Below are 72089 nucleotides of genomic sequence, written 5' to 3' on the forward strand. Positions count from 1 at the left end.
TGTAAAACAAAAGTTCCAGCCATGAGAGAGTGTAAAAAGATAATGAATAATGGTAAGGGTTATTATTTTGGTTTCCCCACTTACACAGTGTGGGGACCCGGAGATGACATAGACAGAAGGAGCACATTGCGGTCAATGCTTTGAAGGTGGTCCCATTGTTGTAGGACCACCACAGGCTAAGTTATGAGCAAAAATGTTTTGTAAAAGTAATGCCCTGCAAAGCATTACAAGGCATGTTTCCGTTCCACAAATATTTTAGTATGTTGGTATGATTGTGATGCTCAGAACAGCCCCTAGAGGAAACCACAATGAAAATAACATTTGTAAGAAACATGGGTATGTAACTATATAGTTAGCCCCTAGAGGGCATAACCACACAAAAAGAAAATGACAATAAATAATGCAGTGTAACCATATATTTAGTCCCTAGATGGCGTAGGGCATTACACATTTTCAGGGGTAGCAGGCCTATAGCAATGATATGACAAACAAGACCCTTAAACCTCACGCTATTCCCAGCTGCAAAACAAAAATTCTTACCATGGGAGCACTTCAATAGACAATGAATGGTGGGAGTGGTTATTATTTTGGCGTCCCTACTAACCTAGTGTGGGGACCCAGAGATGGCCTAGACAGAAAGAGTGTGTTGTGCTGAACGTTGTGGTGGTCCCACTGTCCTAGTCCTAGTTATGAGCAAAAATGTTTTTTAAAACTAATGCCCTGCAAAGCATTATGGGGTGATTTTCCCGAGTGTAGTGAATATTGTAGTATCGGATCTCCCGCTGTGCCGGGAGAGCCGCTTTCACTTTGAGGATTTCTGTTTTACGTGAAGCATTTACCAATTTCAAGTGTTTTAAGGGGAGATACACAAGAAATGACAAACGCAAAGCATTTACCAGTGACATCAAGTGATTTTTGAAAGGGAACCCCAGGAAAAAATTAAAGTGATGGGCGTGAGGTGGGTGCGGTTAAAAGGCCACAATACTTACAACAGGTCAAAGCCCTTGCACGTTTGACCTAAAAAAGTGCTTGGAACCCACCTGTTGTGTACCATTTGTAGGCTTGCCTGGCACTCTTCTTTACAGCCTCGTAATTGGTCACTGCAGGCATATCATAATTTCCGGTCCTGTCCGTGGAGCAAGGACCAAGCACTGATTGATTCAACTTAATCAGTGCCTGTCCACTGCTCCTGACGTGAGTGAGGTACTATTTTGTTCTTTTTAACTTATAGTGCCCAGCAAACAGAAGGTGCATGACTGGCAAAAAAGTGCTTGGAAGGACAAACAGAACTGCAAAGTTTTATTTTCTATAGTTAACTCTTTTCTTTTAGTTTGGCAAGTCTTTTTTTCTCACGTTGCACTTGTGTTTTTTATATTTGCTTATGGGCTCTGTACTCAAAGGATGAAGGCTGATGATTATCTTGTTCTAAACATTGCAAAGTGACATTGTTTTTTTCTTATGTGTAATTTGCAAAATTATGCTTTACCATATAATTGTGTAGTACACCCCAATACACCCCACCCCTATCCACGCCAGTCCTATCCACCCCATCTCACCCCACACCAATCCACACCACTCAATCCACCCCACTCAATCCAATCCACTCCACCACAGACCAATCCAATCCAAACCACTCCAATTCAAAACATTTACCCCAATTCAAACCACCACATTCCAAACCTCCCAACCCACTCCCCTCAAATCTGCCTCACTCAAATCCAAACTAATCTGCCACACTCCAATCCACAACTGTCTGCCCCACTCCAGTCTGAAACATTCTGCCCCACTCCCTTCTGCCCCACTCCAGTCCAAATCAATCTGCCTCACAATCATCCAAACCAATCTGTCCCTCTCCAATCCAAACCAATTTGCCCCACTGCAATCCAAAACAGTTGGCCCAACTCCAATCCAAAACATTTTGCCCCACTCGATTCCAAAACAGTCTGCCCCACTCCAATCAAAAACAATCTGCCCCACTCCAATTCAAAACAATCTACCTCACTCTAGTCCGCCCCACTCCAACCTGTCCCCACTATAATCTACCTTCTCTAACCCAACAAATTCCCACTCCAATCCAATCTACCCCACACCAATACACCACAATCCAATCTACTGCACTCCAATCCAACCCACCTCACCCCAATCCTCTCCACTCCAATCCCCCACAATCTATCCCACTCCAATCCAACCCACTCCAGTCCAATCCACCCCACACCAATCGAACCCAGTCTAGTCCAATCCACACCACCCAATCCAATTGAACCCAGCCTCCTTCAATCCAACCCACTCCAATCCAATCCACTGCGACCAAATCCTCCCCACTCCAATCCAGCCCCTGCCAATCCAATCCACCATAATCCACCCTACTCCAGTCAACTCTGCCCCACTTCAATCTGCCTCAACCAATCAAAAACAGTATGCCTCACTCCAATCGTCCCCACTCCATCCTGTCCCATTCCAATCCACCACAATCTGCCCCACTGCAATCCAAAACAATGTGCCTCACTCCAATCCAAAATAATCTCCCCCACTTCAATCCAAAACAGTCTGCCCCACTCCAACCTGTCCCACTAAAATCCACCCCAATCTGCCCCACTCCAATCCACACCACTCCAGTCCAAACCAGTCGGCCCACTCTAATCCAAATAAACCTGCAGGACTCCAATTCAAAATAATGTGCCGCACTCCAATCCAAAACAATCTGCCCCACTCCAATCAAAAACAATCTGCCACACGCTAATCTGCCCCACTCCAGTTCAAAACAATCTACCCCACTCCACTCTGTCCCACTCCAACCCGTCTCACAACAATCCACTCAAATCTGCCCCACTCAATTCTGCCCCACTCCAATCCAAATCAAACTGCTCCACTCCAATCCAAACCAATCTGCCACACCCATTCCAAATCAATCGACCCCACTCGAACGCAAAACAATCTGCCCCACTCCAATCCAAAGCAGTCTGCCCCACTCCAATCAAAAACAATCTGCCCCACTCCAATCAAAAACAGACAGCCCAACTTCAGTCTGCCCAACTTCAATCCAAAACAATCTGCCCGACTCCAATCTGCCCCACACCAACCTGCCCACTCCAATTCACCCCAATCTGCCCACTCCAATCTGCCCGCTCCAATCCACAGCAATCAGCCCCACTTCAATCCACACCAATCTGCCCCACTTCAGTCCAAAACAATCTGCCCCACTCCACTCCAAAACAATCTGCCTCACTCTAATCAAAAAGAATTTGCCTAGCTCCAATTCAAAACAATCCGCCCATTCCAATCTTCCCCACTCCAACCTGTCCCACTCCAATCCACCCCAAACTGCCCCAATCCAATCCATCCCATTCCAATCCATCCCATTCCAACCTGCCCCACTCCAATCCAAAACTATCTGCCCCACTCCCATTCAAAACAATCTGCCCCACTCCAATAAAAAACAGTTTGCCCCGCTCCAATTTCCCCCACTCCAATCAAACACAGCCTGCCCCATACCAATCTGCCCCACTCCAATTTAAAACGATCTGCCCCACTCCAATCTGCCTCACTCCAATCCAAAACAATCTGCCCCACTCCAATACAAACAATCTGCACAACTCCAATCTGCCCCACTCCAATCTTCCCCGCTCTAATCCAAAACATTCTGCCGCACTACAATCTGCCTCACTCTAATCCAATCCACCTCCCCAATCTAACCTTCCCCATTGCAATCCACCACAATCCACCCAATCCAATCCACCCTACACCAATCCAATCCAGCCCAATCTAATTTACTTTACCCCAATCCAGTCCACCTCACCCCAGTCTACCCAACTCCAATCAATTCCACCACAATCCACCCCATTCCAACAATCTGCCTTGCACCAATCGGCTCCATTCCAATCCGCCCCACTGCAATCCAAAACAATTGGCCTCGCTCCAATTCAAAACAATCTGCATCACTCCAATCTGCCCCACTCCAATCTAAAACAATCTGCCCCTCTTCAAGCTGCCACATTCCAATCAAAGCAATCTGACCCACTCCGTCCCACTCCAATCTTCCTCACTCCAATCCAAAAGAATCTGCCCCACTCCAATCCAAAACAATCTGCTTCAATCCAGTCCAAAACAATCATCTCCAATCTGCCCCACTCCACTCCAATCCACCTCACCCTAATCCACCCCACTCATCCCCATTCCACCTCATGGTAATCCACCCACTCCATTCCAATTCACCGCAATCTAATACACCACAAAGTACCCCACTCCAATCCAACCCACACCAATCCCTTTCATCTGAATCCAGACCAATCCCATCTATTCTACTCCAATCCAGTCCTCCTCACTTCACCCCAATCCACTCCACTCTGATCCAAAATAATCTGACCCACTCCAATCTACCCCACTCCAATCCAAGAAAATCTGCCCCACTCCATTCCAAAACAAACCTCCCCACTCCAAAACAATCTATCCCACTCCATTCTGCTTCACTCCAATCCAAAACAATCTGCCCCACTCCAATCCAAAATTATCTGCCCCATTACAATCTGCCCCACTCCAATCTTCCCCACTCCAATCTGATCCAAACCAATCCAAAACAATCTGCCCCACTCCAATCCATCCCACAATAATCCACCCACTCTAATCCAATACACTCCCACTCCAATCCAGTCCACCACACACCAATCCACGCCAATCCAATATACCGCACTCCACTCCAATCCACCACAATCTATCCCACTCCTTATCCAACCCACCGCAACCCAATCCCCCGGTCCAATCCATCCCATGCCAATCCAATCATGGTACTCCATCCTGCTCCAGTCAAATCCAGTCCACCTTAATTCACCCCACTCCAATCCAATCCACCTCACTCCAAACCACCATAATCCACCCACTCCAATCCAATCCAATTCACCCTACCCCAATCCACCCCACCCTACATCAATCAACCCCAATCCAACACATCCCACCCCACACTAATCCAAATCACCTCATCCTAATCCAATCCATCTCTCCAATCCACCACATCCACTCAACCCCACTCCACTGTAATCCAGTCTACTCTGATCCACTGACTCTACCCCAATCCAATCCAACCCACCCCAGTTCAGTCCACCACACTCTATTCCAATCGGGGTCGGCTTTAGTGTTGCTGGCGCCCGGTGCGACAATCTTTTTTGGCGCCTTCCCCCCCAATTACCTCCTCCTTGGATTCCCTCACTATCACCTGAAAAAAGTGCCCTTATCTTTTCGGAGCTCCTCTCTCACTTACATTTCATTTGTTTTAACATGCTAGTAAAGGCTGGCTTCACTAATCCACTCAGCTATCCACACAAAACATAGTTGTGTTCTTTGCAGTAGGCAAATTAACTCTCTGCTTTTTATATGGAGTCAAAACTGGCACTGGACAAAACTCTGATCTCTCTCTCTAGCAAGAACATTAATCACAAGAGGTATTTTAGCACTTTAATTGCTTCCTGAAGGCTGGACGCACAAGGAACATTTCTGCAAGTGCTTTTAAATCGCAAGTTTCGTAAGTTATTGCTAAACACCACACCCCCCTGAACTCAGCGCCCCCTCCATCCAGGTCAGCACCCGGTGCTGCCGCACTGGTCGCACCGCCCTACAGCCGGCCCTGAATCCAATCTATCCAGTCCGTTCCACTCCAATCCAGCACGCCCCACTTCAATGCAATCCACCCGACTCCAGTCCAATCCACCCCACTCCACTTTAGTCCATCCCACTCTAATCCAACCCACCCCACCCCAAGCCAATCCCCCCTACTTCACTCCAACCCAGCTCATCCAATTCACCACCCTCAATCCACTCCACTCCATTCCAATCCACCCCACACCAATCCACCCTCCTCCACTCTAATCCAATCTACTCCGATCTACCTGACTCTACCCCAATCCAATCCAACCCATCCCAGTTCAGTCCACCTCAATCCAATCTATCCAGCCCACCCCACTCCAATCCCATCCACTCCCATACAATTCACCCCATCCCACTCCAATCCAACTCTACTCTAATCTAATCCACCCCACTCACCAATCAACTCCAACTCAATCCACCCCACTACCTCAATCCACTCCCACCCACTCCAGCCTATTCCACTCCATGACACTGCACTCTATGACACTTTCTGCCACTGAATTTCATTACAAGGCTTGAGGCTCCCATTCTGCATTATTCCTTTAATGCCACTCCACGCAGCACTTTAAAGTATATAACATCATAAAGAAACATTGTAGAATAGAACATTCATAAAATATAATGAGTCCATATAGTAAACATTCTGCCTCTTTTAAATGCTGCTCCTCGCGGATAAGTACCACTGTTTTATCTTCTGAGTCTTAATACTGTCTAAGTTGATTTAATTGTTTGACGTATATTTTTTTCGGGGTTCCAATTTATGGAACAGATTTGTTATAAATGTTAAGTTGTTATTTTAGGCTTTGTATTTAATTCAAATAGTATAAGTGCACCCTCAACGTAGGAATCGTTAATATTAGTACGACTGCGGCTGCAATAGTTACGTGTGCACCTACAAGTTTGTTCTTGTGTCACCTGAGGCTGGATCGATCGCGGCGGATCACGGTCACTTACCAAGGCGCTCCCACGCCGTTCAGCCGTTCGTGGGAGCCGTTGCACCTGGCATGTTCTTGGCCCCAATCTGCCCATTGGGGGCGCATCCCTGATCGACTGATCGTCAGAGCTGCCATGCTCTTGTCCCCTTGGCCCCGGTTTGGCCGTTGCGGACCTGGTTTTTCCTGCGCATCTCCCCAGGAGATGGCACATCATCAGAGCCGGCGTACTCTTGACCCCTTGGCCCATTAAGGGCCTGATTTCTTTCCTAAGCGTCTCTCTAGGAAATGACGTGTCATTTCTATTAGAGGAATGAACTCCGCAGAGGCGCATGGCGTTTGTGGATCCTACGTGGAGCCATCTTACTTCGCTTTCTCCCATATGTCAGTTGCAGCTCCTGTCAGACATCTGAGTCAGTTTTCATCGATTAGTTAACCATTGTGATTACAGAGAGGCTTTTTCAGTGATAATTGTGTGCATATAGTTTTAGAGATAGTTCTAAGACATAAGGAAAGTTTTAAAATTGTTGGAATTTATTTTATTTTTGATTTAAAGTCGCTAACATGTCTTCTCAGGACGGTGAGGTCTCAGGAATGTCTTTAAAAAAATTAAATGAGGATATCATTAAAAGACTCACTCAAAGTGAAATGCGCACATGTGTGCGAGACACTATTGATGAGGTTTTGACACAATAAAATACCTTTATGGAAGGGGAAACTGCTTCTTCTTCAGAATAAAACCCCACGAGTGATAAAAAACAGTTAAAAGAAAGAGGAAGTCAAAACATCTTGAGAAAGGCCTTATACCTAACAAAAGATGGGAGGTCAAAGCACCTCGAGATTATTGGGCGGTCCTAGCACCTCAAATAGAATGGGAGGTCTAAGCACCTCACAAACTATGGGTGTCCCAAGCGCCACAAAAAGGAAAGGTGTCCTAAGCGACACACTGCATGATCTTGGGGGTTTAGAGATAGTAGATGTAGGGGAAGCAGATCCTCAAGAAAGCTTCCCTATTGATGAATATGTCTTAGAAATGAAACGGGGTGTTAATGATGGGGACGATCTTTTACTGGATAACAACACACCTTCCTCCTCTTCTAAAGATGTCATCATAGATCCCCTAGCGGAGGAAATGTTAAACTCACATAATATTAAGCATCCCAGGAGTGCAGAGTGGTATCCCCTGGAGCATGTTGTAAAATGTATTAAAAAATGGATTAGACACCCACTAAAGGTGAACAAGGAACCTTTTAAGAGCAGAATGCTCTAGACCTGTCATAAAAGGCAAAGTTTGTCTCATCCCCAATCTGGACCCAGAACTAATGACCTTTCTTTATAAATTGGGCAGAGACCTTAGAAAGGGCCTCGAGAGGTCCCTCAAGTCATGTCAGGACCGCCTCCTGGATGTGGTCGGTCCTCTTGCAAGGATTATCGATATGGTGGATGAGGCACATATGAATGACCTCCAAGTAGATGTTGACCTACTCAAGGGTTGGAACCAGAGGGCTATGGTCTTATTAGGCAACGCAAATGGTAGCATTAACACGGAAAAACGAAGAGTTGTTCTCATGAGGAGAAATCCCAGATTGGAATCCCTCACTGTTAAGGAACCCTCAGAAAATCCCAGAGGGCTCTTATTCGGTGAAGACGTGATCAAATCACTTAGCAAATATGTGGCGACTTTTACAGCCTTAGATAAAGCGCAAACAAATATGCGCAAAGTCTTCAACTAAGGTGTTTTTGGTCAGGCCAGCAGAAGGGGACTCCCTGCCGGCCGCAGCTCACCAAGGTCCCAATTCTTAAACTACTGATCTCCCAGAAGTCAATTCAGAGGCTACTAGGGCCGATCAAACACAAACTTCTACCCCCAAAGAGAAAGCTCGTTTTGTGGCAGAGGCCCAAGAACTCGAGGACAGAGTTATTCAGGATATCAGGGTGAGTACTACGAATCATCATACTTTTTCTTCTGTGGTAAAAGTGGGAGGTCAACTCAGATTTTTTCCCCAAAAATGGGAACTAATTACATAAGATCCTTGGGTTTTGGAAACTGTAAGATGATTCAAAATAGATTTTTGGCAAGATCTACTTCAAGAAGTTCTGCCAAGGGAAATGATCTTATCTACCACTCAGCAACAGACCGTAGAAGAAGAGAAAAAATCATTATTACAGAAGGGAGCCTCATTCAGGTCTCTTTAGATCAAATAACTTTTATAAGTACACTTTTCCTAGTGGAAAAGAAGGACAAGGGGTGGAGACCCATAATAAACCTGAGAGAACTAAACAAATTTGTAGTTTACAAACACTTCAAGATGGAAGGTATACACCTATTAAGAAATATGTTATTGGAGAAGGGCTGGCTAGTGAAATTAGACCTCAAATATGCCTACTTTACCATTCCGATGGCAAGTGTTCATCAACCCTATCATCAAGTTACTTGGCAAGGACAGCCTTACCAGTTCCAAGCACTTCCATTCGGGCTCTCCTCAGCACCATGGTGCTTCACGAAGATCATGACAGCCATAGCCTCCCACCTCAGGGAGAGAGGTTGGCGAATGATAGTATAATTGGACGACATTCTTATCATGTACCAATGCAAGGATCAGATTTTAAAAGATCTGGATATGGTCATGTCTCTTTTGGAGAGCTTGGGCTTTATCATAAACAAGGAGAAATCTCTTCTGTCCCCTTCCGGATCGCTAGAGTTTCTGGGCTTCACCAAAGATACTGTGAGAGTTATGCTTCTGTTACCATTGAGGAAGATCACCAACATTTTTTAAAAAATAAGGTATGCTCTGAGGCGAGAATCATTTTCTCTGAGGGAACTAGCCAGACTCCTAGGACTCTTATCATCTTCTATTCAGGCACTTTTTCCAGGCCCATTACACTACTGGGCCTTATAGAGAATAAAAGCAAGAGCCCTTCAAAAAGGACTATGGTATGGGGACAAGGTGCCTCTAGACAAGGAAACAAAATTAGAATTGTCCTGGTGGTTAGAGAATCTGGATGCCTGGAATGGCAGGGCAATCTTTGGTTGCTCGACGAACTTTGTTTTGGAGTCGGATGCAAGTCTAGCTGGCTGGGGTGCATGCTTAGATCTTCAGGAGACTGGTAGTTCATGGTCTCAGGAGGAAAAAATGTATCATATAAATTATTTAGAATTAACTGAAGGGCATTATGCCCTAATGAGTTTCAAAAAATATTTACAGGCAGAGCAGTCTTGTTAAAAATGGACAGTTTCTGCAGTGGCGTATATAAATCGCTTAGGTGGAACAAGATCCCAAAACCTTTCAGAGTTAGCAAGGAAACTTTGGATGTTTTGTTTAGAACACAAGATCGAACTGATAGCAGAACACCTACCTGGGAAGGCCAATGTTATTGCAGATTGGAATTCAAGATTTTGGTGAGACTTCAGCAACTGGAAATTGAACAATATTTGTTTCAGAAAGTTATCTCAGGTTTGGGGACCCTGAGGCTAGATCTCATTGCGAGCCTACAGACATCCCAGATGAAGAGATACTTCAGCTGGATGCCAGATCCGGGTGCTCTAGCAGTCAACGCATTTCTTAACTAGTGAAAGGGAACCTCTGAGTATGCTTTCCCTCCATTTGTTGTGATTCAGAGAGTTCTGCAGAAGGTGAGACAGGAGAGGTGTTCATTTGTCCTAATAACCACATTTTGGGTCCCACAGACATGGTTTCCAATGATTCTAGAATTGGCTTACGAAGTGCCCTTCTTGCTACACACTGCTCGAGGCCTTTTAATAAATGCAGATGAAGAGGAACACCCTCTGGTACCGAATGGAACTTTGAACCTTCTTTCCTGGAAAGTGTCAGGAGATCTAAAGAGATGTTAAGCCTTTCGGGAAGGGCTGAACAACTCTTGCAAGAATCCTGGGATCTAGGGACCCATAATAGATATAGAGGAATCTGGAGATCATGGATTCGTTGGTGCTTGGAAAGCGATCTGGATCCCGTGGAGGCACCTATAGTAGAAGTAGTTAACTTTCTTATAGAATTTGACAGAGGCCTTAGTTACAGAACGTTGAATTGCTACATATCTGCCATTTCAGCAGGTCATAGCTTGGTGAATGGCACAACAATAGGAAAGAATGTCCTAGTTTGTAGGATACTCAAAAGCATCAGGTTGAGGAGACCTCCTAGGACTAGATATGATTCCTTATGGGATGATAATTTAGTACTATCTATGCTTAAGTCTTGGCCCGCTAACAGATATCTGGATTTGAAGGCTTTCTATGAAGCTGTGTCTCGGATGTCAAGGCTTTGGAGGTAAGTAACAGACTCTATGACAATTTTGGGGTTACCTTTTAGATTACTTGAAGAAAAAAAACTATGTCCGCTAATATGTTTTACCCCAAATTTGATGCTTGCAAGAAGCTTTGTGTGGTGAACTGCATGATGGAGTATGACTCAAGATTGGGTGAATTTCGGCCTGATGGTACAGACCAGCTTCCTTTGTCAAACCATTTAAAGCAGTTACCACCGCCACAATTGCAAGATGGGTGAAATAGACCATGCAATCAGCTGGTGTTGATCTGTCAAATTTCCAAGCTCATTCAATGAGAGGAGCAATGGCTAATATGTCCTTTTATAAAGGTAGCAGGCTTGAAGATATTCTAAGAGCTGCTGATTGGTCTAATTCCTCTACTTTTGCCAAGTTTGACTGTAAACCAATCAAACATATGTCTGATGTGGTACTCAGAGGCTACCAACATGCATAATGGGAGCCTCCGGTCTTGTAATGAAATAGCAATTCTCCAAATTAAAATGACGAGAATCTAAATTTAATTAAAGACACAGAGGCTAACATTATCCCACCCTCTTCAACCCAAATTTGGTTAGATCTATAAAAAAATACAAAAAAAAAATAAAAAAATATTTGAATAGTATATACTTGTGTCATGGGAATCTTTTACATTCGTTTGAAATGTGTATCACAGTATGTTCTGAGTTATTTGCTTAGTTATACATTTGTACTGTATTGAGGTTGTTCGTATTCTACTTGGTATTTAATGATTTTTTCTCCTTATTTTAGAGAATAATCAGTAGTTGGTTTTCATTAAGATGATGTGTATTTTGAATGATTTATTCAACGGTTCATCTGTTCTTCACCCAGCACTGGAAGAAGTCGACTTGGTTTTTAATTTAAAAGAGGCAGAATGTTGACTATATGGACTCATTATATGTTATGAATGTTCTATTGAGGGGCGTGGCCAAGGACCCGGAGATGGCGCACGCCTGAACTCTTAGCTCCGGAGGGGCCGGCGAATAGAAAGTCAAAATCGTGCCTTCCCCGGGCCGAATGAGGTCCAGGCTGCGGGGCGAGACCAGAGGAGGGGGCCGAGCGTGTGTGGGCCCCTGCGGCGACCCCGGGGGTGCCGAATCTGCCCGTCGGGGACTTCGGAGTCTGCGGGTCTGAGCACGTGACAGAGGCCGCGGCCTTGCGTGGTGCCGAGAGCCGAAGTGGTGAGTGCACGGACGGCACAGAACAGCGGGAGGCGCCGAGCAGGCTCTCCGGCAGCGGCGGAGGTGCTGGCGGGGGCCAGGGGGCCCAGGTGAGATCGCGCACAGCTGAAGCGCACAGAGACTGTGTCACTGGAAGCGCGCGGCCCCGGAATAACAGAGGGGGCAGGAACGGGATCGAGGTCGCGGCCTTGGGCGGGGCCGTAGGTTGAGGCGGCCCGGAGGCCTTGCGTGGACCAGAGGAGAGGGCCGAGCGTGTGTGGGCCCCTGCGGTGACCCTGGGGGCCGAAGTGGTGAGGGCCCAGGTGAGATCGCGCACTGTGGAGGCGCACGGAGACTGAGACACTGAATACGGGTGACCCCAGAAGAACACAGGGGGCAGGCCCGAGATCGGGGCCGCGGCCACGGGCAGGGCTGCAGGTTGAGGCGACCCGGAGGCTGAAGAAAGCGGAGGTTGCCGGCGGAGACTACGAGCTGGGGTGGAGATGCCATTTGGGTTCTGGTGGCCCAGCGGAAGCCGCACTCTGACGGGTGGTGAAGTGGTGCTACTCTGGGCCACGGACGAGGCCCCTAGGAAGGATTGGGGACGAAGCGAGGCCAAGAGCGAGAGAGAGGCAGTGTGGAACGATTTCGAGGTAGCGACGTGACCTGGGGTCAAACTGCGGGGCCGCTTGACTTGAGGTGGGCCTTTGGGCCCTGGTACACACCGAAGAAGCGGAGAGAACGAGGGATAACGGGACCTGGTGGACCCCTGCAGACACCGGTGAACTAGATGCATGGTGGATGGTTTGACCGAGCCGGGGGCCGGATCGGGGTGGCCCCGGACGGAGGTGGCCCGTGACCCATGGGGGTTGAATGAGTACCCGGGGCTGAGGAACCCAGAAGATAGGATCAAGCAAGCGAGGAAAAAGGGCCGACTGATGAAGCTGGCGGATGGCGGATCGCGCCCCCCGGGGGCGAGGGGCGGATTGCCTAAAAGGTTGAACCGTGGACTCCCCCGGGCGCATTGGAGTACTGGAGATCCATAAAGGAGTAGGACTGAGCACAGAAGTGTGCCTGGTGCAACAAGGGAGACAAGCGGGAGGAAATTTAGGGCCACGATGAAGAGTGACAGTTGAGAGTCCATGACGGGCTAAAGGACCTGGAGCTGAGATGGATAGCGCTTAAACGTAGAGCGCCTGGGGTGAAGCATTCCGAAGCGGAACAACTGAAACAGCTGGGGCAGCTGTCGGGGCGAGGTCCGCTGTTGATCAGATGCCCCCCAGGAGCCGCCACAAGAACAGAACCATGGCCGCTGCAGCTCAGTCCGGGAGCGATGACTCGGACCCACAGGGCCACATGCAGATCAAAGTCCAGGATACTTTAGATAAAATACTCGGGGCGATCGAAGACACCAAAACAACGTTGCAACGGGAGATCAGTCAAGTAGCTGTGGAGGTGAGCCTACTGAGAGCGGACCACCATAAACTGGCAGACAGAGTCAAAGAGACAGAAACTGTACTGGCCGAGATAGCACCAAAGCAGAAAGACCTGAGGGCTGAAGTGACCTCCCTGGCCGACAGAGTGGCGCGACTCGAAAAAAGAGCTGAAGATGCGGAGGGGAGGAACATAAGGAACAATGTGCGCGTGGTGGGCCTCCCGGAGGGGGCTGAGGGGGAGAACATTGTTGAATTTCTGGAGAAATGGTTCAGTACCTCAGTGGCGCCGGGGCGCTTGACCCCATTCTACACGCTGGAACGAGCACATCGGGTGCCGGCGAGGCCCCTTGCCCCGGGGAGACCCCCCCGGGCCGTGATAGCTAAACTCTTACACTACAGAGACAGGGACTCCCTCCTGCAAAGGGCCAGGGAGACGGGCCCATTTAAAGTCGCAAATGGGGAGGTGACACTGTTCCCGGACTTTACCCTGGAGGTGCAAAACAAGCGGTCTTCGTTTCTGGCAGTTAAGAGAGCCCTAAGAGAGGAGGGAATCCAGTATTCGCTACTCTACCCAGCCAGATTGAGAGTGATGCTGGAAGGGAAGACAACATTCCTCCAATCCCCTGAGGAGGCATGGGAATGGCTTGAGTCACGTGGCCCTCAGGCGGGGGGTCCCGTTGGAGAGGGCCCGACCGGTGGCAATGCTCGCCGAGCCCTGAAGGGAAGGAAGACCAGAGACCGCAGACGACTGGCGCCCACACAAACACAGAAAGAGAAAGGCAGGAAGGAAGCACTGGAAGCGGCAGCACGCATGGGTGGGGAGGCATCCCCTCAGGAAGGTTCTGGGAATGAAACGGACGACACGTTGGTGTCCTCTGCGGAAGACCTGGAGCATTCAGCCCGAGCCCCGAAGGTGACCCCACAAACAGCTGACGAACTTGGCTAGCCAGGGCCTGCGGAAGGCGCCGGGGACTGGGCATGTCAAGCGTAATGGCGGCCCCTCCGGACTTGGCCACCCCCCGGAACAGAACCTCGCCCATTCAAAATGGCGAGTACCGCTGATCAAAAGTTGAACAAGTTGCACGGTTGCATAGTTTACTGGGCAGCCTACAGGTTAGGAGGTGCCCTGGGGATGGGGAGTTGGGATACACAGTTACAAGTTAATATGGCAATGTGGGTGGCGGAATTTGACTGCGGCAAAGACATGATGATGTGGGAAAATATCCTTGCGACTGGGGAGAAGCGGGGGTATTGTCACCAGAATGAAATCATGAAATGGCGGACTATAATTTATTGACCTGGAACGTTAGGGGGATGGGCACTCCAGCTAAAAGGCACAAAATACTCTCTTACTTAAAGAGAAGGGGAGTACAGTTGGCATTACTACAGGAAACACACCTGGCGTCTGGAGAGGGAGAGAAGCTAAGGCGCAGGTGGAGGGGGCAGGTGTTTGCAACAGAATACTCAGCTTATGCAAGGGGCGCTTTAGTATGGATCAGAGCGGGGGTCCCATTCATATTGACCTCTTCCAATATAGACCGGGAGGGAAGATTCGTGATATTGGAAGGGAAGCTACAAGGTATCCCAATAGTCTTAAGCTGCATATACGCCCCCAACCAAGACCAGGTCCCCTTTATGACGAGCCTATCGAGACACCTCACACGCCAAAGCGCTGGGGAGCTATTAGTAGGGGGGGACTTCAATGCAGTACTAGACACAAATCTGGACAGGTCCACCCCGCCTCTGCATGGGGCAGCGACAATCAAAACAGCCAAAAGGCTGAGTGAGTGGCTGGACATGTGGGGGTTGTCGGACGTCTGGCGAATGCACCATCCAACGTCTAGTGAATATTCATACTACTCGGGTCTCCACCGAGTGCATACCAGAATTGACAGAGTAGTCTGCACAGCAGGCCTGATAAGTAATATGACACGGTCAGAATACTTAGCCCGCACTTTGTCTGATCATAATCCCTTGTTAATAACGATGAGGATGTCGGAGGATAGACCCCTTATACCATCATGGAGGCTTTCTCCCTCGGCACTTGAGGACCAGGCGTACAGAGAGGCCCTACGCGGCCACTTGGCAGAATATATTGAGACGAATAAGGGGTCTACTCCTTCTAGGGCCTTAGAATGGGAGGCGCTTAAGGTAGTGACAAGGGGCTTCTGCCTGGGGCAGTCGGTGGGGGTGAGGCGTACACTTGAAAAAGAATTGAATGACCTGGAGAAGGATATGCACGAGAGGGAGTTGGGACAAGGGAAGACAGCGCAGGAGAATGAAGAATATAACCGAGCTTGTAGGGAACACTCCCGCATTGAAGAGCAACTCCGGTGCCACGACAGGCAAAAATATCTAGCATCCCTACATGCGGAAGAGGGTAGATCGGGGAGACTACTGGCGTGGCTGGTCCGCCCGGGAGAGCAGGGTGAGCCCATCACATGTGTAATAGACGGGGAGGGGTCTCGCAGACTCAGACCGGGCTCCATAAACGATGCGTTCAGAGAGTATTACTCGCAGTTGTACGGGAAACCCAGCGAATTGCAGATGGAATCTTTCAATAGATACCTACAGCCAATCCCACTACCAACACTGAGCGCAGATGAGAGAGACAGCCTGGGGGGACCAGTAACGCTAGAGGAAGTAAATGAAGCTATAGAACAGTTAGCACCCGGAAAGACCCCAGGGACAGACGGTCTCCCCATGGATTTCTATAAAAAATACAAATTGCTGCTGGCCCCCCAATTGACAGGGTTGTACGCGGAGGCGCTGCAATATGGAGAACTACCACAGACAATGCGGGAGGCTTTAGTGGTACCGCTCCCCAAGACAAAAGACAGGGAAGCTCCGGTGACGGACTTTAGGCCTTTATCTATGTTAAACAGCGACTTCAAAATACTTAGTAAGATAATGGCTGCCCGGTTGCTCCCTCTCATGACAAAGTTAGTGCACGCTGACCAGAATGGTTTTGTCCCCGGCCGTAGTACCTCCCTGAACCTGAGAAGGGTGTTTACGATCTTGCACATGCCCAGGGATCAGAGACCGCCAGAGGGAGCCTTACTCGCGGTGGATTTCGAGAAGGCCTTCGATTCCATCAGATGGGATTATTTAAGGACTGTGATGCTTAAAATGGGGCTGGGGGAGAACTGGGTAAAATGGGTGGACTTGCTGTACTCATCCCCGTTAGCAAGAGTTAAAACCGGAAGGATGATCTCCAGTGCATACCCAGTATACAGGGGAACTAGGCAGGGCTGCCCCTTGTCCCCGCTACTGTTTGCCCTGGCAATCGAACCCCTGGCATCGCAGCTGCGATGGGAAGGCATGGGCAAGGGAATTATCTGGGGTCCGTCCGAACATATAGTCTCCCTGTATGCAGATGATATACTTATTTACATGAGGGACGCGTCAAGAGGACTCACGTGGGCATTGGGAATACTGGAAGACTTCGGAGGCCTATCGGGACTCCGACTTAATCGGAGGAAAACATATGTATTCCCCGTGATGTCAGACAGTGCACGCCCAGATGCGTGCCCAGCTGACGTAAATTGGGCCCCGCGGACATTTAGATACTTGGGCATACAGATATTTCACGAATTAAACGATCTTAGGGACGGTAACCTCGGCAGGACGCTTAGATCATTGCGCTCCTCGGTGGGGTTTTGGAGATCATTAAAACTAACAATCATGGCCAGGGTGGCGCTCTCAAAAATGGTCATGCTACCACGCCTCCTCTACTATTTTGCTAACTTACCACTACAGATCCCCGCGGCATGGTTCCGAGAGTTGAACGCCTTGCTCAGAGAACTAATATGGGACGAGGGCCGCAGAAGAACTGCGCTCTCGACCATCTGTAGGCCGACGAGGTTGGGAGGCCTGGGCGCCCCAGATTTCGTAGGCTATTACCTGGCATCTCAGTTACAATGGGTGGCCGGCTGGCTAGCGGGTAGGGGGCGGCTGGACCTGGCCACCGCGAACGGTGAAATTGACATAGCTCAGATTGCAGCAAATATGGCGGGCAGGAAGATGGCCCCCATTAGAGGCAACATAATGTACAATGTGGCGATGAGATGCTGGAAACAATGTGAGAGGAGGACTGGAGTGGGGCCACCATACTCTCCCGCTCTGCCGCTGGCGGCCGTCGCTCTGGACGTGAGGGCGGAGGGGCCAGGGGGACTGGGTTTGGGGCCTTGGACGAGAGCAGGGATAGAGACAGTGGGGGAGCTATTCAGGGAGGGGGTGCTGAGGAGCTTCGCTGATGTAGTGGAGGGGGGGGTCCCAATAGGACAGTTTTTACTCTTTGGAAGGCTGGTGCATACCCTGAAGGAGCATTGGACCACGGTCAATGCAGAACCCGCTCCCCACGGAGTGTTGCACCTCCTGCTGACAGAGGGAGAGGAAACTCACCTAATAGCAAAAATATACAGGGCCCAGATAGAGGTAGCAGTGGATCCCCTGCGACCCCTAAGAGAAAAATGGGTGAAGACAATTGGGCGGGACCTGACCGAGTCAGAGTGGACTAGAGCACTTGCTTACCCTGGGGTGATCTCACGCAACACTAGGCTGAGATACATACAATACAACTATCTACACAGAACATACCTTACTCCTCAACGACTGCACCGCATATACGGGGGGGAGCCCAGGACTTGCCCCAGATGTGGAGACGGGGAACCCGACTTTGATCATATGATGTGGGGATGCACGATGCTCCAGAGGGGATGGACGGCGATGACGACTAATCTCATGGAGCTGTTCGGTACGGAACTCCGGCCAACCCCCGACATTTGTCTATTGGGCCTCAGAGCTAGTGCCAAATGGAGCAGGGTAGAGAGTCGCTTTCTTGACCTGTCCCTGGCCCTTTACAAAAGGCTGATTACGAAGGGTTGGAAATCGAATGCACCCCCTTCATTGACAGAATGGAGAGGCGATGTCACAAGATGGTCCAGAGCTGAGCTACAGGTCCTTAAGGCCGAGGAGGCCAGGGGAGTCCGCCAGACACCCATCGCCCCGGAGTGGGAAAACCTAGTGATAAGGTGGGACGGCCTAACGAAGGGACCAATGGTACCTGAGGGGATGGGAGGAACCACTTGAGAGGGTCACCTGATGTGCTTGTAAGCGAAAGTTCCAGAAAACAGGATGGGAGGAACATCAGGAGCCCCGCTGGCCCGGGCGCAGAGGGAGCGAGTACAGAGGACAGGACGCAATAACTAAAAGAACGAAGGAGGGAGGGGAATAGTAGATAGACCGCTCCTACATAGTATGAAACTCTATGTCAACCCCCCCTCTCTGAAGTTAAGCAGCCACACCCACATGAGCCATTAAGCCTATATACAGTTTGAAGTGGAGTTAAGTCTGTTATCAGGTCACCAATATTAAAAGTAACGAGGGGCACTGTAAGTACTGTCTCCATAAAGTCGGATTGATTAAGTGATGGGAGCAATATTACACAAGTATTATTAAACTACTGAATTGAGCAAGTAATTGTGCAACGCAATGCAAACAAAGCAAAACAGTGGTGCGGACAACTTAAGAGATGTGTATAATAATGACGAAACGTTACTGTAAAATGACCTACAAATGTAAAACAGCAAACAGTTAAATAAAAATATATTTGAAAAAAAAAAAATGAATGTTCTATTCTAGAATGTTTCTTTATGATGTTGTGTACTTTAAAGTGCTGCGTGGAGTGGCATTAAAGGAATAATGCATAATGTTAGCTTCCATGTCTTTAATGAAATTCAGATTCTCTTGTCATTATTATTTGGAGAATCGCTAATCTACTCCCCTCTACTCAACTGTACGACACTCTACTTACCCTTCCAGGCCCTTTATTTTTAGCTATGCTGAACAGAAGCCAATACTGGTGTACAACTTGGCAAAAACACATTGACAAAGCCAATAGCTTTTGTATAGGTGAGACCTATTGGCTTTGCACTGTTTGTTGTTGGATGGGGATTGTAGGAAGTTGGCTCTGTATGCACTATTTCAAAGTAAGGAATAGTATGCACAGAGTCCAAGGGTTCCCCTTAGAGGTAAGATAGTGGCAAAAAGAGATAATACTAATGCTCTATTTTGTGGTAGTGTGGTCGAGCAGTAGGCTTATCCAAGGAGTAGTGTTAAGCATTTGTTGTACATACACAAGACAATAAATGAGGTACACACACTCAGAGACAAATCCAGCCAATAGGTTTTTATATAGAAAAATATCTTTTCTTAGTTTATTTTAAGAACCACAGGTTCAAATTCTACATGTAATATCTCATTCGAAAGGTATTGCAGGTAAGTACTTTAGGAACTTCAAATCATCAAAATTGCATGTATACTTTTCAAGTTATTCGCAAATAGCTGTTTTAAAAGTGGACACTTAGTGCAATTTTCACAGTTCCTGGGGGAGGTAAGTTTTTGTTAGTTTTACCAGGTAAGTAGGACACTTACAGGGTTCAGTTCTTGGTCCAAGGTAGCCCACCGTTGGGGGTTCAGAGCAACCCCAAAGTCACCACACCAGCAGCTCAGGGCCGGTCAGGTGCAGAGTTCAAAGTGGTGCCCAAAACACATAGGCTAGAATGGAGAGAAGGGGGTGCCCCGGTTCCGGTCTGCTTGCAGGTAAGTACCCGCGTCTTCGGAGGGCAGACCAGGGGGGTTTTGTAGGGCACCGGGGGGGACACAAGTCCACACAGAAATTTCACCCTCAGCAGCGCGGGGGCGGCCGGGTGCAGTGTAGAAACAAGCGTCGGGTTTTCAATGTTAGTCTATGAGGGATCTCGGGATCTCTTCAGCGCTGCAGGCAGGCAAGGGGGGGATTCCTCGGGGAAACCTCCACTTGGGCGAGGGAGAGGGACTCCTGGGGGTCACTCCTCCAGTGAAAGTCCGGTCCTTCAGGTCCTGGGGGCTGCGGGTGCAGGGTCTCTCCCAGGCGTCGGGACTTTAGGTTCAAAGAGTCGCGGTCAGGGGAAGCCTCGGGATTCCCTCTGCAGGCGGCGCTGTGGGGGCTCAGGGGGGACAGGTTTTGGTACTCACAGTATCAGAGTAGTCCTGGGGTCCCTCCTGAGGTGTTGGATCGCCACCAGCCGAGTCGGGGTCGCCGGGTGCAGTGTGGCAAGTCTCACGCTTCTTGCGGGGAGCTTGCAGGGTTCTTTAAAGCTGCTGGAAACAAAGTTGCAGCTTTTCTTGGAGCAGGTCCGCTGTCCTCGGGAGTTTCTTGTCTTTTCGAAGCAGGGGCAGTCCTCAGAGGATGTCGAGGTCGCTGGTCCCTTTGGAAGGCGTCGCTGGAGCAGGATCTTTGGAAGGCAGGAGACAGGCCGGTGAGTTTCTGGAGCCAAGGCAGTTGTCGTCTTCTGGTCTTCCGCTGCAGGGGTTTTCAGCTGGGCAGTCCTTCTTCTTGTAGTTGCAGGAATCTAATTTTCTAGGGTTCAGGGTAGCCCTTAAATACTAAATTTAAGGGCGTGTTTAGGTCTGGGGGGTTAGTAGCCAATGGCTACTAGCCCTGAGGGTGGGTACACCCTCTGTGTGCCTCCTCCCAAGGGGAGGGGGTCACAATCCTAACCCTATTGGGGGAATCCTCCATCTGCAAGATGGAGGATTTCTAAAAGTTAGAGGCACTTCAGCTCAGGACACCTTAGGGGCTGTCCTGACTGGCCAGTGACTCCTCCTTGTTGCTTTCTTTGTTCCCTCCAGCCTTGCCGCCAAAAGTGGGGGCCGTGGCCGGAGGGGGCGGGCAACTCCACTAAGCTGGAGTGCCCTGCTGGGCTGTGACAAAGGGGTGAGCCTTTGAGGCTCACCGCCAGGTGTTACAGCTCCTGCCTGGGGGAGGTGTTAGCATCTCCCCCCAGTGCAGGCTTTGTTACTGGCCTCAGAGTGACAAAGGCACTCTCCCGATGGGGCCAGCAACATGTCTCTGGTGTGGCAGGCTGCTGGAACTAGTCAGCCTACACAGACAGTCGGTTAAGTTTCAGGGGGCACCTCTAAGGTGCCCTCTGGGGTGTGTTTTGCAATAAAATGTACACTGGCATCAGTGTGCATTTATTGTGCTGAGAAGTTTGATACCAAACTTCCCAGTTTTCAGTGTAGCCATTATGGTGCTGTGGAGTTCGTGTTTGACGAACTCCCAGACCATATACTCTTATGGCTACCCTGCACTTACAATGTCTAAGGTTTTGTTTAGACACTGTAGGGGTACCATGCTCATGCACTGGTACCCTCACCTATGGTATAGTGCACCCTGCCTTAGGGCTGTAAGGCCTGCTAGAGGGGTGTCTTACCTATACTGCATAGGCAGTGAGAGGCTGGCATGGCACCCTGAGGGGAGTGCCATGTCGACTTACTCGTTTTGTCCTCACTAGCACACACAAGCTGGCAAGCAGTGTGTCTGTGCTGAGTGAGAGGTCTCCAGGGTGGCATAAGACATGCTGCAGCCCTTAGAGACCTTCCTTGGCATCAGGGCCCTTGGTACTAGAAGTACCAGTTACAAGGGACTTATCTGGATGCCAGGGTCTGCCAATTGTGGATACAATGGTACATTTTAGGTGAAGGAACACTGGTGCTGGGGCCTGGTTAGCAGGGTCCCAGCACACTTCTCAGTCAAGTCAGCATCAGTATCAGGCAAAAAGTGGGGGGTAACTGCAACAGGGAGCCATTTCTTTACACAAGCCCCCCCCAGCCCACAGGCCAGGAGACTCAGCCCAAGCTGGGAGAGTCTTCCTAGTCTGTCAGGCGAGGAAGAGTAGGAGAAATAGGCTGGTTAGTTGCAGGGCCTACTCTGCCTTACATCCTTCTGTTCAGGTCATTCCCTTTGGGGAACTGACCCACTTCCACAGTGATAGGACCTAGTCTGAATTGCCTCTTGTGTGCCTCTTCAATGTCTCCACCCATTCTTTTTATTTTGGGTTTAGAGGTATCCACCTCTGCTAATCTTATCTTAGCCAGGGTCATCCCTAGCTTACCCAAAGAGGTTACCCAGAGCTGGAGTAACCCCACCATGACCAACAGGGTCAGGGGGCCTAACTTGCTATTTGGCATGGGGTCTGACCACCATGCCAAGGATAGTGCAGCCATAAAGGCTAACACCCAGCAGAGGCCACTGACAGCTGTCAGTGCCCAGAACCACACCTTTAGCTCTTCACCTACAGGGGAAGGGGCTAAGTTACAGGCTTCTTTGGGTTCAGGGTGCCTGTCTGCTGTATTAGAGTGGGGGGTTACCACATTTTGTAGTAAACACCCTTCTTCCACTCTTTCTTCTGTTAGCTGAGGAGCCACCCACTCAGGTTTAACAGTTGCCTGACTAGCCAGGACTTCTTGTGGGTCAGGTTGGACTTTATCAGGGCCATTTTTGGAGTTCTCCCCTACTGGAGCAGAATCTCCCTGGCTTGCTGTAACCTTGGCTAAAGGTTGTCCACCCTTCCTACTCTGTTTTCTTTTCTTCTTCTTCTGGGGCCTGCTTGCATTTACTGCAGAGGCAGGACTTCCAGAATCCTTGGGAGAGGACTGGCACTGGACCAGTTCCTCTCTTGGGCTCTGACTAACCTCTGGGTAGTCATTTCCAAGGAGACAATCAAGGGGGAGGTCTGTACTGACTACTACCCTTCTCCAGCTAAGAGTGCCACCCACTTCTATGGGTACTAAAGCCACAGGCCTCTTAGTGACCCTGTCTAGGCTAACTCTTACCCTGGCAGTCTCACCTGGGATGTACTGGTTTGAGAGCACCAGCCTGTCATGCACAATAGTGTGACTGGCACAAGTGTCTCTCAGGGCAGTGGTTGGGATTCCATTCACCAGTAGGTGGTGGAAGTGTCTACTTCCCTCTGGAATCTCCAACTCACCTGTTGGGCCCTGTTTCCAGTTGAAGGCTATGAAGACCTCCTCATCTGAGGAGTCATCTCCCATGGCTACACTGGTTACCCCTGGAATCTTGTTCTGGGGTTTGTTTTTGGGACAAGAAGTGTCCTTGGTGTGGTGCCCAGACTGTTTACAGTTGTGGCACCATGCCTTAGTGGCATCCCAGTTCTTACCCTGGTACCCACCTTTGTTTTGGGTTGTGTCTTGGGGCCCACCCACCTGTTCTGGTTTTTGGGGGCCTACAGAGGACTCTTTTTCTTTGTTTCTAGTGTCACCCACTTTCTCCTGGGGAGTTTTGGTTACCCTAGTCTTGACCCAGTGGTCTGCCTTCTTTCCCAATTCTTGGGGAGAAATTGGACCTAGGTCTACCAGATACTGATGCAACTTTTCATTGAAGCAGTTACTTAAAATGTGTTCTTTCATAAACAAATTATAAAGCCCAACATAGTCACACACTTCATTTCCAGTTAACCAACCATCTAGTGTTTTTACTGAGTAGTCTACAAAATCAACCCAGGTCTGGCTCGAGGATTTTTGAGCCCCCCTGAATCTAATTCTATACTCCTCAGTGGAGAATCCAAAGCCCTCAATCAGGGTACCCTTCATGAGGTCATAAGATTCTGCATCTTTTCCAGAGAGTGTGAGGAGTCTATCCCTACACTTTCCAGTGAACATTTCCCAAAGGAGAGCACCCCAGTGAGATCTGTTCACTTTTCTGGTTACACAAGCCCTCTCAAAAGCTGTGAACCATTTGGTGATGTCATCACCATCTTCATATTTTGTTACAATCCCTTTGGGGATTTTTAGGATGTCAGGAGAATCTCTGACCCTATTTAAGTTGCTGCCACCATCGATGGGACCTAGGCCCATCTCTTTTCTTTCCCTTTCTATGGCTAGGAGCTGCTTTTCCAAAGCCAATCTTTTGACCATCCTGGCTAACAGGGGGTCATCTTCACTGGAGTTATCCTCAGTGATTTCAGAGGTGTTGGTCTCTCTTGTGAGGGAACCAGCATCTCTGACTATTATTTTTGGAGTCAGGGTTTGAGGGACCCTGTTCTCCCTAGATAGGACTGGTAGGGGGGAATTGTCCTCCAAGTCACTATCCTCTTCCTCTGAGTTGCCACCCTCAGAGGGGTTGGCCTTTTCAAACTCTGCCAAAAGCTCCTGGAGCTGTATTTTGGTAGGTTTGGGGCCCATTGTTATTTTCTTTATTTTACAGAGTGACCTTAGCTCCCTCATCTTAAGATGGAGGTAAGGTGTGGTGTCGAGTTCCACCACAGTCACATCTGTGCTAGACATTTTGCTTCTAAAAGTTGGAATACTTTTTAAGAATCTACAACTGGTTCTAGAATCTAATTCAAACTTTTACAAACTTTTAAACTCTAAAAGAAATGCTAAACAGGGACTTAACACACAAGGCCCTAGCAGGACTTTTAAGAATTTAGAAAACTTTTCAAATTGCAAAAATCTATTTCTAATGACAATTTTGGAATTTGTCGTGTGATCAGGTATTGGCTGAGTAGTCCAGCAAATGCAAAGTCTTGTACCCCACCGCTGATCCACCAATGTAGGAAGTTGGCTCTGTATGCACTATTTCAAAGTAAGGAATAGTATGCACAGAGTCCAAGGGTTCCCCTTAGAGGTAAGATAGTGGCAAAAAGAGATAATACTAATGCTCTATTTTGTGGTAGTGTGGTCGAGCAGTAGGCTTATCCAAGGAGTAGTGTTAAGCATTTGTTGTACATACACAAGACAATAAATGAGGTACACACACTCAGAGACAAATCCAGCCAATAGGTTTTTATATAGAAAAATATCTTTTCTTAGTTTATTTTAAGAACCACAGGTTCAAATTCTACATGTAATATCTCATTCGAAAGGTATTGCAGGTAAGTACTTTAGGAACTTCAAATCATCAAAATTGCATGTATACTTTTCAAGTTATTCGCAAATAGCTGTTTTAAAAGTGGACACTTAGTGCAATTTTCACAGTTCCTGGGGGAGGTAAGTTTTTGTTAGTTTTACCAGGTAAGTAGGACACTTACAGGGTTCAGTTCTTGGTCCAAGGTAGCCCACCGTTGGGGGTTCAGAGCAACCCCAAAGTCACCACACCAGCAGCTCAGGGCCGGTCAGGTGCAGAGTTCAAAGTGGTGCCCAAAACACATAGGCTAGAATGGAGAGAAGGGGGTGCCCCGGTTCCGGTCTGCTTGCAGGTAAGTACCCGCGTCTTCGGAGGGCAGACCAGGGGGGTTTTGTAGGGCACCGGGGGGGACACAAGTCCACACAGAAATTTCACCCTCAGCAGCGCGGGGCGGCCGGGTGCAGTGTAGAAACAAGCGTCGGGTTTTCAATGTTAGTCTATGAGGGATCTCGGGATCTCTTCAGCGCTGCAGGCAGGCAAGGGGGGGATTCCTCGGGGAAACCTCCACTTGGGCGAGGGAGAGGGACTCCTGGGGGTCACTCCTCCAGTGAAAGTCCGGTCCTTCAGGTCCTGGGGGCTGCGGGTGCAGGGTCTCTCCCAGGCGTCGGGACTTTAGGTTCAAAGAGTCGCGGTCAGGGGAAGCCTCGGGATTCCCTCTGCAGGCGGCGCTGTGGGGGCTCAGGGGGGACAGGTTTTGGTACTCACAGTATCAGAGTAGTCCTGGGGTCCCTCCTGAGGTGTTGGATCGCCACCAGCCGAGTCGGGGTCGCCGGGTGCAGTGTGGCAAGTCTCACGCTTCTTGCGGGGAGCTTGCAGGGTTCTTTAAAGCTGCTGGAAACAAAGTTGCAGCTTTTCTTGGAGCAGGTCCGCTGTCCTCGGGAGTTTCTTGTCTTTTCGAAGCAGGGGCAGTCCTCAGAGGATGTCGAGGTCGCTGGTCCCTTTGGAAGGCGTCGCTGGAGCAGGATCTTTGGAAGGCAGGAGACAGGCCGGTGAGTTTCTGGAGCCAAGGCAGTTGTCGTCTTCTGGTCTTCCGCTGCAGGGGTTTTCAGCTGGGCAGTCCTTCTTCTTGTAGTTGCAGGAATCTAATTTTCTAGGGTTCAGGGTAGCCCTTAAATACTAAATTTAAGGGCGTGTTTAGGTCTGGGGGGTTAGTAGCCAATGGCTACTAGCCCTGAGGGTGGGTACACCCTCTGTGTGCCTCCTCCCAAGGGGAGGGGGTCACAATCCTAACCCTATTGGGGGAATCCTCCATCTGCAAGATGGAGGATTTCTAAAAGTTAGAGGCACTTCAGCTCAGGACACCTTAGGGGCTGTCCTGACTGGCCAGTGACTCCTCCTTGTTGCTTTCTTTGTTCCCTCCAGCCTTGCCGCCAAAAGTGGGGGCCGTGGCCGGAGGGGGCGGGCAACTCCACTAAGCTGGAGTGCCCTGCTGGGCTGTGACAAAGGGGTGAGCCTTTGAGGCTCACCGCCAGGTGTTACAGCTCCTGCCTGGGGGAGGTGTTAGCATCTCCCCCCAGTGCAGGCTTTGTTACTGGCCTCAGAGTGACAAAGGCACTCTCCCGATGGGGCCAGCAACATGTCTCTGGTGTGGCAGGCTGCTGGAACTAGTCAGCCTACACAGACAGTCGGTTAAGTTTCAGGGGGCACCTCTAAGGTGCCCTCTGGGGTGTGTTTTGCAATAAAATGTACACTGGCATCAGTGTGCATTTATTGTGCTGAGAAGTTTGATACCAAACTTCCCAGTTTTCAGTGTAGCCATTATGGTGCTGTGGAGTTCGTGTTTGACGAACTCCCAGACCATATACTCTTATGGCTACCCTGCACTTACAATGTCTAAGGTTTTGTTTAGACACTGTAGGGGTACCATGCTCATGCACTGGTACCCTCACCTATGGTATAGTGCACCCTGCCTTAGGGCTGTAAGGCCTGCTAGAGGGGTGTCTTACCTATACTGCATAGGCAGTGAGAGGCTGGCATGGCACCCTGAGGGGAGTGCCATGTCGACTTACTCGTTTTGTCCTCACTAGCACACACAAGCTGGCAAGCAGTGTGTCTGTGCTGAGTGAGAGGTCTCCAGGGTGGCATAAGACATGCTGCAGCCCTTAGAGACCTTCCTTGGCATCAGGGCCCTTGGTACTAGAAGTACCAGTTACAAGGGACTTATCTGGATGCCAGGGTCTGCCAATTGTGGATACAATGGTACATTTTAGGTGAAGGAACACTGGTGCTGGGGCCTGGTTAGCAGGGTCCCAGCACACTTCTCAGTCAAGTCAGCATCAGTATCAGGCAAAAAGTGGGGGGTAACTGCAACAGGGAGCCATTTCTTTACACAAGCCCCCCCCAGCCCACAGGCCAGGAGACTCAGCCCAAGCTGGGAGAGTCTTCCTAGTCTGTCAGGCGAGGAAGAGTAGGAGAAATAGGCTGGTTAGTTGCAGGGCCTACTCTGCCTTACATCCTTCTGTTCAGGTCATTCCCTTTGGGGAACTGACCCACTTCCACAGTGATAGGACCTAGTCTGAATTGCCTCTTGTGTGCCTCTTCAATGTCTCCACCCATTCTTTTTATTTTGGGTTTAGAGGTATCCACCTCTGCTAATCTTATCTTAGCCAGGGTCATCCCTAGCTTACCCAAAGAGGTTACCCAGAGCTGGAGTAACCCCACCATGACCAACAGGGTCAGGGGGCCTAACTTGCTATTTGGCATGGGGTCTGACCACCATGCCAAGGATAGTGCAGCCATAAAGGCTAACACCCAGCAGAGGCCACTGACAGCTGTCAGTGCCCAGAACCACACCTTTAGCTCTTCACCTACAGGGGAAGGGGCTAAGTTACAGGCTTCTTTGGGTTCAGGGTGCCTGTCTGCTGTATTAGAGTGGGGGGTTACCACATTTTGTAGTAAACACCCTTCTTCCACTCTTTCTTCTGTTAGCTGAGGAGCCACCCACTCAGGTTTAACAGTTGCCTGACTAGCCAGGACTTCTTGTGGGTCAGGTTGGACTTTATCAGGGCCATTTTTGGAGTTCTCCCCTACTGGAGCAGAATCTCCCTGGCTTGCTGTAACCTTGGCTAAAGGTTGTCCACCCTTCCTACTCTGTTTTCTTTTCTTCTTCTTCTGGGGCCTGCTTGCATTTACTGCAGAGGCAGGACTTCCAGAATCCTTGGGAGAGGACTGGCACTGGACCAGTTCCTCTCTTGGGCTCTGACTAACCTCTGGGTAGTCATTTCCAAGGAGACAATCAAGGGGGAGGTCTGTACTGACTACTACCCTTCTCCAGCTAAGAGTGCCACCCACTTCTATGGGTACTAAAGCCACAGGCCTCTTAGTGACCCTGTCTAGGCTAACTCTTACCCTGGCAGTCTCACCTGGGATGTACTGGTTTGAGAGCACCAGCCTGTCATGCACAATAGTGTGACTGGCACAAGTGTCTCTCAGGGCAGTGGTTGGGATTCCATTCACCAGTAGGTGGTGGAAGTGTCTACTTCCCTCTGGAATCTCCAACTCACCTGTTGGGCCCTGTTTCCAGTTGAAGGCTATGAAGACCTCCTCATCTGAGGAGTCATCTCCCATGGCTACACTGGTTACCCCTGGAATCTTGTTCTGGGGTTTGTTTTTGGGACAAGAAGTGTCCTTGGTGTGGTGCCCAGACTGTTTACAGTTGTGGCACCATGCCTTAGTGGCATCCCAGTTCTTACCCTGGTACCCACCTTTGTTTTGGGTTGTGTCTTGGGGCCCACCCACCTGTTCTGGTTTTTGGGGGCCTACAGAGGACTCTTTTTCTTTGTTTCTAGTGTCACCCACTTTCTCCTGGGGAGTTTTGGTTACCCTAGTCTTGACCCAGTGGTCTGCCTTCTTTCCCAATTCTTGGGGAGAAATTGGACCTAGGTCTACCAGATACTGATGCAACTTTTCATTGAAGCAGTTACTTAAAATGTGTTCTTTCATAAACAAATTATAAAGCCCAACATAGTCACACACTTCATTTCCAGTTAACCAACCATCTAGTGTTTTTACTGAGTAGTCTACAAAATCAACCCAGGTCTGGCTCGAGGATTTTTGAGCCCCCCTGAATCTAATTCTATACTCCTCAGTGGAGAATCCAAAGCCCTCAATCAGGGTACCCTTCATGAGGTCATAAGATTCTGCATCTTTTCCAGAGAGTGTGAGGAGTCTATCCCTACACTTTCCAGTGAACATTTCCCAAAGGAGAGCACCCCAGTGAGATCTGTTCACTTTTCTGGTTACACAAGCCCTCTCAAAAGCTGTGAACCATTTGGTGATGTCATCACCATCTTCATATTTTGTTACAATCCCTTTGGGGATTTTTAGGATGTCAGGAGAATCTCTGACCCTATTTAAGTTGCTGCCACCATCGATGGGACCTAGGCCCATCTCTTTTCTTTCCCTTTCTATGGCTAGGAGCTGCTTTTCCAAAGCCAATCTTTTGACCATCCTGGCTAACAGGGGGTCATCTTCACTGGAGTTATCCTCAGTGATTTCAGAGGTGTTGGTCTCTCTTGTGAGGGAACCAGCATCTCTGACTATTATTTTTGGAGTCAGGGTTTGAGGGACCCTGTTCTCCCTAGATAGGACTGGTAGGGGGGAATTGTCCTCCAAGTCACTATCCTCTTCCTCTGAGTTGCCACCCTCAGAGGGGTTGGCCTTTTCAAACTCTGCCAAAAGCTCCTGGAGCTGTATTTTGGTAGGTTTGGGGCCCATTGTTATTTTCTTTATTTTACAGAGTGACCTTAGCTCCCTCATCTTAAGATGGAGGTAAGGTGTGGTGTCGAGTTCCACCACAGTCACATCTGTGCTAGACATTTTGCTTCTAAAAGTTGGAATACTTTTTAAGAATCTACAACTGGTTCTAGAATCTAATTCAAACTTTTACAAACTTTTAAACTCTAAAAGAAATGCTAAACAGGGACTTAACACACAAGGCCCTAGCAGGACTTTTAAGAATTTAGAAAACTTTTCAAATTGCAAAAATCTATTTCTAATGACAATTTTGGAATTTGTCGTGTGATCAGGTATTGGCTGAGTAGTCCAGCAAATGCAAAGTCTTGTACCCCACCGCTGATCCACCAATGTAGGAAGTTGGCTCTGTATGCACTATTTCAAAGTAAGGAATAGTATGCACAGAGTCCAAGGGTTCCCCTTAGAGGTAAGATAGTGGCAAAAAGAGATAATACTAATGCTCTATTTTGTGGTAGTGTGGTCGAGCAGTAGGCTTATCCAAGGAGTAGTGTTAAGCATTTGTTGTACATACACAAGACAATAAATGAGGTACACACACTCAGAGACAAATCCAGCCAATAGGTTTTTATATAGAAAAATATCTTTTCTTAGTTTATTTTAAGAACCACAGGTTCAAATTCTACATGTAATATCTCATTCGAAAGGTATTGCAGGTAAGTACTTTAGGAACTTCAAATCATCAAAATTGCATGTATACTTTTCAAGTTATTCGCAAATAGCTGTTTTAAAAGTGGACACTTAGTGCAATTTTCACAGTTCCTGGGGGAGGTAAGTTTTTGTTAGTTTTACCAGGTAAGTAGGACACTTACAGGGTTCAGTTCTTGGTCCAAGGTAGCCCACCGTTGGGGGTTCAGAGCAACCCCAAAGTCACCACACCAGCAGCTCAGGGCCGGTCAGGTGCAGAGTTCAAAGTGGTGCCCAAAACACATAGGCTAGAATGGAGAGAAGGGGGTGCCCCGGTTCCGGTCTGCTTGCAGGTAAGTACCCGCGTCTTCGGAGGGCAGACCAGGGGGGTTTTGTAGGGCACCGGGGGGGACACAAGTCCACACAGAAATTTCACCCTCAGCAGCGCGGGGGCGGCCGGGTGCAGTGTAGAAACAAGCGTCGGGTTTTCAATGTTAGTCTATGAGGGATCTCGGGATCTCTTCAGCGCTGCAGGCAGGCAAGGGGGGGATTCCTCGGGGAAACCTCCACTTGGGCGAGGGAGAGGGACTCCTGGGGGTCACTCCTCCAGTGAAAGTCCGGTCCTTCAGGTCCTGGGGGCTGCGGGTGCAGGGTCTCTCCCAGGCGTCGGGACTTTAGGTTCAAAGAGTCGCGGTCAGGGGAAGCCTCGGGATTCCCTCTGCAGGCGGCGCTGTGGGGGCTCAGGGGGGACAGGTTTTGGTACTCACAGTATCAGAGTAGTCCTGGGGTCCCTCCTGAGGTGTTGGATCGCCACCAGCCGAGTCGGGGTCGCCGGGTGCAGTGTGGCAAGTCTCACGCTTCTTGCAGGGAGCTTGCAGGGTTCTTTAAAGCTGCTGGAAACAAAGTTGCAGCTTTTCTTGGAGCAGGTCCGCTGTCCTCGGGAGTTTCTTGTCTTTTCGAAGCAGGGGCAGTCCTCAGAGGATGTCGAGGTCGCTGGTCCCTTTGGAAGGCGTCGCTGGAGCAGGATCTTTGGAAGGCAGGAGACAGGCCGGTGAGTTTCTGGAGCCAAGGCAGTTGTCGTCTTCTGGTCTTCCGCTGCAGGGGTTTTCAGCTGGGCAGTCCTTCTTCTTGTAGTTGCAGGAATCTAATTTTCTAGGGTTCAGGGTAGCCCTTAAATACTAAATTTAAGGGCGTGTTTAGGTCTGGGGGGTTAGTAGCCAATGGCTACTAGCCCTGAGGGTGGGTACACCCTCTGTGTGCCTCCTCCCAAGGGGAGGGGGTCACAATCCTAACCCTATTGGGGGAATCCTCCATCTGCAAGATGGAGGATTTCTAAAAGTTAGAGGCACTTCAGCTCAGGACACCTTAGGGGCTGTCCTGACTGGCCAGTGACTCCTCCTTGTTGCTTTCTTTGTTCCCTCCAGCCTTGCCGCCAAAAGTGGGGGCCGTGGCCGGAGGGGGCGGGCAACTCCACTAAGCTGGAGTGCCCTGCTGGGCTGTGACAAAGGGGTGAGCCTTTGAGGCTCACCGCCAGGTGTTACAGCTCCTGCCTGGGGGAGGTGTTAGCATCTCCCCCCAGTGCAGGCTTTGTTACTGGCCTCAGAGTGACAAAGGCACTCTCCCGATGGGGCCAGCAACATGTCTCTGGTGTGGCAGGCTGCTGGAACTAGTCAGCCTACACAGACAGTCGGTTAAGTTTCAGGGGGCACCTCTAAGGTGCCCTCTGGGGTGTGTTTTGCAATAAAATGTACACTGGCATCAGTGTGCATTTATTGTGCTGAGAAGTTTGATACCAAACTTCCCAGTTTTCAGTGTAGCCATTATGGTGCTGTGGAGTTCGTGTTTGACGAACTCCCAGACCATATACTCTTATGGCTACCCTGCACTTACAATGTCTAAGGTTTTGTTTAGACACTGTAGGGGTACCATGCTCATGCACTGGTACCCTCACCTATGGTATAGTGCACCCTGCCTTAGGGCTGTAAGGCCTGCTAGAGGGGTGTCTTACCTATACTGCATAGGCAGTGAGAGGCTGGCATGGCACCCTGAGGGGAGTGCCATGTCGACTTACTCGTTTTGTCCTCACTAGCACACACAAGCTGGCAAGCAGTGTGTCTGTGCTGAGTGAGAGGTCTCCAGGGTGGCATAAGACATGCTGCAGCCCTTAGAGACCTTCCTTGGCATCAGGGCCCTTGGTACTAGAAGTACCAGTTACAAGGGACTTATCTGGATGCCAGGGTCTGCCAATTGTGGATACAATGGTACATTTTAGGTGAAGGAACACTGGTGCTGGGGCCTGGTTAGCAGGGTCCCAGCACACTTCTCAGTCAAGTCAGCATCAGTATCAGGCAAAAAGTGGGGGGTAACTGCAACAGGGAGCCATTTCTTTACAGGGATGTTTTAGCTCCTCCATCTCCTGTTTGTTAGTCTAGGGAGCATAGCTTGTTTACCACCTCTCTGATTGGCTATTTCAATGCTTTCACCAGTGTCTGCTTTTCAGGAACTTTTTTTCTGTTTTTTTGAAGCACTCCAGGAGTGCATTTGATTTGCAGCCGTTGCACGCTGTGTGTGTTTGTCCCCATCCACTTTCTTCTGTCTCTGTGTGCTTTTATTCGCCGACTGCACTTCTCATTTCAACCACCGGCTCCCCCGTCAACTTTTTCCCCTGACCCGCTTCTCTCTCGTTCTGCATTCACCCCTCCTTTCAACCCCCATCGGCAACCTGCCCCAGTTTTCATCTTACCCATTTGATCAGGGATTGGCCGCACTCTCAGGTACACTCACACCCCGCTCGACCTAGATAACACCCTTAGACCTCTTTAAACACAGGTAGACTCACCTCACCGAAAGCACACTCAGTTCACCCCAGGTATGCTTTGTCACCTCCTGTACATTCCCATCAACCCAGGAAGCCTGACATCAAAGTACTCACTCTTCACCTCAGGTACACTCCCTCCAGCCCAGGAACACTGGTATAACCAGAGGTGTGCGCTCTGGCCCCTGCAACCTAGGGACTTACATAACACAGGTGCATTTCCCTCATCTTATACATGCACGCCTTGTCCCAACTTCGCTCTTTTACTCCAGGTACAGTGAATTACCACGTGTACACTCTCTCTTCTCCCCAGGTACACTCAACTCCATTAAATGCATTTGTACTCAGCCATTACATGCTCCACTCCCAGGTATCATTTACTGTATGTACACTTGTCTTGCCCACCCCTATCCAGTTAATTATACCTCTATTCACCCATTACACACTCCACTCCAGTGAAATGTACATGTACTTACCCATTACACACTCCAGTTAAATGTATTGTATTCACCCATTACACACTCCACTCTAGTTAAATGTACCTGTACTCACCCATTACACACTCCACTCCAGTTAAATGTACATGCGCCCACACATTACACACTCCACTTCACTTAAATGTACCTGTACTCACCCATTACACATTCCACTCCAGTTAAATGTACCTGTATTCACCCATTACACACTCCACTCCAGTTAAATGTACATGCGCCAACACATTACACACTCCACTCCAGTTAAATGTGTTGCAGCAGATATGCTAATATGAGAATATCCTAATGATTAGTGTATACATACTAATGAGAAAAATGATATTTGATAACAAATAATTGAAATAACGTCTAATGTGAAAAATGTGCCCACGGGGAGTGGTCACCATCTGTGTTAACTGTACTAAAATATTGTGAAATTTGTATGAAAAGGTAATAATATGCCATAACTGGTGATATAACCTATGTTTATGATGCTTCGTATTCTTAACTTAGCCGAACTAGAGGCCTGGGCGGCACAGGGCCTTGCTTGCTTAAACGCAGAGACGTGATGAGCCGCAGAGGACTGAAGCTGGAGAAAGGACCTTGAATTGTACAGAGTTCAGAGATTAGCTCTGCTAGAAATTTCTGCAAATTCATCAGCGGACAGGAGACGATCAGAACAAATTGATACAATTATGTGTAGAGTAGGCTAAATGTACTTTCCCAGGATCTTAACAATAGAGGCACTGACTGAGAGACAGTGAGCTACAATTTAGTTACCTGAAGAGCCGGATGATGTTTTCATCGATGGAGAGACCAATCATGTTAATGGAACTTGATGCTTGTACTAACGCAGATGACTGGTAAACAAAAACTATAGGTTAGAGTCATAACCCCTGATAAGGTTGACCAATTAGCAATTTGGGGGACTGAGAGACCCTAATAAAAAGTCATGACTCAAAAAGAGAAATCAGAGTGGAGAGGCAAAAGTTGATGATGGCAGGAGACGCTGTCCGAAGTGCTGAAATTTGGGCTTGCTCCTTGTGAGCCCGAGCCTTGCTGATGACTGATGACCTGGAGACAAAGGCTGACTCGTTGCTGATCTATCTTGGATAGGTAGCTATAAATGATTGACTGACTAATGTGCTTTTTCCTTCTAGGTAACAACTGCGCTGTTTAAATTGTTTTTCCTCTTAGATGTTTTTCCAAATTAATGATTTTTGACTAAATTGTTTTTCGCATGAAGACCCACATGCTCATGCTAATCAGAGTTAGGTAGGCTGACAAGGGTGACTTTGACTGACCGACTTGCATTGCTGAATTAATCAATGTTATAATGTTGCCAATTCAGATTGATGTTGTTTTTGCTCATTAATAAAATCTTGATGAATTATTGCTCATGATGCTAATAATGTTTGATTAACCATGGAGACATTGAATTAAGGGTTTTGATTAGAATTGTAACTAATAGGGAATAAAACGAACGAACCATCTTGAAAGGAGGGATGGTCTTTTCTTTTTGGCGTTTATGTTTGAGTGGAATTATTGCTGAATTTACTCTGGTCACCACTTAGCTAGGATACTCTATGCGATCCAAAAGATTCATCGACCTATACGCGTCCCCTTGTAAGTTTACATACTAAGGACAAGGCGCGCTAGCAATGTACATGTACTCACCCATTATACACTCCACTCCAGTTAAATGTACGTGTATTCCCCCATTACGCACTCCAGTCCAGTTAAATGTGCCCGTATTCACCCATTACACACTCCACTCCAGTTATATGTACGTGTATTCCCCCATTACACACTCCACTCCAGTTAAATGTGCCTGTATTCACCCATTACACACTCCACTCGTTATATGTACGTGTATTCCCCCATTACACACTCCACTCCAGTTAAATGTGCCTGTATTCACCCATTACACACTCCACTCCAGTTATATGTACGTATATTCCCCATTACACACTCCACTCCAGTTATATGTACGTGTATTCCCCATTACACACTCCACTCCAGTTAAATCTGCCTGTATTCCCCCATTACACACTCCACTCCAGTTAAATCTGCCTGTATTCACCCATTACACACTGCACTCTTTCAGCCAGGTTCACTTATTCATTCCAGGTACACTCGCTAGTGCCTGGCACACCGTCTCATCCTCTTTGCACCTCTGGTACACTCCAGTCACACACACCTCACGCCAGTTACATTTCTCATGTGCCAGAAACGTGTCCTTGTCCCTAGTTACACGCGCCTGTGCCGCAGCCTTGGCACGCGCAGCTCACCCCATCACTGCCTTCAGTTCGATGTTTTCGGCGCATCTCGGGTGCATCTCCTCTCACTCTGGTGCATTTCTTTCACCCAGGTACATTCCCTACTACTCAGATGCCCCCCGTCCCCGCGAGGCACTCCTCTCACCCTTACCCCGAGCACACTCACCTCACTTCGGGTACTCTGTCCTCGCCTGCAGTACATTTGCCTTTCTCCGGGTGCACAACCCTCTCTCTGGATACCCTCCCTTCCCCCGAGTACGGGTCTCACCCGGAGAGCGCCTTCTCAGCTGCACCGGCCTCACCCCAGGTGCCTGGCGGGCGAATACCGCTCTTTACCGAGCATCGTGAACCAGAGGACCCGTCTCAGATGAAAGGGGAGTTTATACCATCAGATGGGCAAAAAGAGGATACAGGATGCATGAACGTCAATCCACCAAAATGCCCGGGGTAGCGGAAGTGACATCACGCGCTTTGACCTTCAATTTCATTCACACACAGGCACATGGGTACACATACACACATTCACACTTACACACACCCTCAGCCTCAAGCACACACACAACATGCATTTAAAAGCATTATTTACTTACCTCAGCTACCAGGGAGAGCCATAGTCCAGCTAATTGTATTTTTATTACACTAGTAGACAATAATTAAGCATTATTTACTATTAGTGTAATAAAAATGAGAGAAAACAACAAGAAAGGAGCTTCAACCTGCCTTTGTGCTTCTGGCACTGATTCTGCCATCTCTGGAGCCAGCGATTGCAAAGACAGTGCCAGGGGGCGCAGCATGACGTCCATGACAGGATGTCTTTTTGTTTGTACCTTCCCGACATTGGAGATCCCTAGATGGAGGGTAAAGTCCTAATGCTGCAGGCCAAGGAAGGTTGAATTTCGGCAAGCTTGCAGCTCGTCTGGTTAATGGGGGTGAATGGATATCTATATGATGTAAAGCAGTGGTTCCCACCTTATGACTTCTGTGGACCCCCACTTTATCCTTACTGGAACTTGGGGACCCCCACTGAATCATTTTAATAGGAGGATTGGATCTTCAATAAATTCAATTGAAACTGTGGGTGTGACTAGCCTTAATATTCTTTTTATTATTATTTATAAGGTGTCACATATAGGGTAACCATCTATTACCCTTAGTGATCGACTCGGACCTTTGGACTCAGAAAGGTGTGAGAGAACGTCCTAACAGTCAACATTAACCAGTATTAAATGAATTAATATCAACACTATTTGGAGTCTATAATTTTTACGCACCATGACCTATGTGGCCATGAATCACCACACCAGTTTAGTAAAGTTCAAACATTTATTGCCCTTTAGATTAACAATGCTAAAATCACATAAATCATACGCAAAACTAAGTGATATAAGTATAGGAACAACACAGGCTGAACGAAACATCTGAAAAATCTCAGTCTAGCTAAATCATTAACATTCAAACATTTGAGAATCACAATACAAACAAGAAGAAGAATATGTGAAAAATAAAAACAGAATACATTTGTGGCCATATGTATAAAAAGGCCTTTTGAGAATCGGAAATAGCAATTTTTAAGAAATCGCTATTTCTGATTCGCAAAATGCAATGTATCACATTTGCGATTCGGTAATATCGATTTCTTAAAAATAGCAAATGCTATTACCGAATCGCAAATTGCGATACCGGCCCCCATTTGCACCAATTGGCCTGTAGGCCCATATTTGCAAATTTTTTGCATTTCCAAAATTGTGAATTCCTAACTGGAATTCGCAATTTTTGGAAATGCAAAGTCCAGGGTGCTGCAGGCCTTAGGCCCCCTCTGCTGCACCCCAAAATATTTTTTTACAACATGTAAGGTGCACACATGCCAAAAGGGCATGTGTGCTTTACATGTAAAATTTAAAAATGCATTTTAAATGCATTTTTAAAATTTGCAGATGGTTACTACCAAGTTCAACTTGGTGGTAAATAGCGATTCCTTAATGCCCAATTCGCATTAAGGAATTGCTTGATACATGTGCTTTACAAATCGCAAATAAGGATTCCTTATTTGCGATTTCTTATTTAGAGAGTCGCAATTTGCGATTCTCTAAACAGGGTCGCAATTTTAAGGAATCGCTATTTTAGCGATTCCTTAAAATTGCATTCAGAATGCCTTTGATACATTCTGACATGGCTTTTTGCATTCGCAAACGGGCATTAGCACCGTTTGCGAATGCAAAAAGCTTTGATACATCTGGCCCTTAGCTATCACATATGAATTATTCACAATCCAATTTATTGTACAGTCAAATTTAGAATTTGGCATCCCTAACTATCACTTTGATTTGATATGCATGTTTGGACTTCACGCAAAAAGAAAAACAAGACAAAAATGTAATTTGGAAAACATCTATGGCGCTAACCAAAAATCAATCAATCTGGGATTTGTAAAGCGCACTACTCACCCGTGAGTGTCTCAAGGCGCTGAGGGGGGAGTATTTAAGGGGGGAGGAGGTGCTGCTACTGCTCGAACTGCCAGGTCTTGAGAAGTTTCCTGAAGGTAAGGAGGTCTTTGGTCTGGTATAGGTGGGTGGGAAGAGTGTTCCACATTTTGGCAGTGAGGTGCGAGAATAATCTACCGCCGGTTGTAGTTCTGCAGACGGTTGCGAGGGCGAGGTCAGCGGAGTGGAGATGCCCGGTCGGGGTGTAGAAGGAGAGTCGTCTGTTGAGGTATTCTGGTCCGGTGTTGTGCAGTGCTTTATGAGCGTGGGTGAGGAGTTTGAAGGTGATTCTCTTGTTGACTGGGAGCCAGTGCAGGTTTTTCAGGTGGTCTGTGATGTGGCGGGGGATGTCCAGGATGAGGTGTACAGAGGCGTTCTGGATGCATTGCAGCCTCTTCTGGAGTTTGGCCGTGGTTCCTGAGTAGAGGGCATTGCCGTAGTCCAGTTTGCTGCTTACGAGGGCTTGGGTGACTGTTCTTCTGGTTTCAGTGGGTATCCATTTGTAGATCTTTCAGATCATGTGGAGGGTGTTGAAGCAGGAGGAGGAGATGGCGTTGACTTGCTGGGTCATGGATAGTGAGGGGTCCAGGATGAATCTTAGGTTGCATGCATGGTCGGTGGGAGTCAGAGCGGTTTCGAGAGTGGCAGGCCACCAGGAGTCATCCCATGCAGAGGGGGTGGAGCCGAAGATGAGGACTTCCGTCTTGTCAGAATTGAGTTTGAGGCAACTGCTCTTCATCCATTTGGCGATGGCCTACATTCCTTTGTGGAGGTAGGTCTTGGCGGAGTCCTTGGTGAGGGAGAGGATCAGCTGGGTGTCGTCGGCGTATGAGATGATGTTGAGATTATGGGATCGGGCGATGTTAGCAAGCGGCGCCATGTAGACGTTGAAGAGGGTTGGGCTGAGGGATGAATCATTGGGTACGCAGCAGATGATTTCGGTGGCCTCCAAGCGGAAGGAGGGGAGGCGGGCTCTCTGGGTTCTGCCTGTGAGAAATGAGTTGACCCAGTCCAGGGCTCTGTCTTGGATTCCAGCATTGCTGAGGCGTGAGTGTAGGGTGTGGTGGCCGACGGTGTCAAACATGGGTGAGAGGTCCAGCAGGACGAGGGCCGCAGCTTCGCAGCTGTCCAGTATGGTTCTGATGTCGTCGGTGGCGGCGATGAGGGTGGTTTCGGTGCTGTGGTTGCTGCGGAATCCGGATTGGAAAGGGTCCAGGGTGCAGTTCTGCTCTGGTAAGCGGGTTAGTTGTCTGTTGACCGCCTTCTAGATGACTTTTGCCAGGAAGGGGAGCAGGGAGATAGGCCGGAAGTTCTTGATGTCCTTTAGGTCTGCCTTGGGTTTTTTGAGGAGGGTGTTGATCTCGGCGTGTTTCCAGCTCTCTGGGAAGGTGGCAGACTCGAAGGAGCTGTTGCTGATCTTCCGTAGTTGGGGTGCGATGACGGAACTTGCTTTGTTGAGGATGTGGTGAGGGTAGGGGTCAGATGGAGAGCCGGAGTGGATGGTGTTCATGATTTTGATGGTGTCGTTGATGGGGGTCCAGGAGAGCAGGAGGTTGGTTCGAGGTGAATCTGTGGTGTTGGTGGTTGCCGGGGGGGGTGTGGTTGCTGAAGCTGTTGTGGATGTCTGCAATCTTGCTGTGGAAGTAGAAGGCTAGGGAGTCGCAGGGGTTTTGGGATGGCGGGATGTCATTGGCGTTGGAGAGTTCCTTCACGACGTTGAAGAGCTCCTTGTGGCTGTATACGTTGTTGTTGATTCGGTCTTTGAAGGCGGTTCTTTTGGCGACTCAGATGAGTTGGAGGTGTCTGCGGTTGGCGTTTTTGAAGGCTGTGTGCATAGCAGACAGTGAAAAGCACAATGGGCTGTCAATGGGGGCCCCTGCATTGCCATGGCCAAGTGCATGGGTTGTGCAGGGGCCCTCAGCACCCCGTCCCAGCCAGATTTTACATGGCGGTACAACCGCCATGTAAAAGCCGGCTGAGAGGGGACTCGTAATCCCTAGGGCAGTACTGCTTGCAGCATTGCCCTGGTGGATTAAGACCACCGGCACCGCCAGGCTGCTGGCCGGCGAAAAAGTAGGGGTGCCGGTAGTCCGACCGTGGCGCGTTCACCACGGTCATAATGTGGAGACCGGAATGCCGCATTGGCGGCGGTCCGACCACCACAGTGAGTCTGGCGGTCGTAGGAACACCAGACTCGTAATGAGGGCCTGAATTTCTAGAAACTGCGGAGACACACAGGCCTTTAGAAAATGCTAACGTACAAATAAAATAAAACATTTAATTAACATTTCAAACCTAATAATCATTAATTCATCTTCTTTTAGCGTTTCTAATTATTAATAACACAATATTCCTACATTAGACATAATTGTTTTCTATTAACACATATTCTTCATGGTGTCGGCCATGTCCATCACAATTGTTACAAGTTTAATTTTCTAACATATTAATTTTGAATTAAACCTCTAAACACACATTTTAATGTTAATTAATACTTTAGTACTTCAATAATTAAACTTGCTCTCTAACAATCCCTCATGTGTTGTCACAAATTATACTTATTAATACTTATATTAATTTTGTAAGTCAGCTCAAAATTGAGTTTGTCTAAAATATCTACTGCTTCTCGTTTTTCTCCAGTTTTCACTTTTCCTCAAATCATAAAAGTATTTGCGTCTAATTTTTTCCAATTTAATTTCTTCCCTCCACTGTTCATGCTTTGTCTTTATATGACTTTATACAGTTTGTAAAATCTGATTATACAGATGACACATACAACCACAAAAAATAAAGGTTTCAAAATTGTTCCCACAACACCCTGACCAAGATTACCCAGCTAATGTTTCACTTTAGTAAAACTTTTGCCAACATTTTCCTATACCCCTGGCTCTTTCAGATGTTTTATGTCAGAATTTGCATCTGTCAGGTTTTTAATAAAATTCCTAATACCTTTACTCTTGTCAGGTATAAACGTGCAACAATGTTTCGCTTTCAGCATTCAGCAGACTCTGACTTCCTTTGCTAAAAGAATGTCTAACGCAAGACGGTTCTGAAGAACCTTTGAACAGACCGCATCCATTTCAGTACCCATTAACATTATGGCTCTAGAAAAATCAGATAGCATATTATCCACAATAGTAGACAACTCTGTAATTTTCATAGCATTCAAAACAGCTCCTATAGAAGGACTAATTGCTCCAAATACATCTCCAATTATTTCAGAATAACTTGCCCTTTTTCGATCTTGGTCTTTCTAATTCATGTGTGTCATGTGTGAAATCTGTATTGTCAATCTGATAAATGTTTGGAAAAAACACTCTCAGGTAACAAGTCCCATACCATCCCCTTGGGAGACGATAATAAACACTTTTTCCACATTTCTAATATAACCCAGGTCAAAGGATCTTGTCCATTTAACATAAAATCCCATGTTTTCTTAAATAGAAATACATCTCTGCATTCACTCGTTCCCACAAACTTAGTATCAGTTCTGGATTGTGGCCTGTAAATACAAAGCTTTCCCACATGTTGAAAGTCTAAATCAAGCTTCCATTGTGTATTAGTTTCACTATGTGTGATCATTTCTAAATGTTCGCTTCACTAACCCCTTTTCTATGTTCTCCTTTAATGCCTTTCTCCTGTTATCAGTTTGATCCATAAAAGTTTTCTCTACTGGTGAAAGAATGCATGTGAGGTTATTGCGGTGAGCGTAAGCAGTACCAAATGTTAGTGTAGGTTCAAAGAAACCTCCCACAATGTCAATAGGTTTTTATTTAAATATATTCTACAGGTGTTGTATAATCTGAACAAAAGAAAACACATCATAGTTAGAAAAGAAATATTGAATGTACTATTGATTATAAAGTCTTGTTAATAAAAGCCTGCAACTAATTCCATATGATAGTGACAAGCTATGGTAAGTAATTACTTTCTGAACTGATGAAGGAATCTGTGTGCAAACATAACATACTCTCACATCTCTCGTGTCAACATATTCATACAATAAGCAATTGAAAACACTAGAAGAAGGATCTCCTTTTGAGTTGTCTACGTGCAAGTATTTTTCATCCCTATTACATTTTTCTAACTTCAAAAGTGTAGCAGTCTCTGGAGAAGGTGTATAATTAGTTTCAGCTTTGCTAGAAACACTCATACTCACGATCAATAACAAGCTTATTAACACACATACAATACCCAAACCAATACACATTTGCAACACTCACGCTTTCTTTTGCGATTGGGATTTGTATCCATAACCTGTAAAGAATCAGAAAGTTGAAGAAAAAGAAAAATATTTAAATATGCTGGCAAAAATTCAATAACAAAAATAACCTTCAGTCTTCTTTGCAATTATCTACAGCAGCTTTCAGGCTTCACCAGAACTTTTTCAAAAATCCGTTTAGCAGCTTGTCAAAATAAGGTTTTCAATAAGTCTTTCAAAGTTTCATTCAGTAGATCATAGTCTGTTGATCACTAACTATAACTTCTAATATGTGGGGCACTTGAGGGACTTACCGCTCTCCTTGAAGGGGAGAGCCGCCCTCTACAAAATAACGTAGTTACCACGGCTCCTATATGTTTTCCAAAATACTCCCTATAGGATACTGGCGGCAGTGTTGCAAAGGCTGGATCAGGGAGTCAGGCTGCTACTGTGGGATGGTGGCTGCTCCCGCGTAGCACTGCAAAAGCTGAAGCAAGGGGTGTATGAGGGTGGTCTGGCTGTCCCGGACCCCTTGCGCTATTACTGGGCAACACAATTGGTGACCATTAATGACTGGGCCTTCGCTGATCAGGGGGACCCAGTGTTCCGAGTGGACAGTGATGCGATGGGGAGGAAGGGCTACGAGTCCGCCTTGTACACCGGCTCAAGCTTGAGAACGTTGCCAGTGCACACAGGTACGGTACTGGGAGCATGGAACAACGCCACACGCTATTGGGCTATTGGGTTGGGGATCTACTTTGACTGCCCGAAACCCATTGTGGTGCAGTGACCTACTGGTGGACCTCAGGGCCCTGAGTGTGTTTCGGAGATGGTCTCTATTGGGAATAGACTACTTTGGTGATACCTGGAGGGGACAGGCGCTGGTGACTTTCGATGTCCTTTAACAAGAATATGTTATGGCAGATGTTGAAGGATATAGGTACCTGCAGCTGAGGCATGCACTGTGCCGGCTCGTGCTGGAGGGCGAGCAGTTGCCGGAATCAGCCCTCCCCCCTTGAAGACCGCCTCCTACTTGAACCTTTGGAAGTATAGGCCATTTCTATGTTATATAGGAAATTGATGAACAACTCCCCGGAACTGGTGAGACTCCTTTGTGCTACTTGGTAGGCAGATTTGGGAACACTGGATGATGATGACTGGGCAGAGGCGAAGCAGAGTCCCAGGGTGGTTGCGACTAGGGCCCAGTTCAGTCTGATCCAGTTGCGAATTCTGCGCAGGGCATACTTTTCCAGGGTGGTGCTGTACAAAATGGGTAGGGCCCAGACCTCGCAGTGCTTGAGACGGTGTGGGCAGGAAGGCCCTTATATCATATGTTATGGGCCTGCCCCAGTGTGCAGATTTTCTTGCGGAGGGTCTCAGAGGTGGTAACCCAGGTGCTTGGAAAGGAATCCACTTAGACTCCAAGTTGTTCCTCCTCAATAGAGTAGGGGAGGAAACCTGGCCGAAGTATCAGGGGTTATGGTTGGCCGTGGCAGCTATAGTAGCCAAACGCAACATAGCATGTGCTTGGGGCGCTGAGTCACCACCCAGTGTACAGGAATGGCAGTCAGACCTAAATTGGTGCCGGGGTGTGGAAAGAGTAATCTTTCAGAGTAGGGGCTGCACAAAAAAGTGGGAGAAAATCTGGGGAGGTTTAGACACATATAGGAGTACTGAGTGATTCATCAAACGGGCACACACGGGTGGGCGGGGGAGCTCCAGACTTTATCCACCAAAACATTTTGCCAGGGTGACTTTTGATTGTAATGCTGTACCTCTTTCGGTTTGATATCTATTGTAACTTGCCTCTGAGACGAAGAAGTATGCTGTGTTACTTATTGCTGTTTGCTACATTGTGCAATAGCTGTTCCTTGTTGCTTATTAAAAAGATTTAAAAAAATAATAATTATAACTTCTAGCATGTAATGTCTTTCACCATCACTACAGTCACTGTCCAGGACTCTCTGTCCCAGGGGGCTCAGCGGCAGGAGCCGCTTCGAGGAAGTTGCCCCGCCATCGGGCATATAAAGTCCAGCTGCACTCCAGCTGTGCGGGATCACCATTGCTACAGTCACTCTCTGTCCCAAGGGACTCAGTGGCAGAAGCCTCTTCCAGGAAATTGCTGCGCCATCGGGTGTATAAAGTCCAGCTGCACTCCCGCTGCGAGGGGTCACCATTGCTACAGTCACTGTCCAGGACTCTCTGTCCCAAGGGCCTCAGCGGCAGGAGCCACTCTCCCAGGAAGTTGCAGCGCCATCGGGCATTTAAAGTCCAGCTGAACTCCTGTTGCGCGGGCCGTGCCCAGGCCAAGGGCAGGCCCGTCCACACCCGTCAGAGCCTGGAGTAGGCTGGGCTGGGCCCCCCCTTGAGTTTTGTTTTAGGACATTGACGTTTTGCCATTTTTCTCTCTCTTCCTTTTTCTTTTCTTGGCCCACTTGAACTAATTTGTATTTTTTCTGTAGTGATGGGCAAAACAAAAAGCGTCTGAACGAGGCCGGGGGCCGGTGGGAAGAAGTGTAGGAAAAACACAAAAAAGTCGGGCAACAATGAGGTGCTTGACCGCATTGAAAATTTCCTGGCGGACTGTGAAGAGATACTTGTTCCATTGTCTGCTACTGCATTTCCCAAGGGTCCCACCCAGTGTCTAGTATCCCAAGTGGTGTCAAATAAACAGGAAAGCATATCTAATATGTTTGGCAAAGCCAGGGACCATGCACGAAGTAAAACCAATGTAATATCTCAAAATCCCACAGATCCACCTCTCGCCCCAACCCTTCAAACGGATTGGTGCTAATGCTCCCCCCGTTTCTCCCATCCCTTGTAACAATCACTTTTTGCCACTTTTAAGCCCTTCCAATATTTCCACATCCCAGTTTCTTACGGTTGCTCCTACCCAAGATGGGGTAGACTGCTCACTTAATCACCAGGTATATACATCTCCTATATTTTACGATCTATCTGGCTGCATCTATGCACTCAGGTCAGAAATAGCAGCCCTCAGGTCTATGATTGGTGATCTTGAGGCTACTGTGGGGCGCCTTATGGAAGAGAGGGTGAGGAAATGTTGGGAGGGTACCGCTAACTCTGCTACGACCAATGTTCCAGCTCCTACATCCATTGATCCTTCTTCGTCCCCTTCCACAGGCTACTCTGTTGTACACCCAGGCTTGGTACACGAGAACACAATCCCTAGGATCCCAGTTGGTGCTTGACCGAAGAGTTGTTTTGCACCCACGGGCACGCTAGCTGGAACTGCCTCTAGCTATACTTGGAGCAAAGGCCATAGCACCCTACCTTCTGAATCATGGGATGGCTGATACCCTCGCAGACCACATGAAGTCAGTATTACTACTTTTCCCCCGTAAAATCTTTATGATAAATGTATCCAAACTTAATTCGCAGGGGAGTTCAAAAGGGAGGTCTCATTGATAAACAAGGCCACACACTGGATCCGCAACAGCAGAGGATGTCTCTCTGTAATCAGAAAAGACATTCTGAGGGCCAGACGGTATAGTTCCTCGAGTTCCCCCTCTGATTACATTGAACTCCTCTTAGCAAATGGGCAGTTAGTTGAACATCTAGAGGCTTTGGATCAAAGAATCAACCCCCCCACCTGGGTGGGTTCATTATCTCTTTCAAGTTTGATTTGCTTCTCGCTCGCCTTTCATGTGTCACCCCCCCTGTTGTGCTCAAGATGATGGTTCTGTCTGTTCCAAGTTAGATTGACCTCAGCCGGTGGCAGCATAGGCCTCCCCAGGTAGCTCCATTGGTCCCAGAAGATCTGCCAGCTGTCGCTGTGATATAGGCCATTTAGAAGGTCTGGGACATCTCAGCAGTAGGAAGGTTTCTATTCCACCATAGGCAGCTTTATCTGCCCTTAATGACGCTTGCAGTCCATCAGCAGCTCAGTCAGACTCTCTGGCCAATTCTCTTCTCTCGTCAAATGCTAAGTATGCTCGACCGTCTCGTGGAACGTGGCAGGACTCAAGTCCAAACTATTGCTGCCCCACTGGAACGCCCTTATGGACTCTTGATATATGCATCCGGCAGGAAACCTGGCTTATTGAACCAACCTATAAACCGGGCTATGCAACCTACCATCTTCCTGCTATTCCCAGTAAAGCGGGCCGTCCATCGGAGGCCCTCCTAATATGGGTGAAAGTTGCACTACAGTGTTCAGTGAAACGGTTGCCTATGGATAGACTTGATATCTTAGGCATTAGCCTCAAGGGGCCAGGGATAACTGGCATTGACATATTCAAAATCTATGCCAGGGGAACAAGGGGGACAATTATTCTGCCACCTTCCAGTCTCTCGAGAATTTGTTGGGCGAGAGACCCTCCCATCACGCCCTTAATGTAGAGGGGGATTTCAATGTCATGTACAAAACCCATTGGCTTGAGCGACATGGGTGATTACCTGGAAGAAGACGACATTTAGCACATATCTAGGCTTCATCTCCCCTCTGTGAAGAAGTGGTATCAGGCCACTTTGCAGCTGAAGGCCTTGTCCCTTGGCCTAGGTCTTAGGGCAGTCAAAGGAAGGACAAAGTCTGACAAGCGTGCTGTCTATACATTTAGTGGTCCACAGAGGAAGAGCTGCATTGATTATATCTTGATCAATCTCAGACACTGGTTTCTAGTGGACGACATGGTAGTTGGGAATCTAACCGACAGCAATCACAACTCCCTTTGCCTCAGCCTAGAGTCCCCATGGGAAAAGGGACAACCTGCGCCCCCTCCCGATCAATTAACCAGGGAGGTACAGTCTTCGAACAATAGACGCCATATAAAATGGTGTAAGGTTGCCCTCCATGATGATATCCTCTGTAGCATTAGCCAAGATCTTATTTCTTGCATGGCATTAATGGCTAAGCTGGACGAGGAGGTGGGGAGTCGTTCCATGCTCTTAAACATTCACACAGGGTTCTTTAAAAGACTGGAACAATCATTTACCATGCCAACTCCTCAATTCTCCCCCAGATCAACACCCAGTGATGAAGCCCTGTGGTTTAATCGAGAATGTAGGATGGCCCGGGCTAACTTAGTTAAGGCAATTAAGCTGAAAGATGTTTCCCTCATCAGGACCTTGCAAAAAAAGTACAAGCTGACACAGAGTAAGGCCGGGCGGGACTGGGATGAGGAGAGATGGAGTTGTATCAAGGATGCCAGTGAACGCAAAGATTCCACATTTTATTGGTCATTGGTAAGCAATGCAGCCATGGGGGAGCCGCCCCCTCTGGCAATAATATCCAGCCCTCAGACTGGTTACATCACATAAATTCCCTATACAATTTAGAGAGCCAGTCTATGACCAGTCCTGTTCCTTCCCCTCTTATACAACTGGGCATTAGCTGCTGCAATGTTTTGTTCAACCTGGGTGATATACGTTACTCTATTAACAACATGGTAAGTAACAAAGCCACTGGCCCTGATGGCATTCCTGGTGATCTTTTCCTGCACAACAAGGATAATTGGGCCCAGTACATTTTACTGCTATCCAACGCAATCATCAGGGGAGCACTGATTCTGGAGTCATGGAGGGGCGCTGAGGTAATTCCTATCTATAAGAGAGGCGATAGGTCCTCACCCGGTAACTATAGGCCCATAATTCTTATAGATACAATACAAAAGGTATTCTGACGTGCTCTACTATCTAAAATCCACGACTGGATTACTGACAATAACATCTTGTCACCATTCCAGGTTGGCTCCAGGTCCAAAACGAGCACTTTCGACCAGATTTTCCGCTTCATGCTCTTGTACTGGAATGTTGCAGTGATCGGGAGGGAGTGCCTCTGTAGCCTTCACAGACCTGAAATCTGCGTTTGACCTGGTCTCCAGAGGCAAACTCTGGGAGGTGCTCAGTGACATGGGAATGCCTCCAGCGATTTTGCCATAATTGTTTGTCTCTGTGAAGCCAACTTTGCAAGAGTACGTTAGGGGAAGGCAAGGTCAGCTCACCGATCCAATAAGGGTAGCTAGGGATGTATGGCAGGTAAGTGTATTGGCTCCAACCCTTTTTTCTCATAACTGAACCAGGTTGTCCAGCATCTCACCTCCCAGCCCTCAGATGCTCCAACCTTAGGTATAGATAAAATTGTGACACTTTTTTTCGCTGATGACACCTTGTTAGTGTCCAAAACTCCAAGGGGACTCCAACTGCTATTAAATCGTTCAGAAGATTTTTGCTCCCTGAGAGAGCTAGAAATAAATACATCTAAAACCAAGTTTATGGTGATCAATCCACATAGATCCTATAGGGGGTATCCCTCTCTGGGTGGTTCGAAACTAGAACAAGTCAAAACATTTGAATACCTTGGGATTAAACTTTCGGACAAAATGTCTTGGAAAACCCATATCGACTCCATGTCCCTGAAGTTTAGCCAACTGGTCGGGGTTCTCTTAAGGGAGCACCACTTATCTACTACCAGACCTATAGCTGCAGCCCTCCAGATTTATGACGAAGTCTGTTAGCGTAGCACCTTATGGGGTGGAACTTTGGGGATTTAAGAACGTTAATGACCTTCCTCGCACTGAAGATATGTTCTTGAGAAAGCTTGTGTCTTTGCCCCCAAGTCCCCCGCTCCTTCCCCTGTTCTTGGATACGGCTCACAAACCACTAGCAGCAACAGCCAAAGTCAGACCACTGCTGTTCTGGAGGAGAATTATGGCTACTCCTGAACTGTCCTCTTATGCCACCGCCTTCAGGGAAGTCTGTTTGCTGGACAACTTTAAAAAGATCGAGTGGATCAACTCAGTTACATCATACTTGACTGTCATTGGGTTGGGAGATTCGTGGAACTGCCTCCATTCGAGGCCTCTACCTTCTAAAGAAAGGGTGAAGTCCTGCTATTGGGAATGGGTAGCGCAGTCCGCGTCTCTCCCTTCTGCTGTAGGGCGATTAACCAGCGAGTTCTTGGACTTCAAATCCACTAGGTTGTTGGAGCCCTATCTCAATGGTATCACAGAGCCGAGCAATATGCAATTTCGATTTGTCTGCCTACCCCTTAATACATTCACTTCTAGATGGCAGAACAGGGCTTCCCCCAATTCACACTGCTCTAGCTGTAACTTATGCCAGGAGTCCACTGCTCATGTTTTCTTTGCATGCCCTTCCTATGCTTCCCCCATAGGAAATGGCTTGATCCAACCTGCAAATGGTTGGGGACTCGTGATTATAGCCATGAGGATTTTAAAATCAGACTCCAGCTTACCTATTGCTATTGCTAAGTTCCTCTGAGGCATGTGGCGCATTAGAAGGAAGTTGGTCAAGATTTTTTAGCCCCCCAATTTCTCTCTGCAATTGCACCCACACTTTCTACTTTTTGGTGTGTAATTTATGAACCGTATGCTGAACTGTACTGTTGCTCTTGTCATGCTTTTATTCTACTTTATTGGAATATTTTTATGAAGTCCACTATTGATTGATGTGTTGTGTGACGTTAATGGCACTGGATGCCGGAATAAAGTATTTATGAAACCTGTAATGTCTTTCTCGTTCTGTTGGCAACGTAATTTAAAGCTCAGTTCGAAAGCAGTTCAAAGTTCCAAAATGTTGAACTGAATTCTCACGCTCAAAACAAAAGGACATAGGGGGTCATTCCAACCTTGGCGTTAAAAGGCGGATACCGCTGTCAGAAGACCGCCAACATACCGCAGCGGCCGCGGTAAACCGCCACGGTCATTCTGACCCACAACACGCAAACCGCCAAAATACAGACATCCACAAAAGTCCGCCACACCAAAGGCCAGCAAGAAACTGGCGATAACCAAACCGACACCGTCACGCCAACAGAAATACGCCCACACTATCACGACACACGAATCCACGTGGCGGTCTTTCAACCGCGGTATTCTATTGGCGGTACACACCACCACGCTCAAAATACACACACATTTACAAACACAGCCACATTGGACAATTCTAAATACACACACCTGATACACATACAAAAACCACTCCCACACACCCAATTAAATATAAAACACACACCCACATCACCCACAAACCTCCACTCCTAGAGAATCGGGACGACGCACAGAGAAATAGAGATCCGAGCACCCAGACGCGCATATTACCATCACCCAGCAATATTACCACGCACTTCACACAACACACCAATACACATCACCACACTTAGCACCACACAATCCACCCCACACATCACCCACACCACCCCATGGCACCGCAAAGACACCCCAGGTTTTCTGAGGATGAACTCAGGGTCATGGTGGAGGAAATCGTACGGGTAGAGCCACAGCTCTTTGGAACACAGGTGCAGCACACCTCCATTGCCAGGAAGATTGAGCTATGGAGCAGAATAGTCGACAGGGTCAACGCGGTGGGACAGCACCCAAGAAATAGGGATGACATCAGGAAGCGGTGGAACGACCTACGGGGGAAGGTGCGTTCAACGGTATCCAGGTACAACATCGCGGTTCAGCGGACTGGCGGCGGACCACCACCTCCTCCCCCAGAATTTACAACATAGGGGGAGCAGGTCTTGGCGATCCTGTATCCTGAGGGCCTCGCAGGAGTATCTGGAGGAATGGACTCTGGTAAGTCTCATCTTCACTACTTCATCCCCCCCACCCCACCAGCATGCCAACTCATACCCCCACCCTCACCCCCATCACACCTATTCCTTGCAAATGTCTCACCATCACAACCCACCCATCCCAACCCCAAGCCCTGCATGCGACCACAAAGCATGGACACCCATCACCAAAGCATGCCCACTGCACATCCCCATCCCCCCCCAAACCACCGTCACAAAAGCCCCCACAGAGGAATGCAAGCACTGGGGTACACGGGCACCCACCCATTGCACACTATGGCACACACAGATGCAATAATCATGGTTTTATACCTCTGCAGGACCTGAACGCCAAGTCACCGCGCAGGAGGGTCCACAAATGTCCACTCCACCCCCAGAAGAGGCCCACAGTGATGACAGCACCTCTGTCGACCTGGATCTAGATGACCAGCCCGGCCCATCGGGGACCTCGGGACAGTCGGTTCCCTTCAGACAGCCACAGGCCACAGCAGACCTTCCCCCCTCTGGGAACACCAGCACAGCACCCACCCAGCGGGCCCATCCCTCTGTCCCCAGGACACGTCAATCAGCGGTGTGTCCACCACTACAGGGCACCCAGGTTAACCCACCACCCCAACAACAACAGGGACCTGGGGGCAGTGGTAGTGGGCACACGGTCCAGGGGACACAGGGCCAGGGAAACAGGAGAACTGGGAGGGCTGCTGTGCGACGGGGGGGGACAGGCCCAGGGAACCCACTCTCCACGAGGCCCTCTCCTCCATCATGGGAGCCTACCATCATTCCCAGGAGACGATGGCGACGGTACTGGCCAGGTTTCAGGAGATCAAGCTCCTGCAGGAGGAACAGTATTTGGGGTTCAGGGAGGAACTACGAACCATCAGTTCTGCCCTGGGCACCATTGTAGGGGCTCTGAATCTGGTAGTCACCACATTGCGGGACACTGTGGCACCACAAAGGGCCCCTGACACTAGCATGGACCAAGAACTGCCTACCACCTCCACCAGCGCTAGTGGACAGGAGGCCCCGCCACAGGACCAACAGGCCACCAGCACCCCACCCCCTGCAGAAGGAGAACCACCCCGCAAGCGGTCCCTGAGATCCAGGAAGAAGACAGAGTAAGATGCCAAGACCCCCGCCAGGAAAGGATACCTCCCTGATTGTCATCCCACTGTACCACATTGTCACCCTGTCCATCCTTAAACTGCCCCTGCTCCACTTTCCACAGGCATTTGGACAATGCACCTGTAATACAAATAGTCTGGACTCTGCCATGGACATTCCTCCACCATCACCCCTCACCGATTTGCAATCCGCCCACCAATATAGAGCACTGTAATAAACACAGTTATTGCACAAAACAATCAGGAGTCTGGCTGTGATTTTGAACAAATGTATTAGACATTACCGTGCCAAAATGCTTATTTACATTGTGATGCCAACATACCAATGTCACACAGCTGTAGTCCATAGGGAAACAAAGCAGATGTCACACAGTGGGGCCCACATCTATGAAATCGGAAGGGAAAGTCACAACTCAGTTACCATACACTGGGTGAAAAGGACAGACAGTAGAGAGGTAGTAGTGTTTAAGTATATGTAATATGCCGGTGTGTATTCTTACCTGTGTGTCATTGGAAATACTGCTGTATTACTGTGTTCCTGTTGTCTATGTCGTCTTCTTCGGCTTCCTCGTCTTCACTCTCCACAGGCTCCACAGCTGCTACAACACCACCATCTGGACCATCCTCCTGCAGAAAAGGCACCTGTCGTCGCAAAGCCAGGTTGTGAAGCATACAGCAGGCCACGATGATCTGGCACAACTTCTTTGGTGAGTAGAATAGGGATCCACCTGTCATATGGAGGCAGCAGAACCTGGCCTTCAGGAGGCCGAAGGTCCGCTCGATCACCCTCCTAGTTCGCCCATGGGCCTCATTGTACCGTTCCACTGCCCTTGTCCTGGGATTCCTCACTGGGGTCAGTAGCCATGACAGGTTGGGGTAACCAGAGTCACCAATTAGCCACACACGGTGCCTCTGGAGATGAGCCATCACGTAAGGGATGCTGCTATTCCGCATGATGTACGCATCATGCACTGAGCCAGGGAACTTGGCATTAACATGGGAGATGTACTGGTCTGCCAAACACACCATCTCCACATTCATCGAATGATAACTCTTCCTGTTTCTGTACACCTGTTCACTCCTGTGGGGGGGAACCAAAGCCACATGGGTCCCATCAATGGCACCTATGATGTTGGGGATATGTCCAAGGGCATATAAATCACCCTTCACTGTAGGCAAATCCCCCACCTCAGGAAAAACGATGTAGCTGCGCATGTGTTTCAGCAGGGCAGACAACACTCTGGACAACACCTTGGAAAACATAGGCTGGGACATCCCTGATGATATGGCCACTGTTGTTTGAAATGACCCACTTGCTGGGAAATGGAGCACTGACAGCACCTGCACTAGAGGGGGGATCCCTGTGGGTTGGCGGATTGGTGACATCAGGTCTGGCTCCAGCTGGGCACACAGTTCATGAATAGTGGCTCGGTCAAGCCTGTATGTCAGTATGACATGTCTTTCCTCCATTGTCGACAGGTCCACCAGCGGTCTGTACACCGGAGGATTCCTCCATCTCCTCGCATGTACCAGCAGACGGTGCCTATGAAGGACAACAGCGAGCACAGAGTCAATCAACCCATAGGTACGTAACCACAGCTTGCACATAACACGATTCTCAATCCATTGAATGGTTTGTATGAGTGTTGATGCAAGGCCTAGGTATGTGTGACGCAGTAAAAAGTAAGCCATGTGGGCCCCTGAAATGGCGGCTGCCTGACCTGTGAAGTGCGACAATGGGATGTGAGGTAAATGCGCTGGCGTGGCACACCGTGGCGGTAGGCGGTCGAAGACCGCTGCGCAAAACAGCATTGATTAACATTGAACCCTATGGTTCTCAGGAGCCAATGACGATGTGCGCCGGCGGTCGCGGTACGCACCGCCGCGGGCGTGACCGCCATTTTCTATATACCGCCATTTTCTATCTGCTTAATCACTCGATACCTGATCTTCGACAGGAGAGGACCTACACTGCAAGTGCTGCTGTGACCTCGGTCTGGAAGAGAAAATGGCTCATGCGACTGGGGAAAGGGCCCCTGCCTTCACTGCTCAGGAGTTGGATAAACTTGTGGATGGGGTCCTCCCCCAGTACGCGCTACTCTACGGTCCTCCAGACAAACAGGTAAATACACTGGGAGCATGCTTTATGGGCTATGCCTGTGTTGAGTGGGGTGGATGAAAGATGGTGGGGAGGGGAGCGATTGAGGCATGCATTAAACGACGGTGAGAGAATGTGCCACATGGCAAGGGTAGGGATGGGGGGCCACTCACATTGAGGGTGCAGAAGGTGATGACTATTCTTTTACCCCTGTACATTTCACATAGGTCAGCGCCCACCAGAAGATCGATATTTGGCGTGCCATCGCCAAGGACGTCCGGACCCTGGAGGTCCACCACAGACGGGGCACCCACTGCCGGAAGAGATGGGAGGACATCCGCCGCTGGAGCAGGAAGACGGTGGAGGCTCAGCTGGGGGTGGCCTCCCAACGTGGGAGGGGTGCCAGTCGGACTTTGACACCCCTGATGTCCCGGATCCTGGCGGTGGCCTACCCCGATTTGGATGGGCGCGTGAGGACATCACAGCAGACACAAGGGGGTGAGTACACTCTCATTCTGTTGACTTTGCGCGCAGTGGAGGTGTCTGGGTGGGGGAGGAGGGCTGTGGGTATCCCTAGGCCAGGGCGATTTCTGTAGGCTAGGCCCCTCCGTAAGGCATGGCCCTGTGCCCCCGCCCCCCACCTCTGTAGGGTGCCAAGTACAGCTATTCATGGCCCAGTCTCATCTATGTGTGAAGATGTCGTCCATAGGCTTGTAGGCCATGTCCCACGGATTGAGTAGTCGACCCCAAGTGCGCAGCGTAGTGCAGGGGGCTTCTGTGTCTGTCCTGTCCGCCAACGGTGTCGCCAATGCATGCACTCAACATGTCTTTATTCTCCCCCCCCCTTTTTTGTGGTCTTCCTGTTCATGTGTGCATTAGCATCATCAGGCGGAGGAGAAGTGGCATCGGAGCACGAGGGAGCTGCATCCCACATGGCCATGGAGGGCCACGCAACGGACTCCGAATTCACCAGTGGGACGGAGGGCGAGGTGAGCTCCACAGCGGGGACTCGGGCAGACATCAGTGACACCGACTCGTCCTCTGAAGGGAGCTCCCTTGTGGTGGCGGCAACATCTGTGCCCCCCGCAACAACAGGTACAGCCGCCACCCACCGCACCAGCACCGCCCTCCCAGCAGCCCCTCAGCGTTTGGCCCGTACCCGCTCACCCAGGAAGGTGGGCATCTCCTTCGCCCCAGGCACCTCAGGCCCTGCCCCAGTCACCCCTGCTGCCCTCAGTGAGGAGGTCATTGACCTCCTGAGGACGCTCACTGTTGGGCAGTCTACCATTTTGAATGCCATCCAGGGTGTAGAAAGGGAGGTGCACCAGAGTAATGCATACCTGGAGGGCATTCATTCTGGTCAGGCTGCCCTTCAGCGATCGTTCCAGACTCTGGCCTCAGCACTGATGGCAGCCATTGTCCCTGTCTCTAGCCTCCCCCCTCCAACTTCCTCCACCCATACCCTATCACCTGTACCTCTGCCTATCCCAGACACACCATCAGACCAGCCTGCACACACCTCAACACCCAAGGGACGCTCAGCCAGACATAAGCACCACACATCACACAGGCATTCACACAAGCAACATCCACATACAGACATACCAACACCCACTGCCTCCACTGTGTCCCCCTCCTCCTCGTCTCCCTCCTCCCTCCCTGTCACGTCTCCACTCACACCTGCATGCACAACATCTTCAGCCACTACGTCCCTCAGCAGCACACACACCAGAACCCCCCGCACACGTGCAGTCACCACCCCCCACTGCCATTTACACGTCCCCTGTGTCCTCTCCCAGTGTGTCTGTGACCCCCTCTTCCAAGATACACAAACGCAGGCAGCCACCCACCCAACAGCCATCCACCTCACGACAGCCTCCAGCCCAAGCACCTGCACCCAAAGACACCAGACTTCACACTCCTACAACCACATCCTCTTCCTCCACTCCCATACCCACTACACCTACCCGTCCCTCTGCTCCTAAAAAGCTTTTCCTGTCTAAACTCAACCTATTTCCACCAACTCCCCCACCCCGTCCATGTCATAGGACTACAGACAGCACCTCAGCCACGACAAAACTGGCCCCTGTCATTACAGTCTGCCATGGACTGTGGAGTGCCCTAGCCTCCAGGGCAGCCAGTTTGGTGCGAAGCCAAGGCACGGGCAGCCCACCCCCGGAGAAACATCCCAAGATAGGCAGTGGCCGGCGCGACAGGGTGAAAACACCATGGACTAAAACCCCTACCATGGCTCCGGCAGGAAGTGTAGAGACAGCTGGCACACCGCCCAAGGTGGGGAAGGGCCACAGGCGATCAGGGAAGGCTGGGAAGGGCAGCACGCCCGACAACACCGCTATCAGCCCAGCTGGCCAGGAGGGCCCCGACAGCTCCATCCCAGGTGGGCAGGAGGCCACCAACAGGCCCGGCACAGTTGCCCAGGAGGGCCCCGACAGCCACAGGACAGATGGCCGGGAGGGCCCCGTCAGCCACAGGACAGGTGGCAAATGACCTCCCCGCCATGGCCGGAACTGCTGAACTGTGCCCTTCATCTCAAGCACCGCTACACTGGGCCCTTCATCTCAAGTACCGCTGAACTGGGCACCGCCGTCTCAAGCACCGCTGAACTGGGCACCGCCGTCTCAAGCACCGCAGCACTGGGCACCGCCATCTCAAGCGCCGCTGAACTGGGCACCGCTGCACTGGGCCCTTCATCTCAAGTACCACTGAACTGGGCACCGCCGTCTCAAGTACCGCTGAACTGGGCACCGCCGTCTCATGCACCGCTGAACTGGGCCCTTCATCTCAAGCACCGCTGCACTGGGCACTTCATCTCAAGTACCGCTGAACTGGGCACCGCCGTCTCAAGCACCGCTGCACTGGGCACTTCATCTCATGCACCGCTGAACTGGGCCCTTCATCTCAAGCACCGCTGCACTGGGCATTTCATCTCAAGTACCGCTGAACTGGGCTCCGCCGTCTCAAGTACCGCTGCACTGGGCCCTTCATCTCAAGCACCGCTGAACTGGGCCCTTCATCCCAAGCACCGCTGCACTGGGCCCTTCATCCCAAGCACCGCTGCACTGGGCCCTTCATCTCAAGCACCGCTGAACTGGGCACCGTCGTCTCAAGCACCGCTGAACTGGGCACCGCCGCCTCAAGCACCGCTGCACTGGGCACCGCCGTCTCAAGCACCGCTGCACTGGGCCCTTCATCTCAAGCACCGCTGAACTGGGCCCTTCATCTCAAGTACTGCTGAACTGGGCACGCCGTCTCAAGTACCGCTGAACTGGGCACCACCGTCTCAAGCACCGCTGAACTGGGCACTTCATCTCAAGCACCGCTGCACTGGGCACTTCATCTCAAGCACCACTGGCCCATGAGCGGCAGGGGCTGGCCCGCATCTGTGTCGGGCAGGGCTGCACGAGGCACTCTGGGCACCAGGCCCCCTCCAGTACCAGTGGAGACTGTTATCCACTTGAGAGACTGTGGCTTTGCACTCCCCAGGATGTAACAGTGGGCAGCCCACCCACTGTCTGGACTTGTGAGACTGTGGCTTTGCACTCCCCGGGATTGAACAGTGGGCAGCCCACCCACTGTCTGGACTTGTGAGACTGTGGCTTTGCACTCCCCAGGATTGAACAGTGGGCAGCCCACCCACTGTCTGGACTTGTGAGACTGTGGCTTTGCACTCCCCAGGATGTAACAGTGGGCAGCCCACCCACTGTCTGGACTTGTGCGACTGGCTTTGCACTCCCCAGGATTGAACAGTGGCCATGGAGGCCCCTCGTGGATATGGCGTTGTGCACTCATCTGGCTGAGGTGCCCCCCCTTCCCTTCCCCCTGAGGTGCCTGTAGTTTTGCTATCTGATGCCCCTGCAGTGTTCTCTCCATTGGAGTCAGGTATCCTGTGTGGGCTTTGCCCATGTGATTTGGGCCCAGTGGTCCACGAACAATGCCTGCTACAATGCTCGGACTTGTACATTTATGTATATAAGAGTTTTTGATGTGTATATATATTTTTGTGGCAGTAATACAATATATTCCAATGTTTAGAATCATTTCCTTTTGTATTTGCATTCTTCCGGGGGGTTTGGGTGGTGTCACTCTGATGTGTTGCTATGCATTGATGTGTGTGTTGTAGTGGGTGAGGGTGAGGGTTGCTGTGTCGCGTATGTGTGTACCCGTAATATTTTTCCCTCCACCCTCCTCTGTGTCGTAGGTGCAGTACTCACCGTTGTCTTCTGCGCCGGCGTTCGTGCTCCTGGTAGAGGAGCAGGAAGACTATCGCTGGGAGTATGTGGAGTTCGGGTTCCATGCTGTCCTGATTCCTCGTGGGGTGTATGGAGGTGAGCGTTTTCCCTTCGAAATGGCTGTTTCCGCCGTGTTTTTATCGGCGGGGCTACCGCCCCGGAAAAGGTGGAGGATTGGTAGGTTGTGATACAGTGGGCGGTACATTGTCTCCCGCCTGTCTGTTGGCGGTGACCGCCGTGCTGTTTGTTTGTACCGCCGTGGCGGGCGGTGTGTTGCTGTGGCGGTCTCTGTTGGCGGTTTCCGCCAGGGTCGGAATTCCATTTTCTTTCCCGCCAGCCTGTTGCCGGTTTTGCCGCCGCTTTAACACCGACCGCCAGGGTTGGAATGACCCCCATAAACTCACGTTGCTACTCATCTGTTGCAAAGTGCGCCCATTCAGGACCCGAGTATCTTCGGCTTGCAACTCTTTTTCTTTTTGTTCTCCGATTTACACTTATTTCTCCTTCACTCAGATCTTCATCTGCTCTTGTTGTTTCTGGCTCTTCATTTATGGTTGACAGTACATCTGGAACCTTTCATTTGTTTGCGGTGTGGGCCACATGTCTCCTTTCACAGTTTTTTTTTGTTAGTGTTGTTTGCAAAACTGAACTTACAATTCTTCTTGATTCAGCAGGATTTTTACTTTGATTTGATGTACCTGCAGCACCTTTAGCCAAATCAGTAGGAGTCAAATCTCTATGACTTTGATTCAGCTCAACTCCATTCTCAGCTAATTCAAGAAATGCAATTTGTTTCAATTGATTTTTCCAATCGTCTGCTTCTGGGAGAGTCCTTTGATTCAGGCTTGACTCTCCTGCTACGGCTGCTGATGCTGACTGAGGAATGCCAGCAACCCCTATTTCATCCCTCAGAGATGTGCCTGGCGAAACCTTGTCTCTTAGAGGTGTACCTGGATCTTCACCAGTTTGCAGTCTCTGTTTCGGTCTCTGCAGTCTCTCTTATTGCTCCTTGAGACTGTACAACTTCTGTTGGTGCTCTCAACAATGCTGGATTTTCTTCATCATCCAGAGGATATGTCACTTTGTGAGTATCGCCGGCATGAATCCAGTTCGAAATACCAGCACACTTCACAGAAGTCGTTGTCACCAACACGATTTGGAATGGTCCCTTCCACTGAGGTTCCAGACAAGTCTTTCGCTTGTGCTTCTTGATCACCACCCAATCACCAGCTCAGAGTTTGTAGCACTGGTCTTGGGATGGTGGCATAGCTGTAGCTTCCACCAGGTGAGAAAAAGAGCAAACCACATCAGCTAGAATCTTGCAGTAATACAGCACCATGTCATCTGTTATGTTTACAACAGCATTTACAGAAACAGCTGGCAATCTCATTGCTCTCCCCATAAGAATTTCATGAGGCGAGAGCCCAGTCTTTCTGTCAGGTGCGTTTTGCATGCTCATCGGAACTAAAGGTAATGCATCTGGCCACAGATTAGTAGATGCACACATTTTCACAAGTCGAGCCCTCAGAGTACAATTCATTTGCTCTACTAATCCAGAAGCTTCAGGTCGATAGCTAAAGAGCAAATTATGCTCAATGTTTAAGGCTGAACATAATAGATTTATCAACTCATTACTGAAGTGACTTCCTCTGTCTGATTCTAAAGAGGCCAGGAATCCAAAATGTGAAATAAATTCCCTCAATAAAAGCTTTGCTACTGCGAGGCTGTCATTTCTATGTATAAGGTAAGCTTCAATCCAGTGACTAAAAATGCAAACAATCAACAACACGTATCTCAAACCCCCACAACACAGGCATTTCAATAAAATCCATTTGCATTCTGCTGAATGGACCACCTGCTCTTCCAATGTGATTCAAATTAACAACTGTCCTTTTCCCCACGTTCATTTGTTGGCATGCAACACATCTGTGACAAATTGCTTCAGTAACTTGTCTAAACTTTGGATTGAACAATGATCGCTTGAATCTGCGGATCATTGCATCCCTGCCAATGTGTGCTTGACCATGATAATACCTTGCCATTTGCGTCAGTAGACATTTTGGCAAAATCACTTGCCCTCATTTGAAACCCAAATATCATCAATGTCCATTTGAAAACATTTTAATATTATCCAGTTTTTTTTTTCATTTTCAGGAACATCCTCCTGAAGTCTATTAATTTCTTCCCACGTATCAATCACTGTTAACATGTAACTTTGATTTATTTCCTCAGCATCTGGTTCTCCAATAAAATTCTTCCATTCCTCATTAAATGTTATGCAATTCAAAGTGCAAAATCTTGCTACTTGATCAGCATAGGAATTTACCATAGAAACAAAATCATTTGATTTCTGGTGTGCACTGCATTTGACCACAGCAATCTTCTCAGGTAATTGTAGGGCTTGTAACAAATCGTGAATTCTATCACCATTTCTGATTGGTGAGTCAGAAGAGTCATGAACCCCCTCTTGGACCACAACTGCCCAAAATTATGCACTACACCAAATCCACATTGGCTGTCTAAAAGTTGTGACTTTAAGCTGTGCGAAATACAGCATGCTCTAGTAAGAGCCACCATTTCAGCTACTTGTGCAGAAAATATTCCTTGAATCCATGCAGCTTCGAGGACACCAGAAATTGTGCATTATCTCTTAGACAGGAACCATCAAAAAACATTTGATCATTTTCCTCTAGCATGGTATCCTGAATGTCAGGTCTGGGTTTCGTGCACAATTCAGTAACTTCCAGGCAGTCATGTTCACTTCTTTTAATTTCTCATCTTCAATATTGTCTACTAGAAGCAAGGTTGCTGGGTTAAGCACAGGGCATCTCTTTAAAGTTATGATAGGAGAGCCTAAAATTAACAATTCATACTTTGTTAGCCTGGCATTTGTCAAATATTGGGTCTTGGTTCTGGTAAGTAAAACCTCAACAGAATGTGGGACAAGAACAATTAACGGATGTCCCATCACAATACTATCACATTGAGTAAGGCTCATACCAACCGCCGCCACAGTCTTCAAACAACCAGGCAAAGCTGCTGCGAATGGATCCAAAGTGGCAGAAAAATATGGTACAGGGCGGTTTACACCACCATGTACCTGCGTCAATAAAGAAATTGCACAACCATCACCTTCATGACAAAACAACAAAAATGGCTTTTGTAATCAGGCATTCCAAGAGCTGGTGCTCTGCACAAACTCTCTCTCAGCTTAGCAAAAGCTTTCACAAAGGCTCCATCAAAAGGAACAGGATCAGTAATATCTCTGTGGGTCAATCTCTGTAATGTTTTTGAAATAACAGAAAAATTGAGAATCCATTAGCGACACTAGCTCATAGAAACATCCTGACATCTCTTTGTGTAACTGGAGCATTCCTTTGCAAAATAGCTGTGACTCTCTCTGTGGAGACTTTCCTTGCACCTTTTCCTATTTGGTGGCCCAAGTATTTCACTTCTTTCTGGCAGTACTGTAATTGTGCTGGGGACACTTTGACCCTCATTATGAGTTTGGCGGTCGGAAAAGGCCGCCCGCCAAACTCCCACGGTCAGGTTGCCGTCAGTACAGCCACCTTACCGCGGCCTCCATTACAAGTTCCCAGCTGGGTCAGCGGAAGGAAACCAGCAGAGAACAGCCCACATCAATTATGAGCCAGCTGCAATGTTATGCGGTTCGTAGGGTGTAACAGCAACCGTCACGCTTTTCACTGTCTACAATGCAGACAGTGAAAAGCGCAACGGGCCATCCTTGGGGGCCCCTGCACTGCCCATGCCAATTGCATGGGCAGTACAGGGGCCCCATGCACCCCGTCTCCGACAGATTTTACATGGTGGTGCAACCGCCATGTAAAAGCTGACGGAGAGTGGGTGCGAAATCCCCAGGGCGGTGCTGCATGCCGCGCTGCCCTGGCAGATTAGGATCACCAGTCCTTCAGGTGGAGGGAAACTGGTGGTGCTGGCGGGCCGACTGTGGCCCAACCACCACGGTCATAATGGGGCAGTCTGACCGCCACCGCGCCCCTGGCGGTCACAATGAGGGACTTTATGTCCATTCTCACCCAGATGATTCAGTAAAGCAACAGTATCTTGCTTGCACCCTTCCTTTGTCTTTGAAGCAACCAAAAGATCATCAATGTATTGTACTAATGTTGATTGAAAGGGCATTTTCAGTGATTCCCAAAAAAAATTCAACACCTGATTAAATATTGATGGTGACTCTGAAAAGCCTTGTGGGATCCTACACCAAGATTATACACAATTAAAGAATTTGAAAGAGAAGAGAAATTGACTATCCTCATATAAGGGCACTGAGAAACATGTTTGTGTTAAGTCCACCACTGTGAACCATTCTGCATCACGTGGGATTTGAAACAAAATCACTGCTGGATTTGGCACTACATTTGACCACTATGTCATTAATTTTTCTCAAATCTTGAGCTATTCTGAATTTCCCACTTGGTTTTCACAAACCCATAATAGGAGAATTACATGGTCTGCTCAGCACTTCTTTCAGAACTCTCTGCTTCACAAAATCTGCAATTAGAGGAGTACCTCCTTCAATGACATCTGTTGCCATGTGATACTGCAGAGTTTGTGGAAAAGTTCAATTAGGTTCATCTCCTTTGATCAGACCAATGTCTTTCCCAGTAACATCCCAAACCTTTAATATAACTGTACCTTGAAGGTCGGTTGGTAGGTCTTGTACTGTGAATGCAGAATAAAAACTAATCAGTGGAAATTCTTCAATACCTGAATCACATTCAATTGACATGTTCAAATTATCAACATCACTATTGGTCTGGATGGCAATTCCATAATTTGTACAGGTAATCAAACATTTTGGGCATCATTACGACCGTGGCGATCTTGAGACTCGTAATCCCCCGCTGACCTGGTGGATTAGGACCACCAGCGCCACCAGACCGCCACACTGGCAGAGGTCTGACCGCCACATTACGACCGTGGTGCGACCGCCAGATCATGACTTTTTCATCGGTCTGGTGGTCCTAATCCATCAGGGCAGCTGGGATTACGAGTCCCTTCTAGGCTGATGATTACATGGCAGTAGCCCGACCATCTAAAGGCTGGCGGAGACGGGGAGCATGGTGCCCCAGGGCGGCCTCTGCCCTACCCATGCACTTGGCATGGGCAGTGCTGGGGCCCACCTGACCAGCCCTGTTGCAGTTTTCACTGTCTGCAAATCACGATCGGTGCTGGTGCACCCTACGCACTACAGCATTGCTGCCGGGTCAATTATGAGCCACCTCTGTTTCCACCCTCTGAGCCAGTGGGAAACTCTTAATGGGGCCCGCTGGAAGGGGACTGCACTGGTGGTAACCTGACTGTGGGAGTTTAGCGGACGGCCTTTTCCGTCCGCCAAACTCATAATGAACCCCTATGTTTTGCACAACAGGTCTCTTCCAAGTAAAGAAAATTGACTTGAGTTACAAAATAAAAATTTGTGAAAACCCTCAAATTTGCCAATTTGACAGGAATCGGCTCAGTAATCGGATTTGTCAGGAATTGATTTGCAACTCCTACAATCTCCACCGTTTTTCCACAAAGTGGCAAATTAGGAACTTCTGCAGTTCTAGCTGTAGAGTGTTTAGCTTCACTATCAACTAAAAATTAAACTTGGTGACCCATATTTCATTTACATAAGGGCCCTTTTGACCCACTTCCAATGAAGCTGCTAACACACATTCTTCTTCATCCGAACATTCACTCATCAATTCATCATCAGATTCATCTTCAATGTGTAATGTGAATTGTTGAACCATTTGATTATTTTGACTTAGTCTTTGACTTGTGTTCTGCTGAGGAGGCATCACCTGCTGCTGTGCCATTGGAGCTTGTGGTATATGCATTTGTTGCTGTGGAACAATTTGTATTTAGGGCTGCATTTGCTGTGACTGTGGCACCTGTAATAGTTGCATCTGTTGAGGACTTTTCATTTGATTATTCAAATTCCGGACATTTAAATTGGGACCCCTTATTTTTGGCCCTCTCAAATTTGGAAAAAGATTATTTTCATTTATCTGTGTAACAACACCTTTCTGCACCATCATTGGACCCTCCCGTTTCCAAGGGCAGGCCCCCGCAAGCGAGACAAGGTAACATCTTTTTCATTGCTTGCACATCACCTGGATTAACATTAGTATTCAAATCAACGCCACGGTTTCCATTTCTAATTTCACGATGTCCTCTACCTCTTGCCTGATTCTGAAACACCTGCATGTTTCCCTGTTGTGGAAAAATACCCTGCATTCCTGATTGCGCTGGTTTAACCTGCATCACCATTGCCTTTTCCTTCAATTTCTTCTGCTTCATCCCAATTTCATCTCTAGAGTATTTGGCAAACTGTAATACTTCATCAACTGGTTTTGCTTCCCAGCAAATCAAATGACTCTTAAGCATGTTACTAACTTCAGGTTTCAACCCTTCAGCAAATCTGAACACAACATGAATCGTGTCTTTAAGCTAAACTGTTTCTGTACCACTGTAACATTTAAATGCTTGTAACAACCTTTCATAATATGCATGTATTGACTATTTTGCTTCATGTGCTGTCCTATCGATTCTCTGCCAATCAATCACTTTGTAATAGCTTTTCATTGCATCAGGAGATGGTGCACATGTAACTGGATCTTGTGGAGGCTCTCTTGTTGGGCAGTCAACACTTCCTTTGCATTTAACGCACAAATCAGCTGGAACCACTATTTCTAACAGGGTATTCAAATCCTCCCACTGGCATTTTGCAAGTTTCACAAATCTGTCTGTCTGCTGGTACCATTCCACTGGTTTCTCTCTCAACCGCAGGTAGTCATTTGTAAATGATAAAATATCACTCCTGCTCCAAGGGACATGCAAATAATTCCCTCTTGGACTTTCTCTCATTGGTAGTATTTTTACTGGATTATCAGTCTGTGCATCAGTATTTGAATCTGTAGACTCTTTTTTCTTCTGATCTCTTTTATTTGCCCATCTGCCTTCCCATTTATCTGATGCTACCCATGTTTCAATATTTTGGAATAATTCCTAAATGTGAATTTTCATTCCAGGTGTTCTCATGTTCTCAATGTCTTTAGCGTCAAATTCTAATCTGTAACTACTTTTCAATGGTTTTGATTTATCAATTTCTACTTCATATTTCTCAGTGAGTTCTGATAATTTATGGCGTGCTAATCCTCCTTTGTTTGTAACGTCTTTAGACATGAAGCGTACCTCATCTTCATTATATGAGTCTGTTAGAAATGGGGTCTTTGGTTGGCAGTCAGGTTACCCCCGTCCAAGCAAGGACCCTCACTCTAGTCAGGGTAATTCACACACAATCCAAATTATCCTATGCCCACCCTCTGGAAGCTTGACACTGTGCAGTAAGGCCTAACTTAGAAGGTAATGTGTAAAGTATTTGTGCAATCAATCATGCAATAACACAGTGGAACGCCACAAAAATACACCACACAGTGTGTAGAAAAATATATAATATTTATCTGGGTAAATGCAGGTCAAAACGATTAAGATGCAATAAGTATATGTTGAAAATATCACTGTAGAAATTATATAAAGTGTCTTTAGTCTCTTAAAAGCAATAAATGTATTTTGCAAGCACAAAGTACCTGGTTTGCGTACATAATCTCCACAAGGAACCGTAGAGGAGGAGATGCGTGGAAAAGAGGGAGGTGTGCGTACATTTTTTGGACCGCACATGGCGATGCGCCATTTATTTTTCACGCAGGGAAGGCTTTGCATCGATTTCCGGGGCTCAGGCTTGGATCCTCTTCGGGTTTGCGGGGTTTTCGGACACCCCAGGACGATGCGTTGAAATCCAGCGCATGCAAGACGAAGTCACAGGGACTGCAACGATCCGGTGGGCGTTGCGTGGAAATTTCTACTGCACAAAGTCAGGCTGCGTCATTCGGGTTTGCCGCGTGGTGAATTTTTCACCGCGATGCAGCCTGTGCGTCATTTCTGGTCTTGAGACTTCAGGGAACAGCAGGCAAGCTCTATCCAAGCCCTTGGAGAGCACTTCTCAGCACAGCCAGAGAGCAGCAAAGCAGCAGGGCAACAGCAAGGCAGCAGTCCTTCACAGAAAGCAGTCAGGTGAGTCCTTTGGGCAACCAGGCAGTTCTTCTTGGCAGGTTGCAGGTTCTGGTTCAGGTTCTCTTCTCCAGGAAGCGTCTGAGTTGGTAGGGGCAGAGGCCCTGTTTAAATACCCAAATGTGCCTTTGAAGTGAAGGAGACTTCAAAGAGTGGCTTAGAAGTGCACAAGGTCCCCTTTCAGTTCAATCCGGTCTGCCATAGTCCCAGTAGGGGATGTGGCAGTCCTTTGTGTGAGGGCAGGCTACTGTCCTTTAACATGTAAGTGTCAGGCCATCCACCCTCCCAGGCCAGGAAGACCCATTCAAAATACAGATGTATGCAAGTGAGGCTGAGTATCCTGTGTTTGGGGTGTGTCTGAGTAAATGCACAAGGGAGTTCTCAACTGAACCCATCCAGAGGTGGATTGTAAGGCACAGAAGGATTTAAGTGCAGAGAAATGTTCAATTTCTAAAAGTGGCATTTCTAAAATAGTAATATTAAATCCATCATCACCAGTCAGGAGGATTTTGTATCACCATTCTGGCCATACTAAATATGACCTTCCTGCTCCTTTCAGATCAGCACCTATCACTCAAACAGTATAGGAGGGTAGTCCCAATGTTAGTCTATGAAGGGAGCAGGCCTCACAGCAGTGTAAAAACAAATTTAGGAGTTTTACGCTACCAGGACATGTAAACTACACAGGTACATGTCCTGCTTTTTGCCTACACAGCACCAGCCCTATGGGTTACCTAGGGCATACCTTAGGGGTGACATATGTAGAAAAAGGGGAGTCTTAGGCTTGGCAAGTACTTTCTTTTAACTGCTAAGTCAAATTGGCAGTGAAACGGCACACACAGGCCTTGAAATGGCAAGCCGGAGAAATGGTTAAGTTGCTACTTAAGTAGGTGGCACAATCAGTGCTGCAGGCCCACTAGTAGCATTTGATCTACAGGCTCTGGGCACATATAGCGCACTTTACTAGGGACTTATAAGTAAATTAAACAGTCCAAATGGGTATGATCCAATGTTATCATGTTTAAAGGGAGAGAGCACAGGCACTTTAGCACTGGTTAGCAGTGGTAAAGTGTGCAGAGTCTTAAAACCAGCAAGGACAGTATCTAAAAGGTGGAGGGAGGCAGGCAAAAAGTTAGGGGTGACCACCCTAAGGCTGTCAGGTCTAACAGAGTCAATCCTATTTAATTCAAGTGTTCCCTCAATCATTTCATTAAATTCTAATTTAAGTGCTGCCAGGTTCAGGGATGTTCCCCCCGCATTTGTTTTTACTCCACTACCAACTTTTTCCAACCAATCTGTTAACCGCTGAGCTGTCAAACCATGTAACGAAACATTATTATTTACATTAGGCACCCTCTGTGGAGTAATACATGGTGTTTCAGGTGACATCAGAAATTAATTTGAATTTGAGTTTGAATTTGACTTCTCCAATTGTGAAGTTCTGGAATATGACAAGTCAGTCAATGGCCCGTTTTGTCAAATTAGTTGGAGACATAATTACAGTAAATGCATTGAGTCTCTCCATTCCTGCATTTGTATTAAAAATATTCTGTACATTATTTTCCGTATTTCCCTGGGAATACAATGGTACAACAGGACCAATAGTAACAGGAACCGATAATGCTTCAAGACTTGAAGTAGCATTCTGATTTCTCAAGTAAATTACTCCAGAACTCTGACCTGACTGCATTATTGTTACAGGTGTGTACCTCGGCATTGTCTGTGCTTGTACTGAAGTCTGGACTATTACTGGACTTTGGGCATTCTGTGGTGCCACCGGTACTGTAATACTCGGTGCAGAACTTATAACAGGAACTGTAGGATGGATTACAGGCTGAGCTACAATCTGAATCAAAGGAATCTGAGTTACTGTAATAGTAGGAACATTAGTTGCAATCTGTACTTGACTTTGCGTTACCACAACTGGTGCTTGTGCAGTTTGTGTTGGATGTGCTGATGCACTTGGGCTAGTACTAGTACTTGTCTCTTGTGCTGCATATAGGGGAGGACGACTTGTCAGTAACTGCCTTATAAAGTCATCATTGTCTGAGTCACTATCATAAGTCAATGATTTTCTAGCTTCATCTGACTTCGACTCCATTTCTTCTGAAGAGTCCTCGTTCTTTTTCTTTTCTCTTACACTGCTCTCTTTCTCTTGTGTAATTGCAGGAAACATTTTACTTCCCTGTAAAGTTTCAGTTCTCCAAACTTTTTGCTCGTCGTCCCACCTTGCCTCTAATAATGTCTTCTCAACTTTTGACATTCGTCTCTCAAATTTTAATTTCTCTTGTTGTCTGGCCACTTACTAAAGCTTCAAATTGTGCTGGTCTCAGTGGTGGTTTTAATTTGTACAGCACTCTTCTTACATTTTCTAAAATTTTCATCATAAAAGTTCCATAAACAGGAAACACCAAGCTCCCTTCCTTCTCTGTAATTTTGTACCATTGTTTTAACCAAATACATGCTTTGGTGCCTTTCTCTTAAATTATGATACATGCAGTTGTATTTTCTCGCGTGGCAATTTCTCCTACCCTAACTGGAATGATAGCATCTCCCCTAAACGTACTCTTCAATGCCTTGTAGATTTTTCTTTTTGTTTTATTCAGACTTAAAACTACAATTTAAATTAAAAACAGGAAATAATTCAATCCCAAAATCTTTTTCGCTTATTACTCATGTCCAATAATGCTTCACCATTATCCACCAATCCCTTACTGGCTCCGTTCCACTAACCAACCAATCCCAGCACGAACCCAGTGATGTCACTTTCACTCGCACAGCGACTGACAAAGTCTTGCAGACTTGTCCTCAAAAACTAGTTTGTGTGAATCAGTTTCATACAAAAACTAAACGCAGAATATTGTGAGCACTAAAAAAAAAAAAAAAAAAAAACACACCAACTTGTCTGCTTACTACAGGTAGGGGACACAACCACTTTGGAAACTTCACGAATATTTCAATTGCATCTTTTAGCACTTACAACTACTCATTCGATTTTAGCATTCTCCGATTCGCAAGTATATTTCAACCAGCAAACATTACCCTTGACAAATACTAGATCCTCCTTGAGCTCTTAGGAATCACTAATACATGTCAAACTAACACTCCTTTAAACGCACATACTAGGAATACTATTTGTCAACCATGTCCGATTGACCAAAACAAAGCAGACAAGTTACAAAAACAACAACCAAGTGTCTCTTACACTTGTTCAATACTCCGAAGTCTTAGACCACGAAGGGTCTGCATACCAACAACCAAGTGGCCAATTTTAAGCACCACACTCAACTGAAGTTCAACGACTTCCCTACATACACCCTTTGGAGTAAGCAAACTTCCTAACAAACTATGCTGGAGTAGGCAAACTAGCTAATTCTCGCAAACATCACAATTCACCTGCGATTTTCCTAAAGCACTGCAAGAACAACTCCTATCCCGAACACAAATCACACTAGGAACTCTGAGAACTTCTGCAAACAAACATTGACAAAAACCAAATTTTATTCAAACAAGCACTGGCAAAAACAAATGTCTACATTTTCAACAAGCACTTATAAAGCCAAATCTCCTTAGACTTTCCAAATGACATACAACTATTAAAAATAGGATGTTTCCCTCCTAATGAGATGAAACCTTCCTCTGCTACCAAATTCTGTGGGCGTGAATAGCCTTACTATTCTTTTTATTATTATTTATAAAGTGTCACAAATAGGGTGACCATCTATTACCCTAAGAGATCGACTCGGACCTTTGGACTCAGAAAGGAGTAAGAGAATGCGTCCTAACAGTCAACATTAACCAGTATTAAATGAAGTAACATCAACACTCAATTTTTTGAGTCAATAATTTTTACGCACCATGACCTATAAGGCCATGAGTCACCACACCAGTTTAGTAAAGTTCAAACATTTATTGCCCTTTAGATTAACAATGCTAAAATCACGTAAATCATACCCAAAACTAAGGGGGTGATTCTGACTTCGGCGGGCGGCGGAGGCCGCCCGCCGAAGTTCCCCCACCAAAATACCGCTCCGCGGTCAAAAGACCGCTGAGGGTATTTGGGGATTTGCCTTGGGCTGGCGGGTGGCCGCCAAAAGGCCGCCCGCCAGCCCAGGGCAAATCAACCTTCCCACGAGGACGCCGGCTCAGAATTGAGCCGGCGTAGTGGGAAGGTGCAACGGGTGCAGTGGCACCCGTCGCGTATTTCAGTGTCTGTATAGCAGACACTGAAATACTTTGTGGGGCCCTCTTACGGGGGCCCCTGCAGTGCCCATGCCATGGGTACTGCAGGGGCCCCCAGGGACCCCGCGGCACCCCCTACCGCCATCCTGTTCCTGGCGGGATGGCGGTAGGGGGTGTCAGAATCCCCATGGAGCGCGCTCCGCCGCCATGGAGGATTCTGCAGGGCAACGGGAAACCGGCGGGAGACCGCCGGTTTCCCGCATCTGACCGCGGCCGAACCGCCGCGGTCAGAATGCCCTGCGGGGCACCGCCGGTCTGTCGGCGGTGCTCCCGCCGACCCTGGCCCGCCGGGGTCAGAATGACCCCCTAAGTGATATAAGTACAAGAACAACACAGGCTGACCAAAATGTCTGAAAAATCTCCATCTAGCTAAAGCATTTACCATCAAACATTTGAGAATCACAATACAAAACAATAACAATAATATGTGAAAACTAGAAACAGAAAACATTTTATCACAGATTAATTATTCACAATCCAATGTATTTAACAGTTGAATTAAGAATTTGGCTTTCCAGACTATCACCCTGATTCGATATGCATGTTTGGACTTCATTCAGAAAGAAAAACAAGCCAAAAATTTAATTTGAAAAACATCTTAGGATGGCGCTAACCAAAAAGCGGATGGATTTTCTATAAAAAAGATAAAAACCTGCAAGAAAGACAAATGCACATTTGGTTATACCGCTCCTAAATGGATCAGCAAGCAGCGATGTCTACATCAGTAGAGCATCTTCGGACTTCTTGAATGGACAAGGGCATCAATGGGAAACAGTTCAGTGATATTTGGGCTTATTGTATCTGAACGGATACTGGCAGAAAGCAAAGGACAAAACACAATTTCGTTAGCTGAGTAAGTACGAATCTCAGCTTACAAT

The sequence above is a fragment of the Pleurodeles waltl genome, chromosome 11 (genome assembly GCF_031143425.1).
Source record: "Pleurodeles waltl isolate 20211129_DDA chromosome 11, aPleWal1.hap1.20221129, whole genome shotgun sequence".
NCBI lineage: Eukaryota > Metazoa > Chordata > Amphibia > Caudata > Salamandridae > Pleurodeles > Pleurodeles waltl.